This window comes from Medicago truncatula, chromosome 8 (assembly GCF_003473485.1).
Source record: "Medicago truncatula cultivar Jemalong A17 chromosome 8, MtrunA17r5.0-ANR, whole genome shotgun sequence".
Classification (NCBI taxonomy): Eukaryota; Viridiplantae; Streptophyta; class Magnoliopsida; order Fabales; family Fabaceae; genus Medicago; species Medicago truncatula.
In genome coordinates this window covers 4,439,045-4,503,333 of record NC_053049.1, presented here as the reverse complement: position 1 = coordinate 4,503,333, position 64,289 = coordinate 4,439,045, and the positions used below count along the sequence as shown (strand labels likewise).

Genomic DNA, 64,289 nt, shown 5'->3' with positions numbered 1-64,289 from the left:
AGTTGATAGTTATCAGGGATAATTTACGTAGGGATTGAAGTTTGAACTTCGGATACCCCACATATAATGTATGTAAATCTAACAACTAGGCTACTTGACAAAAAAAAATTATTCTTTTGAATTTTTTTGTTATAGATTGATCATTTGAGTTTCTTTTATTTTAAATTGATTCATTATGTCATAGAATATTTACACTACTGTTATACATTTTTTAAACCAACTTGTTAAAAGGTGTTTATGGATCATTTAACATTGAGGTGTTAGATCCAAAAGTATTTATGACATCAAATATAATTCCTTATGCATATTTTTTTCTTCTTGTTTTTTAATTCAAGCATAATTTTACAGGTAAGTATTTCATCAATAATATTAAAAATTAAGTAATCATTAATTTTTCTTTCAAATCAAGACCGAATAATACACTTATGAACCCTAGTTTTAAGATGGATGAATTTGGACATACCAACTTAACATTAAACAACATAACCATTTTTTAATTGAGTTTGGTGAAAATAAGATAATTGTGCAAGTATTTTATGACTTAAAGAACCAAATTGTAACAAAAAAAACTTAAAGAACTAATTTGGTATAAACATCCAACTAAAAGAACCGCAAATGGTATTTCACCTATTTTTTAGATATATGTTATTTGCACAACTATTTTCTAATAATATATAGAACAACTAAATATATAAAATAATGCGAGCATTAGCGCGAAAAACCAAATCTATCAAAAAAATATATAGGCATGTGTGGACTTGTGAAGAAGGAGGAGGCACATATTAGAAGGATTTGTTAAGGATGTCATTTTTTTTATATATTTAGGTGGATTGGGTATCTACGAAGAAGGATGTGTTTGTGAACTTCTTGTCCAACTCATAATATGGAAGATTTATATTTAGGTCAACAAATGTTTTATTATACGGTTGACTAGGAGAGAAAATTGTATGTGTGAACTTGATTGTGGCTACTCCATTTGTGGGATTAAGATATCAGGGTCTTTATTGTAGGAAAGACGGTCTTCAAAGCTGCTCCAAGGAAAGTGATGAACACATGAGAAAATGTTTCCGACAATCAACATATTTTTTTAATATTTGTGTTTGTCACTTTTGACTTTTTAGTTCCAGAAGTTGTTGACATTCTACAAAGATTTTAACGTGTGATGCATATCAATGTTGCATCTTCTAGATCCATGGATGTTATGTTTAAAAGAATCGATTTTGTCATAAAAAAAGGATAAACGACACAACTTATTGTCGGTTTGTCTTTAGTTAATTATGTAAAATTGTCTGTATATAAATAAATTCAATGTAATATTGGAACACTTTTATAATTGACAAATACTTGTTGTCTCAGAATTTATTTTTATAAAAAGACAAAAATAACTTTATATAGAGTTTTTCTTTCATTAGGTTATTCCAAATATATCATTTATCTTCCCTTTCCTTGTGAATGATATATGAATGATGATGAAGGGTACTCATTTCTTCTTTTACAGATTTTTTTTGTTGTTTTTGTTTCTGACAATTCTTTTGCATCTTTCAATATATGTAGGTTTTTTTTAATAAACAAATCTACAAGTTAGGTAAGCTTAATATTAAATGGGATTAAAAGACGAAATAAAACGCTGACGTAATTCCCGTGAGCTTAGCTTAATTGGTAGAAATATTGTATATTATATACAGGGGTTGAGGTTCGAATCCCAAACCCTCCAACAAACACTGTCGTAACTCCGTATATCCATCCATCCACTCATTGAATACGTTTATAAAATGACAAAAAACAATTAATTCTAAGAAACATTTTCTCCGAATATTTTGGTAGAGTACAGTTGGAATCGAAATAAAATTAATTGAATTTGCAATACGATGTAACTAATGAGAGAAGAAAAGGGAGGAGGGAGGAGATAGTGGGGACTTATGTGAGGTAGAAGACAAAGAACCAATTTTTGAAAAATTATCAAAATATATAGATGATAGTAATTGATGTTGCCGACTTTAAGTAAATGTTTCTCACACAAAAAATAAATAAATACTTTTAAGTAAATTTTTCTTTGTTAGATCATTAAGTATGTATATGTTTTTCTTAAAAAAAATAAAAAATAAGTATGTATATGTTTTTTTTTTAAGTATATGTATATGTTTGACTGTTGTGTGAGTAATTAATTTTGATAAAATGTCGCCGTAAACATAGCTCGGTTAACTATAAATTATTATATATAAGGTCGGGGTTCGAACCCCGAACACTCCACTTATTCACCTTAAAAAAGATGAATTCTAACCACTAGATTACCTAAAAAAAAAAATGTAAGTTGAAGGAACTAATATCCGTTTAAAGGATGTATGCAACCGGACATTTAAATATAGGACAAGTAAAAGTTTCTAGTCTTGTGTCCTTATAAATAGGTTACTAATGAGTGTCGGTTTGAGAAAAATAAGATAAAATGAATATGAATTGAATTGAATTTTCTTTTTTTTAATTGACGTTGATTGGATCATCATTTCAATTGTGAAGATGATTAATACTACAATGAATTTCTACTTGTGAAGAAGGAACTCGGTTGCTAGAGTTTAAAACAATTTTCAAGAATTGATCATGAATAGACTATAATTGTGTATTTGATCTACTAAAAAAATAAAGGATAAGACATGACAACTTCATAAGATTATCATCTCTCGCTAAACCACAACACAACTTTTTATCTCAAGTATATGTTGTATAAATACTCAAATACCCTTTTGCCCATCAAACATCAAATAAGATAAAAAATTTAAATACCATAAAAACTTATCTTATATTGTGATGTTCTGTCCAATATTTACATCTAAATAGATCAAACTATAATTTGCTTGAGATAAGCCTATATAATTGTTGTTTACAGTTTTGAGTTTGCTTAAAAACTTACGTGGCGGTAGTTAATTGACGAAATTCCTTATTCCGCGGCAGTTAACCATCGAAGTGACCTTTTTTTAATATAAATTTGACGGTAGTTAACTATCGATAAAAATAAATGTTTAATTTTCTGATGTTTCATAGTAAATCTGAAGTGGGAACAACAAACTTCTTAAGCCTAAGTGTGAAGGCTTGGATTCAAATCCAACAACCCACTAACAAAAAAAATGGACCGTGCTCCCCGTGGTATGGTGCATTTGTGTTACTATATTGAAAAGTTACTTAAACTGATTACGTTCACCAATATGAGGCAAGCAATTCTTGTTAGTAGTTGTTAGTTACCATGAGAATCTATCCACAACTTGACTTTTGGTAGGGAAACAAGTAGTAAGAATAACTTTGATTTTTGCTTACCAAGAATGTTTGGTCTGTAGATGAAGAAAATGAGGTGTATTGGTATTGGAAATTGGAAACGTGGAATATTGGTCATGCATGCACCCAACTTTTACATAGAAAGAGTCATGTGAAACAATGCCCTTAGACACTTGTTTAAGGATTCAGTATCCAAACTAATGTTAGAATTAGGGGTGTTCGCGGTCCGGTTTGGATCGGTTTTGAGAGGAAAAGTGAACCGATCCAAAATAAAAATCATGCGCGGTTCGGTTCGGTTTGGATGATTATTCAAAAAAAATCCGATCCGATCCGATCCAAATATATGCGGTTTATTTTGGATCGGTTTTTGGACATCCAAAGTACAACATTTAATTTTTTATTTTATTTTAAGTAATATGACACATGCATAGAAAAATAATAAGTTTGATACAGAATATAACACAAATGTATTAAAAAAGTTTTTTTTGACAAGAAATGTATTAAAAAAATTAACTTTACACAATGAAAATGATTGATTATATTTGAAATAGATGAAGTAGTAATAATCTAGATTAAATTAATGCAATATATGTTTCTTCAAAAAAAATTAATGCAATATATAATACTAATAAAATAATAAATAAGAATTAAAATCTACTTTTGCGGTTCGGTTCGGTTTGGTTCGGTTTTGAAAATGTGATCCGAAATCCGAACCAATCATAGCGGTTTTGCCAAAACAACATCCAAACACGTCCAAAAATATTCGGTTTTTTGCAATTTTCGGTTTTTTTGGATCGGTTTGCGGTTTTATTTTGGATCGGTTTGGATTTGAACACCCCTAGTTAGAATGAGGTAGTAAGGATTAAGGAACGCAACTTTTCCATTATTTGATTGATTTATAACTCTCATCATCATTAAATTAAATAAAATATAATGAGATTTATTAAAGGAGGCTAATTTACTTATACACATAGAGCATTTAAAAGGTTAGAAAAGGTGGGGAAATCCCCTAAATTCTAAAATTTTAAGCTTCTTTATGATGATGTCTATTCATATAATAGTGAAAAATGAATTTATACAGTGCAAGACTAATTTGCTCCTATTAGACATTGACTAAAAAAAATATATTAGCTTCTTTATATAAAAAATTGTATATTAAAGGATGCACACTTCTTAAAAGATCAAAGAGAACCACTTTTATCTATCGATGTGTATGGGTTCCTAAATCTGGCAAAAAAAAAAGCAGATATACTCTCTCATTAATAATTTAATAAGAAACAATCGTAATAATAAGGGCTCTAAATTTTTGGAAACATTGCCAACAAAATCAAGATTTGCAAAAACATTCAAGTGTAATGTACACCAAAACTCTAACTAAGCACGTTGGATTTATTGAGGGAAGCTGAATCTAGCCGAGGTCGGCTGAGATTCATCAATATTATGTCTCTCGATTGTGGATTCTCTGATTGTTATACGGTTGTTTTTAATTTTTTTTAGCTACATTAAAAGATGCATAAATAAAAGCAAAGAGATAAAGGGATAGATTGCAAAATTAAGCTTGTTTGGTTGATTGAACGTGTTAATTACAATTAATGATCATAGTCTTTATAATAAACTATTTGTCTATTAGCGAAACGACGTAACCTACAATGTGTATCTCTTATTCAACTATTTTTTTTTTATGTGTGCGATAACTCTCATGTTAGTGGGGTCGTGACACACCATGTTCGGTGCTTGACCTGTTGACATAATAACTTTATGCGTAGTTCCACTACTGATCGTATTCATACCATCATTCTTCAGAGTGTTATCTGTCGTTGTCCACCCCAACTATATATGAGACTTAGTTTTGAGCCTCCAATAACTCGCATTCTAAGTTATTGGTCTTGAGAAAGAATCAGTTCACTCGCTCAGTTGTCCCAACATCATCTGCTCTTCACTCGACTGATGGGCTTCCTCGCCTAATTGCTATAACCGCCTACTTGCCTAGTTCGGCTAAAAGGAATGTTATTTTTATTGTCATCATTAAACAAATATTGGTTACATCATTGGTTGATCTCTTAGAAATGAGATGATGTGATACAATTAGTTGAAGTTGGACATGAAGGGTGTCGTTATTGCGTCGTGAACAGAAAACTGAATTGTTTTTATTGTCTTGTCATATTGATCACTTTACTATCATTTCAACTCCCCCAACTAGAAATGTGACCTCTCAGCGGCTAACTAAGAAATTCAATTATAAAACCCTGTGAATTCGTCATGTTGTGTGTATCTCTCTAACATTTTAGGTTGTGTTTGATAACACAAATAAGCTAGCTTATAATTTATTGAACTAACTTATAAATTTATTTTGATATAATGCACGAAACGTGTTTGATAAAAAAAAAAATTCATTAGTTTATAGCATTTTCTAAAATACTATTTCGAGTAGTTTTTGAGCTTCTAATATTTTCTTTTAATTTCAACCTTTTATTTATTTTATTTTATTCCTTAAAAAAAAATATTTTATTGTAATAAAAAAAATTACCCACGTTGCTCACGTTATTCTACGCAAAAAAAAAAAGTGCTCACGTTGTCATTTTTTTGGGTTACCATTCGGCTGTCATATATTAAGGTATGGCTTTTTAATTTTTCTAGTTCATTTCCTTAAAAAAAAACTTGTTCATTTTTTTTACCTTGCTCTTAATTCATATAATAAATTATTTACACTACCCAAAAAAAATATAATAAATTATTTTATAAAATTTACAAAAAATAGTGAAACAAGTTTAGTTTAATAAAAAAAATTAAAAAAGGTTTTGTTAAATAAAAATGTCAATTGGGTTGATGAATAAATTTATTATTTTGGAGATGAAAATAATTTGAAATAAATTTAAATATTTAAAAATAAATACATTAAGTAATGAAAATTATATATATGCTTTATAAAAAGAATTAAACAAACATGTCATTTAGTATTATTTTATATTTATCAGCCACTTCGACAACCAATTTTACTAAACACTTTTAATTTTGTCCATGTGAGTTTAGCTCAGTTGGTAGGGACAATGTATAATATAGGCAAGGACCAAGGTTCAAATCCCGACAACCATACAAAAAAAAAAAAACACTTTTAATTTTAATAAGCTAATTTTTCAGCTATAAATTATCAGACATCAATCTTCAACTACAGTCTATCTTTTCAGCTATCAATTAACTTAAAAATTATTTCTACCAAACACACCCTAAATTGTTACCCTTGCACCATGAACCCTCCTTCTAATTTCACACTTTATATCATCAAATACAAGAAATAGTAACTCAACCAGTGCTATTTGAGTTACTATTTAGATGCACCTATGGAGAACTTTGTTTACCCCCTCCTGTATAATATAATTCAGGGCTTTCTTTTTCAACTTAAAATTTATTGTTGTGGATGGATCTTTTAAATAACCGGTTAATTCTTAAATCCACGAATTGTCCTTTTGGATGCATCCACATCCAACTCAAGATACACACTCCACATCCTGGCTTACGGTGTATCTCACGAACCAGTTTTGTTGGTGTAGCCTTTGATCTAGTGCCCCTTTGACTTGCAAAAGATCACCCCCATATCCTAAACTCTTTGTATTCCCCTTATACGAATCATCATAATTAAGTTTAATCTTTATCCCACGTACAAGTTATCTAAAATACAAAAAATAACTTTTTGTCTACCAAAAATTATATAGGATAAAAAATTATTCAATACAATAAAAATTTATCATATGTTGTTCTGTCTTGTGTTGTGTTGTTCTGTCTTATATTGTTTTGTTCAGTACATACTATTTAGCAAATCAAACGGACCCTTGGTTCGAGAGTTTTGGAGGGGAGGGGAGGGAAGGGGAGAGGAGATTTTTAATTTGAAGTGTTTGGTTCAATTTTTAGAAGGGAAGGGGAGGGGAGCAAATCTCTTTAAAATTTTATTGCATTGCCATAATTATCCTTAAATTAATTTCAAATCTCAATATTAACCTTGTAACAACTTTTATTATTATTAGATTATATTATTTTTGTAACAATCTTATTATTATTATTAGGTTATCTTATTCTTGTAACAATTATTATTATTATTTTGTTATATTTTCCTTGTAACAATTTTTATTATTATATAATCTACCACTCTTATTTGTTAGATGTACAAACCGCTCTTACTACTACTTTGTTGTTGTCAACGACTGCTTGAGGCTTCCTCCAAAGTGAATTGTGAGTAATTTCATCATCTCATTGTCTATAGCGTAGTATTATTAATTACATCGTTATTGATTCGCTACTTTATTATCCTTGTTTAATCGTTATCGTTGTTGGAACTTTATTGTTTAAATTGTTGCTTTATCCTTACGGTGGCTTGTTTGTTTCATAGTGTGTTTTTTCTTATGGTATTGATCCATTCATTTGAGAGTATTGTTTTTTTTTTTCACTTTTAAAATCGTTGAAGTCTTTTTTTTTTTTTGATGAAATCGTTGAAGTTTTATTATTATTTTATTATTATTTTATTTTAATTCAGCTTATTATACTTGTTGTTGCTTGTTTTTTTTTCACAGTTAATTCACCTATCCATGTCTTGTTGTGTAAAATCTTGACCAGAATTTTTTTTCACTACACAACCTTACTATTATCGGATTAGCTGAATATAACTCGTAATCATTGAATCAAATTGAAAATGAAATTCACTAAAAACGCACATAGTTTTAAAAAAAAAAAAAAATTTACCATGAGAACAAAAATATACAAATAAAATTTTGCATAAAATAGCTACAGCCTACAGGCAAACGAACAGTAAAAACTCAGGACATGTTTACATTTCACATGTTCCCACTTAAAACCTCTCTCAAGCATGCAGGCCATTTATTTTATTTTTTTAAAGGCCGATGCTGGCTATTGAACTTGTTCCTGTTGGCACACTACATTATCCATCCTCAAAGCTGTGCATTATTTTTATTGATACTTATTGTTGTTGGAGTATCAGATACAGCTTATATAAAATGCAAATCTTCACTTCTAGCTAAAATAGGATAATCACAACCTAGTAGTGTTTTTTTTCACTGTTAATTCACCGATCCTACATGTCTTGTTGTGTAAAATCTTGGCTTTATTTTTCTGTACATTAATCTATATGCTTTGTTTCATTTTTTTTATCTTCCATATATCTATACATTAATCATGATTTTTTTTTTCTTTTTTACGTTCTGCTTTTCTTTCTATATGCTTTGTTTCATTTTTTTTTTCTTCCATATATTGATCATGGCCTCGTTTATATATAAATATGTATGTTGTAGTTTATTACATGTCTATATGTAATTGTAGTATAAGAGTTATATAATCTAGAAATTAATTTTATGCGATTAGATGGATCATCAAGATCAGGAAATTGCTATCAATAGATGGTTTGATTTGCGCCGAAGAGCTATAGCTCAACTTATGTGTGCTGTTGTCTTTTGTTATATTCGAATCTCTCGTAAAAAAAAAATAAGTTATAGTATGAGCTCTCAGAGAGAAAGGGTGCGTGAAGAAGTAATGTATCGACTTAAAAATAGTGAAACTAGTAGAAATATAATAAGAATGGGTCCTCAAACTTTTTTAAAGTTATACGATATGTTAGAAAGAGAAGGGGGCTTACGACCTACAAGATGGTCAAGTGTGGAAGAACAAGTTGCAAAATCACTTTACATACTAACCCATAATGCTAAAAATCGTGAAGTCAACTTTTGGTTTCGTCGTTCGGGTGAGACAATTAGCCGTCATCTCCATCAAGTTTTGAAAGCTATTCTTGAATTGGAAGAAAAGTTTATTGTACAACCTGATGGATCAACGATCCCCTTGAAAATTTCTAGTAGCACTAGATTCTACCCATATTTTAAGGTACATTTTTATATTCATAAAATATTAGCAAGACTTTAATAAATTATATATATATATATATATATATATATATATATATATATATTGATAGAAAAATACTATACTGTGTCAGGATTGTGTTGGTGCTATAGATGGAACACATATACGAGTCAAGGTATCTGCAAAAGACGCCCCTCGTTATCGTGGTAGGAAAGAGTATCCAACACAAAATGTTTTAGCAGCGTGCACTTTTGATTTAAAGTTCACGTATGTGCTTGCGGGATGGGAAGGCTCCGCCTCTGACTCAAGAATAATAAAGAATGCATTAACACGAGAAGATAAACTTAAAATTCCTCAAGGTAATATAAGAATCAACATAAAGTTATAACTACTTATATTATATACTTCAAACTATCACATTTATTATTTACTTTTACTATAGGAAAATATTATCTAGTTGATGCTGGTTTCATGTTGACAAGTGGACTTATTACGCCTTATAGAGGAGTTCGGTATCACTTGAAAGAATTTTCGGCAAGAAATCCACCCCTAAATTATAAAGAATTGTTTAATCTTCGGCATGCGTCTTTACGAAATGCAATTGAAAGAGCCTTTGGTGTATTAAAAAAAAGATTTGAGATTTTATCAAATTCAACAGAACCCGCTTATGGAGTCAAAGCTCAGAAATTAATCATTTTTGCATGTTGCATTCTTCACAATTATCTAATGAGCGCAGAACCAAATGAAGACCTTATAGCTGAAGTAGATGCCGAACTTGCAAATCAAAATGTATCCCATGACAATCATGAGGCATCAAGAAGTGATATGGATGAATTTGCTCAAGGTGGAATTATAAAAAATGGTGCAGCGCATCAAATGTGGTCAAATTATGAAAATAATGGTCAAACCTAAATGGATTACATTGCAATTTATATTATTATTTTGATTTTAGTTTTTCTTTGATGAAGTAGTACTGAATTTATTAAATTATGGTGTTTTTTATATATCTGTGTGTTTGGACTAAATGTATATTTGAAATTGATGTCAAGTGAATGATATTGGAACTTCATGTTAATTATATTTATTAATGTAGTTATGTTATAATTGACCATTTTTATAGATTATGACATCGAAAAAGCAATTGTCAACCAACAATGGTAATTCTGAGTCTTTGACCTGGAATAAAGCCATGGATGATGCTCTTGTTGATGCTCTCATGCAAGAATTTGAAAACGGTAACAAAGTTAACGGTACCTTTACGTCAATAGCATATAAAAATGTTACAGATGAACTCGTGAGATTGTTTGGTGACCAAATTGATAAGGTGAAGATACAAAATCGTTGGAAAACTTTGAAAAGAAACTACAGTGAGTATCACGAAATTTTTAAAGGTGGTATGAGTGGGTTTTCTTGGAATTCAACTACACAGTTATGGGATGCGGAAGAACCAGTTTGGGCTGCTCTAATTGAGGTAAATCTTGTATTTTGAAATATTTTTTGATTGATCAAAAATTTTACAACTTGTGTCAAACTTACTTTTCAGTCGAAACCAAAAGCAGCACATTGGAGAGTTGATTCATTTCCAAACTATAAAAAGATATCAATACTTCATGGGCCTAACCGAGCTGATGGAGATGAATCTGGAACTTTTAAAGAGACCAGAAAACGAGGGGCATCAATCACTGAGGAAGATTTTGTTGAAACTATTCAAGATATTGATGACCGTGTTGCTCGGAATGAGGTAACTTTGGAGAGCTTTGATGCTCCTGATTATGACTTTACTTTACCTGAAACACAATCATATGATCCTTCAACCATGGTATGTGGTGGAAAAAGGAAGAGATTGAAAGTGGCTAAGAATAATGAGACATACAATGATATTATTGAACTTAAAGAGTCAATGAAAGTGGTTGCAGAGGCACTCAGAGAAGGAAATGCTGCAATACGGGAAGGAAATGAAATAACGAGAGAACGTCATAAACACGAGTTGCCTCCAATTTAAGGAGAAGAGACTTGGAATTTATTAGAGGAGTGTGGATGTGACCCAAATTCATTGCCTAAGATATATCGTGTTGTCATGAAAGATGTAGACATACTTAGAATGATTCTTCAGTGTCCACCCAAAGCATGCAAATCAGTCATAATGGAAACTGTCTTTGGTTCTTCTGATTAATCATACTATGATGGTGTTATGATGTTTATGAGTTTTTTTAGGGAGACTGTTTTGTTATGATGTTTATCATTATTTTTTTTAAGGAGAAATAGTTAACAGTAGTCATAGTCACTTTCATGTGTCTTATTTGTTCATATGCAACAAATTTCATTTATCTTACAATTGTTAATTAATAAGCACTATCCATGATTTTGAAAATTCTTATGTCATATATTTAAGAGCTATGCTATTTTTTACGAAAGTAATTGGAAAAAAATGACAAGGATTACAAAGAATTGCTCTTATAAAAAAAATATTACAAAGAATTGCTCCGATAAAAAAAGGCAAAAAAAAAAAAACAATATGATGCTTGGAGCAAAATACATGAGCCAGTTTAAGATAAAATAGCGGCTTAAATGTGTGCTTGTCTTTGTCAGTTTTTGAAATCGTAAAAACAAACAGTTTCTTTTATTTAATTAAGTTTAAGGGTAAAACGGTAAAATACTGTTAAAATCCCTCCCCTCCCCTTGTGAACCAAAGACACTTTTAATTAAAAATATCTCCCCTCCACTCCCCTCCGTAAAAATCCCTCCTCTCCCCTCCCCTCCTAATTCTCGAACCAAACGGACCCTTAAACTTCGTAAAATCATTCTCATCAACAAGTGTAGTGCAAGGTTGCAAAATTTACAAACTTAAAACGGTGAAATGGTGGTTGCTAGCTCCTAGGCATGACATTAGGGCGGGGTGGGACGGGTTTTGCCTTCCCCATCCTCATCCCCTGCTCCCATATACTTACCCATTATCCTATCCATATCCAACGGGGATGAGAAATTGAATCTCATCCTCGTCCCCAGACCCCAATGGGTTCGGGTGTATTCCCGCCCCATTACCGTCCCCGCAATGAATCAAATTTTTTAAAATAAAAAGAGTTTTTTTTAAGCTTCAATGATAATGTTGTAATGAATTATCCAACAATTTGTGCTCATTTTAACATTTTCTTAACGAATAATTCGGTTGCTCCTTTAACTATCAATGAAAGTTCTTATATCATGACAATTATCAAACCAAATAACATGACATATCATTATCAACCCCCTCGCAAAAAAAAAAACACGACTTTTCTACATTCAGGTAGAGTTTGGGTATAAATACATATATCTCCGTTACTCGTAGTTTAAAATCGAGGAAAATCCAAACCCAAAATCAGATCCAAATCCAATCAAATGGTAAAAAACCGTCAAACCTATGGACACAAGTTTTGTTGCCATGTCTAGCTCCATCCAACCTCAAAATTCAGCATAAAATTATCTTTACAAATTTTCACCCAAAAGAAGAGATATATTTGTATTTTTTATAATTAAATAAGTTTTTTTTCATCATTATTCCCTAAAAATAGGTTTTTGATCATTATAAATAATTTTTTGAAAGAAGATCATTATAAATACTTTAAATTTCATTCACCGTAACCAAAAAAAAAATTTCATTCATAATCTCTCTATAATACGTTTTTTTGTTTTAAAAACTTTTTATAGTCCCACTATGATATGATAAGTTATTAACCCCGTAAATATATATCTTAACAAACAACTTTATTTTTCGAAAGGATCTTTCCCAAAAAGAAACTATATTTTTTGAAAGGATCTTAACCAACCAAGTAACAAACTATGATTTCTTAAAAAAAAAAAAAAAAGTTGACAAACTATGATATTTTTTTATAAATTATTTTGAGAGATATCTTAACCAACAAACCATGATATGATTAAAGTGTAACAATAAATCCATATTTCTCTCCTTAAACTATATAAATATAAATAAATATCTAGAAGAAAAAAAAATCAAAGGGTTCTAGTCTAGGGCTGTGTCTTTCTCTCTCCTCTTTTTGTTTTCATCTTTGTTACCGCGATCGCGCTTTTGTTCCCTCTTTCCCTTTCCCTCTTCAGATCCCTTTTCATCCCTAATTTTAGGGATCTAGGGTTTCCGATTTCAATTTCAATTTCAATTTTCTTCATTAAATACCAATCTTTTCCCTTTAGTTTCATCAATTCCAGGGTTTTGTTTTTCTCGTTAATGCGATTTCTTTTCGCACCCAAATTTCATTCAATTTTCGATCGATCACTTGCTTTTTTCCTCTTCGTTGGTTTTTGATTTCTGGGGTTTCGTTAATTAGCAAAAAATATTGAAAAGATTCGATTTTTATCGATTTGGTTGTGTTTGAGATCATGGGTAGTTCTGAAGGGTTAGGAGCATCATCAAAGCCTGCGAATTCTTCTTCGCCGGCGGTGCCGGAGAAACAATACGGTGTCACAAAGGCTATTTCAATGGCTGGGCCAACAAGTGCTGATAGGAAAAGGACTCAACAATTGGAGAAGGTTTGATTGATAGGTTCATTGATTTGTCTATGATGGTGCACTTTATATTTGTTAATTAATTTGACTAATTATTTGTTTTTTGTTGCAGTTTCTGGTTGAATCGGGGTTGTATGAGAGCAAGGAGGAGGCTGACAAGAGGGAAGAGGTTCTTCATAGACTTGGACAGGTTCTATTATAGAGAGAATTAGTTTTCTATTGAAAATTGTATGATATATGTGATGATTATGATTTTTGTAGTGTTGGACCAATGTTATTATTTGACTATAGCAATTTTGTTAAGATTTTGTAATTGATGATCATGGCAACTTAGGGATCTAGGGGGTAATTATGGAACTGTATGGTTTAATTGATCAACATGAATGTTTATTTTTGACAGATGGGAGCTTGATTTAATTGTTGATGCATGTTGGTGATGATTTTATTGGAGTGATTAGTCACTTAGATACTTGCTTATAATCACATTATTTATTGATAATTTCTCTTGGTGTAATACTGCAATCTATCATTGTAATGATTATAAACTAGTCCATTATCATTTTCATGGTAAATTCCCTTGCTTATTTTAATTTGTTTTTTTGTGTTTCAGATAGTAAAAAGTTGGGTAAAGCACCTTACTCGCCTGAAAGGGTACACTGATCAAATGGTGGAAGATGCAAATGCTGTCATTCTCACATTTGGTTCTTATCGTCTTGGCGTGAGTATTGCTTGCCCCATGCTTGACCTGCACATCTTCATGCTTTGATTTATTTTTGGTGAATTAAAACCTAACGGGCCTTTTAACTTTTTGTTTCAATTATGATAATCTTACTTGTTTGCAAAGTATTGTACGATATGGGAATATTGATACAAACGAATAAATGTTTATTCTTCAGTTGAGCTTCAAATATATCTGTTGTTTATGGATCACTTATGCTCTTTTTCTTTATTTTTATTTTTTATTTTTTATGATGCAGGTTCATGGACCTGGAGCCGACTTGGATACACTGTGTATTGGGCCATCCTATGTGAACCGCGAGGTAGATATGCTGCTACATAAATTTTGGTTGTGTGCTTCATTAAAATTATTCTCAATTTTCACATCTGACCTTTCATATTTTTATCAGGAGGATTTTTTCTACACGTTCCATGATATCCTGGCTAGCATGGATGAAGTTACTGAACTGCAACCAGTTCCAGACGCTCATGTCCCAGTTATGAAGTTCAAGTTTGATGGAATTTCGATTGACCTTCTTTATGCAAGTATTTCTTGCTTGATTGTACCTGAAGTAAGTGATATATTTCTCTTTTTCTATCTATACCTTTATCAAAACAACCACCTGGATGAAAAGGGGCAACCATACTTTGCCCTAGTCACATCAGTAACTTCAAATCTTAGATTTGGAATATGGGTTGTGTTATAATAGGATTTCTATGTTAAATTGTTTTTAAATGAAATTTTATGGCTTAAATGTGAATGTAGATTTTCTGAACCATCTTAATGCACATTTTTACGGCATATGAAAACTGACTATGTTTCCTATTGATTCAAATGTTAATTTTATGGAGTTGGTCTTGGTGTTATTAAGAGGTCAAATAAGTTAGAAATTTAAATATTTTATTTGTGCTGGTTACATGTTTTATTTTGTTCTTGTATTATATTTTGGAACTTTGTTTTGTTTCTGTCTTGTGAGCAGGAATTGGATATATCTGATGTCTCTGTTCTACATAATATTGATGAGCCTACTGTTCGAAGTTTGAATGGTTGTAGAGTTGCAGATCAAATTCTAAAGCTTGTTCCAAATATTGAGGTGACATTTTCCTTTTATGCATTTCTTATCATGTTAAGTCATCCATTTCTAATTGTTGCACACTGTACATTTTCTTTCTTATTTAACATTTTCTTTTTTGGATTATAGTACTTTCGAACAACACTCCGGTGCTTGAAGTTTTGGGCCAAAAGACGAGGTGTTTATTCCAATGTGAGTATTATTTTTTCCTTCTCTTACAAACCATTTCAACTCATTTGTTTATTTTGAATAACCGATGGCTAGTTCAAAATATTCTTGTCTTCACATTTTCAGGTGACAGGTTTCCTCGGTGGTGTTAACTGGGCACTTCTTGTAGCTCGAGTATGCCAGTTGTATCCAAATGCAGTTCCAAGCATGCTTGTCTCTCGATTCTTTAGGGTGTATACACAGTGGCGGTGGCCAAATCCTGTCATGTTATGTTCGATAGAGGAGAACGAGCTTGGGTTTTCTGTGTGGCATCCTCTTAGAAATCCCCGTGATCGATCTCATCTTATGCCAATCATAACTCCCGCATATCCGTGCATGAATTCAAGTTATAATGTTTCTGCAAGCACACTTCGAGTTATGATGGAGCAGTTCCAATATGGCAACAAAATCTGTGAGGACATTGAACTGAATAAAGTCGGCTGGAGTGCTCTGTTTGTACCATATGTTTTCTTTGAAGGCTACAAAAACTTTCTGCAAATTGACGTAGTTGCTGCTGATGTTGATGACTTGCGTGCTTGGAAAGGTTGGGTGGAATCACGCCTTCGGCAGCTGACTTTGATGATTGAGCGTGATACTATTGGGAAGTTGCAGTGCCATCCTTATCCTCGGGAGTATATTGATGATACAAGGAAATGTTCACATAGTGCTTTCTTCATGGGCTTGCAGAGGAAACAGGGGGAGGTTGTTCAAGAAGGCCAGCAGTTTGATATACGTGGAACTGTTGAAGCATTTCGGCATTCTATTAATATGTACATGTTCTGGAAACCTGGGATGGACATTCATGTTTCACACATCCGTAGAAGGCAAATCCCTTGCTATGTGTTTCCTGATGGTTTTAAACGATCTCGACCATCAAGGTCAACAGTACCAGTGGAGAATCGTCCAAAATCACTTCAAGAAAATGAGGTTTCTGGGACTGAACTTCGTGGGAGGAACATTAAGAGGAAGTATGATGACAAGGGGGTGAAGCAGGATGTTGTGCTGAAAAAACATTGCGCCAATCCTTTTGTGGAGAGCTTGACACCTGGCAACTACGCTGTATCTGATTGTCAAGAGTTGAAGAGTGGTGAGAGTACGAGTTTGACCAATAGTGAGCAAGATGAGTTGGATAGAAGAATGTCTCCAGAAGCTGGGACTGAATGTGGATCGAATTCTAGCGGGGTTACATCTGTTTCGAGCGAAGATGGCTCTCCCGAATATGTTGCGTCTGTATCAGTGGCAGGGTATGTTGATGATAGCGCCAGGGCTGTTGAGGCAATGAACAACAGTAGATTCGATACCACCTACATGGCAGATTCTGTAAAACTTGGAATTGGTACACTGGCCAGTGCAAACAATGAAGTATTACAAGACACACTACAGACACATTTGGAGGTTTTGGCTTTCAATTCCTTTCTCAATTTTTATTTTTTCCTCTTTTTTTTTATCGACTTTGATGTATCTCTTCTGTCAACATAAAGGGACACTAGTGCATGTGGCAAAAGCTTTGCTCTTTTCTTTAGTTTTAACTGTCTACTTTTATTGTTAGATTTTATTAGGGGCAATGTTGTTTACTTACCAATTTACCTGTTTCTTTTCTCCTTTTTTGCCGGTGCTGTGAAGCCAATTGCAATGGCAGGGATGTTTCTTGATTCTACGAAGGAAAGCTTTGACTCAGAAGCTGTTCCAAAGACAGTAATAAGGCAAGTTCTAGTTCATTAACTACTGTTATGTAGAGCTTATTTGTCTTCATTTTGTTTTTATGCTGTCTTTTTTGCTTTGTATATGTAACAGGAGACTGAGTCTAACATCGACAGCGTGAGAAATTCAACAGTTGAATTTGGTAATTGAAGAAAGCCAGCCATTTGGTAAGTTCTAATTTAACTGCTGGCTTCCATTTTGCTAATATTTTCAGGCTTGCTTGGTCACCAAACCAAGCTTGCATCACCTATGGGGAGTGATTGGCATTAATCTGAAGAGCCGGGGCATGACTTTCTTTGGTCTTCTGTACAGTTGGCGATTTTTGTTTGTGTGGTGTTAATTCTAAACTGACTTCATTAGTATTTGTTAGGATTCTTGCTGAAATTAGTGGGCGTACATTAAAAGGCTATTGATGTACTTTGCTATTTTTCTTTTCTTTTCTTTTTTTGCATTTTAGAGATTGAGATAGGGAAAGGAGGGTAGGGGGATATGACGTGTTGTTTTCTTTTTCTAGCAAAGATCTATACTGATTGTTGTACTTTCCGAGGTTATATATGAACTCAATCTATGATGATCTCAACCTAGTCTTTGTACATTTCTTCTCTTGCGTTGCATCATCTTATATTGATATTGGTCTCTAACTTAACCATTATCTCTTCAAAAAGAAAAGTAAAACTCAACAATTATCTCTACTAAATCGTCAATTGTTTTTTACGTGGATCCAAAACAAATATACTGGATCATTGAAGTAACTTATAGCCTTGATTCTTTTGATTATTTGCTAAGTAAGAATCATTGAAGTTACTCCTAAACCTTGGTTATTCATGTGTTTTGTTCTCTTTCATCTCACTTTACGTGTCTCACTCTTCTATTCCCTTTCACTAAACAGTAACTAAATGAGACAAAGTAAATATAATTTCTTGATTTGTGCATTTTCTGATAGAAAAAAATATATCTATTTTTCTAAAAAATAATTAATTATACTATATTTAGTCGTCCCTAAAAATGAAACCAATAACTAAAATGTAAAATTTGTAGCAAATGTATTGAGTAGTAGTTTTGACCAATTGTTTATTGTTACAGATTGCCCAAACGTGAGACTATACACAAGAACAGCGGGCGGAGGGGTCCTAAACAATTTATGTCATCTTGTATTAGAGATATAGAGCTGTTAGCTTAGCATTACTTAAACTGTATTAACAAGCTTTACTTAAATGTGTATTGCTGGCATAACAGTGTAAGCCACTTACACTATATGCTAAACTCTACTGTAATCATATACAATTCACATAATACAAAATTCAGTTAGATTCAGTTAGAATTTATCTTCTCTCTCCTCTAACAAACTCAAGCTTCTTCGATTCATCAATGGAGTTTCTCCATTTCTAACATCTTGAAATACACTTTTAAAACATGTGCAATGTTTCATCTTATCAAATGCATTATCAGTATTCAAGAACACCAAGACGAGAGTAATGAATATCTTACTGTTTAATCAGGGTTTTTGGTTCGAATCCAACTCTAAGAATGTAGCACTGCTCAATTTTTTGAGAGAGAACTTTACCACTAATCGTCTATAAAACTGTGCCACCCATAACGGTTCGAGGATGCATGCTTTGTGCCAAAAAAATGCACCGTAGAATTTTAATTTGTTTCCATCTTAACTTTTTTGTTTTCATTTATAAAATTTATTTCACAACCTTTTATACGTTCAAATATTTTCTCTCTTTTCCTCATATCTCTCAATTTCACAAATAGAAAGATAACTCCTTAATCCCTTGCTATTTGTGACACAATTAATATGGCTCGCTACAACATGAGGTTATGGAACATGAGAAAAAACATTGTGCTAATAAAGTGAAGTTGCTGGAGCATGTTAAACATGATGTATCTTGGTTGTCGGTCGTAAGTAGAAGGGGGAAGCACTCTAATTTGGGTGTTTGCAAAGTATTTGAGTCTTTGTTGTAGGAGTTAGAGTATGTCTAATGATCCTTTATATTTGATAGGACCTATTAATATATAGGTTACAATTTTGTTTTATTCACTCTAAAAAATTTCTTCAATTTTGAGTAAGGGTGGATCTAGACATTTTGTGCATATGGGGCTAAAATTTAAGTTGCTAACACTTACACTTGCTATCAACAAAAGTAAAACCAACTTCAAAAACTTATAAACCATTGCAAATGTGTTGGACTTATTTGTTTCCATAAGTTTTGCACAAGGTTGTTAACTTGTTGGTCTTGTTCTTAACATATTGTGTTTTATTTATTTATAAGGGGTAATAATTATTTTGGTCCCTGAATATGTAAGAAGTAACCATAATAGTCACTCAATGTTCAAAATTTTAAATAGTCATTGATTATGCACTTTGATAGTCAAAATAGTCCCCAACATTAAAATAATTTGCTAATATTGTCATATTAGTCTTTTATATACTTACTAGTTGTCAATTCAGAACTATTTTGACTAACGAAGTGCAAAATCATAGACTATTTTAAAATTTTAATACATTAAGAGACTATTGTAACTACTCGTTACACATTCAAGGATCAAAATAACTATTACCCTAATTATAATATACAAAATTAAGGAAGTTGGATGTGGGGCTTTAGCCCCACATAGCCTTAGCTTGGATCTGTCCCTGGCTTTGAGTCCCCCAAAAGTTTTAAATCTTCATTTTTGGTATCTCTTTTAAAGTAAACTCATGCAGAATTCATATTTTTGAATAAAATTTTACAAAACTATTATTAATATTATAAGAATCTCTTAAAAAAATTAATTTTTTTTTAACAAATCATGAATTAAATATGAATTTTTATATTTTTTGTAGTTAAAAATTCATATTTAATTTATGTTTTGTTAAAAAATTCTAATTTTTTTTGAGAGGTTTTTACATTATTCTACACATTTCTGCATAATTTCATTAAAAAAATACCAAAATTAATTTAAAAATAAGGACAAAAAATAGTGATTGAAAATTTTATAAGGACTAAAAGTTGAAGGAAAGTTTTAGAGGAACTAAAAAGAAAAGTTGATATATTTTTCTTTTTTTGTAGATAAAAAATTTATATATTTATAGGGACCAAAACATATTTTATAAGGACTAGTAGTGATTGATCGGTGAATTTTATGTTGCTAGTTGTGAATCACATTAAACCAGACCTTTGAATTTGAGTTAGAGACATCTTTTGTCCAGTTCTATATATATTTAGTGGAGATAAAATGTCATCCAAATTTAATTTGCCAAGAAATGATTTAATTTGTGAGTTATGGCAGAGCATTTGTAATTAATATCCTTACATAATTATTAGTGGAGATAAAATCCTTACATAATTATTAGCATTGATCGAGTCCGTAATTAATATTGATGAGAATGGTGTAGTGTAGAGGTGATCAGATGATAATTAATAAGACATAAATTTAATCCATTAGATTTATATAAAATGGAGGGTGGGGATGTGAAGTAATTCTTTAGAGTTACTCTTGGGTCAATATATCTCTCCCTTATATATATTCATTTGATCTTTATATTCATTTATATACTTTGTGTTCTTTTTTTACAACTAAATTGCTAATATTTGTTATTAAAAAAACTCTTTATTCTAAGGGCAAACTTTTGGTGCCTTTTCCTTACATGCTTTTCACATATTTCTTCACATAATTAAAATTCATTTTACGTGGTCATAACAAACTTTGAAAAAATTATGGATTTAAGAAATCACAAATAATTGTGAGTATTTTATATGAAGTACCACACGAAAAGCATTTAAAAAAAATGTACCTAAATTTTATCCTTATTTTAATTCTAGCAAAAATCTTATGTGTATTTTCTTAGGTGCTTTTCATACGGTTGTTAAATAAACTACTCATGAAAAGTGTATTTTTCTCTCTCAAAAAAAAAAATAAAAAGTGTATTTTTAACTACGAATCGTATGAGAAACACAAACAAATTCACACGAGTTTTGTCCTTATTTCAAACTATTTATCTGTTTCTCAGTTTCTCCTTCATTAACTTTCATTTTAAATTATATTTTATTTAGCATATATTTTGTCAAATTTAATAGATAATTCAATCATTTTTGAAATATTAAATTGATAGAGAAAGTTTTAGATGATTATTTGATTAAATTATTTATTGTAATCAATTTCATATTTTATAAAAAAATAATTTTGTTTGCCTATATGTGCTCATTATTTTCTTTCTAAACACATACTCTTAATTATTTTTCAACTTAGATAACTAGGATTTAATTATGTTATATTTTAAGTAGTTTTTTTTTTAAAACTCGGTATCTAGTCTAGTGACCGATTAATTTGAGGGGTCCAATCCCGATGTCCATTTGCAGGACCCCAATTAAATCCATATTTTAGGCAAATATTGGTAGTTTATTTAACAAGTTAAGAGTTATATCACTACAAAAAAAGTATGTGTTATAATTTTGTCAAAAAAAAAGTATGTGTTATAATATGAGCTATTTTTTTTTCTTTTATTACTTTTAAATTATATGTATTTTCAATAAATATTATACATATAACACAAACACTAATATTATTGATAATTTTTTCAATTTAGATAACTACAATTTATTTTTAATTTTTTTGTCAAAAAATTAGAATTAAATTAATTCATACTTTAAGCAGATATTAATAGTTAATTAATGAATACGAGTCATAGCATGAGTAATCTTATATGAGCTTTTAATAAATATTAAACATTTTTTGTCAAAAAAATAAATAAATATTAAACATTTTTTTGAGGGAAATAAATATTAAACATGAAACACAAAAATTAATACTATGTATATAACTAGGGTAACATCGGGAAAATACACTAGTAAATTATATAGTTAAATATTTTTTTTTGAAAGAGTTAAATATAATTTTAGTTTCAATAAAAATATCAAGGTGCTTCTACTTGAAAAACTTACTCCCATCTGCTAGGGTTTTTTGAGCGATTTCCATCATCTTCCTCTGTGATCAGAATTGACTAAAGTTGTTTTTTCCCATTGAGTACGTGCAATCACGTTAATGCCCATCGGCGTTACAAAGATTGATCCACGCGAAGCTCATCATTGGAAACTTCTCTAGTCTTGATTCTTAAGTTATGGCATGGCATTTACTTTGCCCATGGCCGTGTGTGGCAGATAACCCTCCTTCGACTCAGATTGTGATTGTCCCACCAAAGTCTTTTGCGACGGCACTAGGTGGCAGAACTTTGCTCTCCCACGATGAACCCCCTCTACCGATTCCTTGTATCAAAGGGGATTCTTTGAGTATTCGAATTGGCCAGGAGGAATACTCTAAAGGTTTGGCGGAATGTCAGACGATGTTGAGGGGTTGTGCTCGTGATTTCCGGATATCAAACCATTAATTGATTTAAATCGTCATCAATCTTTGAACTCTCAATTTTTATTCGTGGGAAGGGAAAAAATGAGTAAAAACCCTTATCGAGACTTTGGATTCGGGGTTGGTTACACGAAGAGAAGGTGCTAGCACCCTAAGTGTCTACGGTATTCCGTAGGAACCTCTTACCTAAATTATCCTGTGCTAAATTGATTTGCTTACATGAAAATTATTACCTAAAAATCTAAGTGAAAGAATGGAGGAAGAAGAAGTATGTTTTTGGTTATTTTTATTTGATTTGGAAGGATTGACTCCCCTGCCTACATACCCTTAAAGAAAAGGGATCAAAACCAATGTAGTTCACCTGAGAAAATGTTGTTAATAAAATGTTTTTTGAATTTGACATGTTTAGGTTTTTTGATAAAAAGGTTTTTTTTCTCTTCTAAACTAACGGTAAGCTATCGTAACGACGTACAAGAAATAAATGTGAAGTGTCGGTGTATGTTTCGGTGCTTATGTTACCTACATTATTACATCAATTCCTAAATACAACCCTAAGGCCTTTATGCCAAAATAAAATGCAAGAAATAAATTTACACCAATTCCCTATTTATACACACTAAGTCAATGATAAAATAAAATGATGAGAAAGTTAAATGTGCATGCTATGATTCAAAACAAAGATTAAACCGTTAGTAAGCATAAGGAATATTGTGATGAATGAGACATAAGTAGTAATAAGCAAGAAATTAAGGATAGACATATGAAAATAACAAGCAACAATTAAAATCATCATATAAAGACACAACAAAGCAATAATTGAAAGCAAGTGAAGAAATGAGCAAAAGATTAAAAGAAACAAGCCGGATGAATTTTTTGAAAATTAGAGAAAATTAAGATGATAAGAACAATATTTTTGGAATTTTTTTATTTGAATGTTTTTTGTTATTTTGAATGATATATAAAACTAACGTAGCAACGAAATAAAAGTATGATAATTTTTGTAGTTAGAGAATTTTGTAGTGACGTTGGATCACCACAAAATATTTTTTTTTTGTATTTTTTATAACATAAAGCAAAACAAAAATAAAATAAAATACCTTGAAACCGAAAGGGACAGAAAGGAGTAGAAAAAGAAGAAAGACTCGTCAACACAAGTCAAAAGAGGGAGGAGAGAAGAAAAACACAGGAAGCATCAACTGTGTATTTCGGTGTGTTGAATGCATTGTGTGAGCCCTCTATTTATAGAGAAACTTCACAACTAATAGGTGAGAAACTTTGGGAACAAGTAATTCATCTAGTACAAAAATATGCCAATTGTCTACCAAAATATATCATATTGAGTACAAAAATATAATTATTCAGTACATAAATATGTATTATTCAGTACATAAATATATATTATTGAGTATCAAAATATATTTCAGATCAAGCACTAAAATATATTAGATTGCCTACCAAAATATTTTAGATTGTGTTCCAAAATATTCTAGATTGCATTCCAAAATAATTTAGCAAAACTTGGGGACCAAGAAAGCACTTTTTAATAATGACCAGATTAATTATTTAATTTATCATTTCCAAATAAAATTTTTCTAGTGCTTACTTCGTTCACACAATTATGTACCCCCATTATATAATCTTGGGTCAAAAATTGGGGTATCTCTGCCGAAATTTCGTCTAAAATGACGGACATTTCCGGTTTTAAAAGTATGAACAAAATGTGTAAAAATAGAGAAAAGTGGTCAAAATTTAAGGTATGACAGGGGTCGACTGACTCTCTATAAGGGGACAAACCATACACGACGCGTGAATTGGCTACTAAGTTAGGCAAAATATGGAAGCTGGCAAATAAGTGGAAACTGGTCTCTCTTGGACGGGGCTACCATGATTTTCACTTTGTACATGCATAGTCTCTCTTGGATGGGGCTACATGATTTTCACTTTGAACAGGCAGAGGAATTACACTGCATTTGGGTAGCAGGGACCATTAATCTCAAGTTGGTACTGCTTATCTTTCCCAATTGATGAAGGATTTCAGTAATTCCTCGCAGAAACCGACGCACGCATCCATTTGGATCCGCATTGTGGAATTACCTCAAGAATATTGGCGTGAACGGACACCGAAGGAAACAGCTAGTGCGGTTGGAATCCCGATTGAGGTGGATGCTCCAACACGTAACCGGGCCTTTGGACATTAGTGGATATCGATTTATCTAAGCGTACCTTGGATGAAATAGTTGTAGAACGTGAGGGTTCCACTTTCAAAGTCGAAGAGCAATACGAACGAAAACGCAAGCCTCTCTTCTGCCATCATTGCTATGTCATTGGACATAACGTTGCGAATTGTAAGTGGCTGCATCTGGAGACGATTAAAGAAAAGGATAAATGAAAGAAGTCAGCAGAGGCTCAACAACCTATTCAGAATATTCCAGTTCGGCAGAACCATAATCAAGTGCTTCTACTTCTGCGCATATTATTACGGGCACCTCCTTGAAGTATGGTGTAGTGATTGCCCCTTCGTCATCTGTTAAGCAGATCACTAAATTATTGAGACATCGAGGATCATTCAAAAGTTTATTGAATTCACTTGATTTTTTGACATGCATAATACTCAAAAAGAGTACAAGTTTGGAGATATCACACATTAATTTAAACCAAGTTCAAAGTAGGAAGCAAAGTGGAAGATAATATAGTATGTTAGTTTGCAAAAACAATTGTAGATTATATTTTAAATTTGTGATGTGATCACATAATTGGATTGCAAACAAATTTTATTTTATATCAATGAAATTAATTTCACAAAATCATGAGTTGAATGGAATATGAACCTTTTTCCATTGTCTTTTTTTTTATATTTCAATTTAACATGTGCATGCAACAATTATATATATTTATATATCCTAACTCAAGAGATAATAGAACAATTATTATAGAGAACTTGCATTCATATATATGTACTAACTATCAAGAACTTCTAGATGATTTTAAGAACATGCTTCAAACTATGGACTCATTTGGAAAATATGAAGAGATATGGGCAGGAAGGGATAATATATGAGTATGAATGAATATCACTGAAACATAGAGTTCCACTTCATTCATTTGGAACTTCATCTAGACATTTCATTTTCAACATTGCAATTGAAACCTCATTTTTTTATATCAGTTTCATTCAGTATGCACTCATTTATTTCGGTTTCATTTACAATTGAAACTGATAGAAAACCAGCATTCACAATTGAAACCTCCCAAAATTCTGCATTGTCAATTGAAATGTCTAATGCATTCACAAAATTCTGCACTCACAAAAGAATCAAAACAAATTTTATATCAGTAATATTCATGTTATAAGTCTTTCACAATTAAGATATTCTAGTTGCCTTTTATAAAGCTTATGTATAGTGGTGAAACTTTTTGGTTAATATTCATGTTATAAGGCTTCTATAAGTCTTTCACAATCAAGTCATGTTACAAGAAATGTTATCCCACAAATGAAACCATTCCCACCAATCAAGATATTTTAGTACAAGGCTATCATACCATATTCTACAAGCAACTACCAAATTTCAATAACCAAAAATATCAAATACAGTATCAAAAACTTCAATATAACATTCCTTAAAAAATAAAAAATAAAACTTCAATATAACACATCCCCTAAACCTTATAATGATCAAACATCAAGATGGAATTTACAAATTCAAACATGTGAACAACATCAACATCAACGTGTTAAATTTCCCCCCAACATTGCCCTTCATAATCAAGATGGGTTGAAGGTTCGCTGTGTTCGATGTAGAACAATATGGGTCTAAGAATCGAAAGTAACAGAGAATCACGTCGACGAAAACATTTTACGTTGAGGGTGGGGAGGAAGAGGAAACAAGAACGTTTCAACTGAAAAGAGAGAAGAAACGTAAGTGAGAAGAAAGACGTGAGTTAATCACAATTAGGGATGGCAAAAAAATCCGCATAGTGGATATCTGTGGATAAAATTTTCCACGAGCATAAGACCGATACCTGTAAATATAGTAAACAAATATTTCAACTATCCGTTATTAATTAATACTGAGGCGGATTTGATGATATCTACATTTGCACAATCACTATTAAACTAAGTAAATTACATAAATAACATTACTATTCTTTCAACTTGATTCAAAAAACCCCTAATACTATAAAGTATTGTTGCATGCCGCTTAAATTCCTTTAAAATAAAAAACTTTATTTATATTTTTGTCGAATAACTTTATTTTTGTTAAACGCGATGGACTTTATTTATATTTTTGTTGAATCAAGGAACATTGTTGTTAGAAATGGAATGTATGAAAATATAACATGAATATTTAAACTAAAATTTAGATAATATAGATGTTATTAAATTGAAATGAGTAAATTAAATTAAAAAAATGTTAAAACGAATATTATCTATACGAGTATTTATATGTGATATCTCGTTTTGGGTTGCATTTTTTTATTTGAATTTATCCTTTTACTATTTTAGCCTATTTATTATATTATTTGTCAAAAAAAAAAAACTAAAGAAAACTTGCCCACAAAACCCGGATGAAACACACCAATAAAATCCAAACGATGTTGTTACTTAAACCAAATCTTTAACAAACATAAGATTAGGTGTTATTATTCGTGTGCGACAAGACATCTTACTTAATCTTTTGTCACTGTCTTGTTCTTTACCCAAACATAATTACGTACTTACTCACACATGTCATTGTCACCCTAATAATATTTTAATCCAACCATAAATTTTTCTTAATTTACAACCATTATTATAAATTAGCTAAAAATTTATAAATATTTTGATATTGTCTTTTAAAAAATAAATATTTTGATATAGATTAAAATTATAAATATATATTTGTGATTTTCAAACGTAATAAACTCAATGAATCATATTTATCTTTTTTAGTGGCACAAATAATACAAATACAACAAATATTTTATATTTTTAATAACTTAACAATATAAAGTTATTATTAAAAAAATATTTAAACATTAACGGTTTAATTGAAATAAAAAAAAAAGCCGACTTAAAATCTTCCCAAAATCATCTATTCTCTTTGTATGTATGAACCATAATCCTTCAATTTATTTATTATTTCCAATCAAAATATAAAAATAAATAAAATTTGAGACACGTGATAAATAGAGAGAGTGTGCGTGTACTTTGGTGTGTGTTTTTTTGACAAGATTGTTTCGGACATTAAAACCCAAAAAAATGGGAAAGGTGGTGGCGTGTGCGACGGTGATCGGAGCAACGGCGGCGTGTGCAGTGGCGACGGTGTTGATTCATCGTTACGTGAAGAAATCGAAGCGATGGGGTAAAGCAATAGCGATATTGAAGGAATTTGAAGAGAAGTGTGCGACACCAACGTTGAAGCTGAAACAGGTTGCTGATGCAATGACGGTGGAGATGCACGCTGGTCTTGCTTCTGATGGTGGTAGTAAGCTCAAAATGCTTATCAGTTTTGTTGATAATCTTCCTACAGGGTATAACTTTTTTGATCCAATCTTAATCATGTTGATCTATAGTTTTATTAGATCAATATAAATTTATTAATTTATGTGTGTTATTATGACATAATTTCATCCATATAGCCGATACCACATACTCCCTCCCGTCACATTTATAAGCAAAAAAATCACTTTTTAGGTTCATTGAATACCTAATGTATTTCATATATATTATAGACCAAATACATTAGGTGTTGAATGAACCTAAAAAATGGTTTTTTTTGCTTATAAATGTAACTGGTGGGAGTAGTGGTATAAGATTTGGCTGTTGTTGTTATTATCGTTTTCGTCTGAAGTGTATATTTGTATTTATGTCTATATATTGTTGAGCTATGAAACATGTACACCGGACACGACACTGAACACATCACCCTTGATATTTATTTGATAAAAATATGTAATTGATCGTAATCATATGTGTCTGGGCCATGTTGAGGTGTTAGATTCATTTCTTTGTTTGTTTATAAGTTGGCTTTGTATCATGAAAGAGGCTATTTAGAGTATATTGGTGTTTATTTTATGATGTAAGAAGTTTTAAATATTTAGAAGAGTTTATTTAGAAGAGTTTTAAAAATAAAGAAAATTCTATTTGGTTTAGTGGGATAAAGTTTGATTGTTGTTGTTGTTGTAGAAGAGTTTAAAGATACATATGTCGACATCGAATTAAAATTCTATTGTTAAATGTTGATAAAGTAGACGGCTTTGTAATGTGCATGTCTGAACGCAAATAGCTTATTGAATTTAAATGTTATGGTAAGTGGTGGTTGAATCAGAATTATATTTTTATGTTGAAAACGAATGTTGATAAAGTAGATGGATTTGTAACGTGCATATCTGAATGTAAATAGCTTATTGAATTTAGCCATTATGGTAAGTATTTATTTAAGCTGTTTATCGGAAAGCACAATTTATCCTTTTTATTGAGGTTTGAATGATCAGCAAGCTATTTGTGCTCATTTATTGTTCAATTGCAATTTTAATAAACTGATTTTGTACTAGAGGGAAGTTATTACTTGCATTGTTCATTTGTCACTCATGTCAGTAGTGTGAAAATTTGTTGCTAGGAAGCTTAGAAGCATATTAAATCCTCTTTTTATATATAATATTTGAGTGCTGTTTCACTTTTTACTGCAACACAATTCAAGAGTGCTACGAAGTTTGCAGTTGACAATTGTGATGATGAAGATGTAATTGTTTTTCTAATGGCATATTTTGAAATAATTTCCCATCAGTTACATTTCATAACTGTTAAAATTTCCTGCAATGAGCGTACTTTTTTTGATACATGTGTTTCCAAACGTTTTGAATTTTTTTAGACTGAAAAAATATTAAAATATTTTGTTTTTCTTCACATGCCTCTCTATTTAGGAACGAGGAAGGACTATTTTATGCATTGGACCTTGGAGGAACTAACTTTCGTGTATTACGTGTGCAACTCGGTGGCAAGGATGGTGTTGTCGGTCAAGAATTTACCGAGGTGTCGATTCCTCCAAATTTGATGGTCGGGACATCACATGTAAGTCCTTTTTCTTCTATCAATTTGAATTTGTTTTTATGCCTAACAATTACTATTTACTCTTTTTTCCAAAAAGTTATTTGCTTTAATCCATTTGTATGAGAAACATGACCAATCTATACAAATGTGATTCAGGAACTCTTTGACTATATTGCAGCAGAACTTTCAAAGTTTGTTAATGAAGAAAGTGAAGATTTCAAGGTTCCTCCTGGTAGAAAGAGGGAGCTAGGTTTTACCTTTTCCTTTCCTGTCAAGCAAACATCCATTTCTTCTGGGGACCTTATCAACTGGACAAAAGGTTTCAAGATCGATGATGCGGTAAATCCTGAATCCTAATTGCTTTGATGCTTTTCCTTTCCTGTCATTCTTTCACCTTTACATTTTATACTTACTTTTATTGTTGTTTACATAGGTTGGTCAGGATGTTGTGGCTGAATTGAGAAAAGCAATTGAGAGACAAGGTCTTGATATGAACATAACAGCTTTGGTAATTGAAGTTTTGGACTCTTCTACATTACATTAAATGATAGCATTTTCAATTAATTTTTCTGGAGTATAATTATTTTTGTTCTTAGATTCTGTACTTATATATTCGGCATCCAATAGGTCAATGATACAGTCGGGACATTAGCTGGAGGCCGACATACAAACAAAGATGTCATTGCTGCTGTTATTTTAGGTACTGGAACAAATGCAGCGTACGTGGAGAGTGCTCAAGCAATACCAAAATGGCACGGTGATTTGCCCAAGTCTGGAGAAATGGTGAGTTTGCAGTTTTGAAAACAGTTAAAGATTATTTGATATAAAAAGTATAATAAATATTGAAGCTTCAACATATGAGACTGATGTAGGTTATCAACATGGAGTGGGGAAACTTCCGGTCATCGCACCTTCCATTAACTGAGTATGACTATTCCTTAGATGCTGAGAGTTTAAACCCTGGTGAACAGGTACAATTGCGTTACCTGACCTCCAATTTTGATCTTATTTGCCTTAATTAATGAGGCTATTAATTTTTTTTCTTAAATTTTCAACCATGCATGTAGACTTTTGAGAAGATAATTTCTGGAATGTATTTGGGTGAAATTGTTCGTAGAGTACTATACAAAATGGCCGAAGAAGCTTGGTTTTTTGGTGAAACCGTTCCTTCAAAACTGAAAGTTCCATTCATATTAAGGTACAAATTTATGCCACTTGCATGCATAGTAACATTCGTGATTGTTGGTTGTGACACTGATGCTTCAGTTTCTCCTCATAACTTGAGATGGTTTCTGTTAATCTAGTTGGGAGGTTATGGAGAATTTTTATGGCTTTATGCTTTATATCCTGTTTTGGTCTCTGGTTGGAACATACCACTTTGACTTTTAAAGTGAATTTTCCGACCTTAGGCCTTCAGCGAGGCAGGATAGTTGTGGCCTCTTTTTAGTGCCCAGGACATCTTTTTCCGGTACCTTCTTCGGAATCATCTAGAGCAATTGTATATATTCTCTCCACTTAACAATGATAAATCAAATGAATTTAAGGGTTTGATATAATTCGACAAAGAATTTGTTCATATAATATTACATAGAAACGACTTGATTTTAGATTTAAAATTTTTACACTCCTAATTTCTTTCTGCCTAAATTTGCTTAATCTGTAATGTTTCTCTCCAAACAGAAGATAGTGAAAACTTTGAGCATTCATCAGTTTGTCCATGTGAATATTGCTTACACAAGTCATGGTTCAATAAAATTCTTGAATTCCTTGGTTAATGTGCTTCTTATAGTTACCCCTTTACCAGTATTATCATCGAAGTTCTTGTATCTTAACCATAAGAATTTGATGTGCAGGACACCTGACATGTCTGCCATGCATCATGACTCGTCCGCTGATCTCAACGTGGTCAAAACCAAACTGAAGGAGATTTTAGAGGTACATGAAATTCTCTTTTTTGTTCCGATAAATGTTTTCCAAAAAGACTTTTTTTAGTGTCTCTATAATGACGTAGAATTTTAAAGGTCGATATGGTAAACTTTCATTGGCCTAACTCCATTTTTTTTATTGTATTAGATATCTGATACTTCCCTGGAAGTGAGAAAGGTGGTTGTTGCATTGTGCAATATTGTTGCTACCCGTGGTGCTCGTCTTTCTGCAGCTGGTATCGTGGGAATTCTGAAGAAGTTGGGAAAAGATACCATCACCAATGGCGAGGGTCAGAAGAATGTGATAGCCATGGATGGTGGATTGTATGAGCATTACACTGAATACAGAAAGTGCTTAGAAAATACCCTAAAAGAGTTGCTTGGTGAAGGTGTATCGGATAGTGTTATCGTTGAACACTCAAACGATGGTTCAGGAACTGGTGCTGCACTTCTTGCTGCTTCTCATTCTTTTTACCTTGATGGTTAGCAATTATCATGTTATTCGGATTTTGTATCAACTATTTTTTTGGATGTCATTTTCCAATTTTGACCCCAGCAGTCTAGGAAAGATTGACATGCACACATATACTTTAGGTCTTTTTTTTTTTGTTGCAATATTTGGTCATCACAAGTTCTTTACATGCCTATTTATGACAGAGAATTCTGCAATGTACTAATTTCTACGTTGCTGTTAGGATATGATAATATCCTTTTTTGCCAAAGTTATTGGATTATTTGAGATGAGACTATTATGGTTGTTTAATTGATGGCCATGCTGTTTTAGATTAATCCAACAACAATTGAGATTTTGTATAAGTTAAAAAGTTATAATATTTAGGGGATAATCAAAATAGTTTGTGAAATTACAATGACATGTAGACCTACCTATTAATCTAGCCTTTATAAAATTACAATATGTTTTACTTGCCTTATAATAAATAGTCATATGAACACTATCACACGCAATAATCAATTAATTGCTTAATTTTATTTGTGAATCACCTAAAGTCATGACCTTAATTCAATTTTGGAAAATACTCAAGTGTATCTTTCCATTAAATATATATTTTTTAAAATTTCATTTCTATTTTTTAATTAGATAATGACATCAAAGACAAGGTATATAGTTTTTTCATTAATTATTATTGTATTTCAATACTTTTGTTACGGGAACTAAAACCAACCATGGTCATGGTTTGAATCCAGTTTTAGGCATGCAGCAACATTAAAATTTTTAGAGAGAGTTTACCATCCATTTAAGTTTAACAATGTTCTAGGGATTGGTCTCCACAATTAAGTGTGGAGGATATCTGATTTTTTTAAAAAAAACATATAAATTACAAATTCAATGCCGTGACATATACATCATTCATTTTAACGTTGGCAAGGACATCAAAACATCAAATGTAACCTAAATGGGGATAGTGTAACAAGTGCTCTCGTTCATTGTTGTTTGGCAAAAGAGAAAACAAAACAATGTTACATATCAGACAAAGATCATATGAACCGCATGTTTTTTGTTGCACAATATGGATCATGCAAATCCTGTCTACCACTTCTAAAAGTAAAAGGTAGAAACAAAATAAAGCAATGGTAGCTATCCCATCATCAATTCAATTTCTTGACGTATACAAAAAGGTTAAGTAATGTATTTTAATTTGAATTTTGAGTTTCATTCAATCATCAGCACGTGTGTGTATCTTAAGTCTCATCTAACCAACTTAACAGGCACTTAAGTAAAACAGCTTTTTAGATTAATGGAAATGTTAACGAGTGCCCTCGGAACATTCGTTAAGATCTTTAAAAAGTAATTTTTTTTGAAATTTTTGAAATCAATGCATTGGAAATTGAAACATTTGATTTTTTTTTTATGATATAATTTCTCCTTTTGGAATGCTTAAAGACTGCTCCGGAGCACTCGTTAACAAGACCCTTATATTAATTAACAAAGGAAACCATGGTTGTGTTTGTGCCAACAAGACAAGAACTTGAGTGTACTAGTGTTCTTCTTTTTATTCACTCTTTGAATTCTTTTGATTTTTTTTGACTCCAATCAAAAGGAATAAAGTTGCCAAAGTTTAAGTGACATGTTTGGGGTATTGTTTCAACAAGCAAAAGTCATTTAAGAGTTAATATTAAGCTCAATCATTTAAAAATCGTGTCAAACATTGAACCGAAGCGATCTCTGTATCATAGTTCAACTGTTTTAATTTAAATCGTTTAAACCGAGACAAAGATGTAATCGAAACACTAAAACAATTGAACGGTAGACAATGTTAGTTCACAGTTCAACCTATCGAACCGTCCGATTTAGTTTTTATAACATTGATTGAGGTTATATATAACTTGGTCAACGATTCAGGTTAGGCTTTACTTTACTTCATGTGCTAAACTACCTAACATTTGTTTCAACTTGCGTGCACTATCCACTAATTCCCTTTCTGTTTTTGGTTTGTTAGGCTAAGGAGAATCTCAACAAATTTGTTCAAACCTAAGCCTAAAAAGAGGAAAGAAAAAGAACCATTTAAGCGTGTGAAAACTAAAGTTAGGCAACTATTCTATGCTATATTCTGTGGCTCATTCTATCCTTATTTCCTTTGAATTTGTTCTGTTCAAAGTTTTCCACTTCTTGATGGTTTTTAAACCTTAAAGAAAGGTTTATTATCATTATAGGTTCTTCTAGGAGGTGGTTTTTTCAAGATATCAAAAAGGCTCAATTCAATTCAACTTGTTTCAATCTAGAAAAAGGAAGAATAAGAAAGTTGAAGAAATTTTGTAAGCAATAAGATGTGGCAAAGAAGCCACAAGTGTTCTTTAGAGGAGAGGAAGTTGGAGCTTAGACTTGGTCCACCTGGTGAAGAAGAGTTTGTTAATGAAAAAAGCATGAAGAATGTCAAAAAAGAAAGAGATGAAGAATCATCACTCACTCTTGGTTATGCTAAAGATTCATCATTTCTTAAGCTCTCATCAATGCAAGTGATGGATCCATCACAATCACAACCTTGTTGCACAAACTTGCAAGATGGTGAGAAAAATACATTCTCACCTTCTTCTGCAAGAAATTCAGCTTTACCAAACAGGTCTCAGAAAAGGTACTCCTTTGCTTTTTTCTCTTATAAGTTGTATCTTTGTTTATGGTTTTAAATTGCAGTCTGCAAGCCGCGATATCATGTTTTATTTTGTCTAAAAGTGACCACAATTGTGGCGCCAATTGAGTTATTGCAACTGAATGTTGTTTATATTATAAAGATTTAAACTGTTGGTTTCGATCACGTCGTAATTCTTGATATTACAGTCTAACTGTGAATAAATGTATTGTTGATAAAACCACAATTGAAGTCACATAGATAACAAAACCTAAACGTTGTGGCCGTAATTGTGGTTGCAGATATGAATTTTGGCTATTTTTCTTTTATGCAGTGATGATTATTACTTTTTCCGATTATTTTCATTTCTAACTTTATATCATTATGATGATCCAACTAAAACAGAAATGCTGCTAGTCCGGTAGTAGGTTGGCCTCCAATTCGTTCATTCAGAAAGAACATTGCAAGTGGAAGCTCTTCTAAGCCGCCAACTGAGTCCCGACCAATGGTTCAAGACAAGGTTATTGTTGATAGTAACAAACCTATTAGCAACTCTGGTAAAGGCTTGTTTGTGAAGATCAATATGGATGGAGTTCCTATTGGGAGAAAAATAGACATCAATGCTTATGATAGCTATGAAAAACTTTCATCTGCTGTTGATGACCTATTTAGAGGTCTCCTTGAAGGTAATATACTAATATTCGGATCCTGATTGACTGCAGTCTCACTATAGTTGGTAAACGTTGATCGATAGATAGAGATCAGAATGTTTGTGTTTTAACTTCAACAATTTGATTGACAATACAACTTGAATTCACAATCATCTCCGGTCTTAAACATACGACTAAGATTACAACTGCAAGAACTATTGACTGCATGCGGTCCATTTCTGTAATATTCATGGACCTTGCGTAGTCTATTTAATTTCAATTGTTTATTTATTTGCTCTTGACATAAACTTTTGTTGTGTGGAAATGTTTTTCTTTGTTGGGAAATAAAAAAGCTTGTATAGTTAGACATGTTTTCTCCTTTTGTTAGCTGCATCCTTTGACTAAATAGCAAGCAAGTAACATTCAACACCTCCTTGTATAAAATGTCAACCTAGCTAAAATGCAATTGAAACAACTACATTAGCTTATAGTCAATCTCTTTTCACCAAACAAATATTTTAAGGACAGTCAGAAACATCGTTATAATAAAGTTTTTTTACATCGTCAATCAATCATCGTATACGTGACTTCATTACTTCAATCATAACTACTTCTAAAATTAACCTAAGATTTTAATTATTTATTCTTTCTAAGCTCACATAAAGATTGTGATTATGAAAACTTGATGCAGAGATAAATTTATCTCATGGAATTAACAAGAAGCAAGAGGAAGAAGATACAGGCATGAAAGGATCATTGACTGGAAGTGGAGAATATACTCTTGTTTATGAAGATAATGAAGGAGACAAGATGCTAGTAGGGGACGTGCCGTGGCAGTAAGTATCTTATCAATGTGAATCTTATTCTATTCAATATTTATATACTGTTTATATTCTTTGAATAGTGTTTCAATGCCAATGCAAAATTAACCTTTGTTTTTTAAAACTATAGTATAGTTTCTTGTGCTTAACAATTACTACTATATATAACTCTTGTAAGTTGTAATGGGCTTTTCCCTATGTTATTGTGTGAGTTTTGTTTATTTTATCAATGGTTTAGTTATGATATTTGGAAGCTATGATTTGTTATTGTTACTGTGTGGTTAAATTTTTATGTGTTTGTTTGGCAGCATGTTTGTATCAACAGTGAAGAGGCTGCGTGTGTCCAAGAGTTCTGATCTTCCTGCTTTTAACAGTGAGTTTTAACAAGTATTTCTAAAGAAGAGGAAAAAAGAACCTTACAATAACAATGAGTTTTTGAAAGAAGAAAAATATTTTTTACAAATTAAAGAGTGATTAGGGAAATTAATACTCAAAATTATGATCACTTTAGTCATAAACTGTAACAGGTCAGATCAAATGGTCTGTCTATTAACTTATGTAGTTAGAGCTTAAGATGTGGCATGTTAATGGATACGTGCATCCCACATGTCACCAAGGACTAAATTGCATATGAAATTTATGAGGTAAAATTTATTTACGTGTTTGGATGTTAAGATAAAAATTTTAGAGTTGATATGAAATGCATGAATTGAATTGTTATATATGTTTTTCGTGATATGACATTGATGTGAGATTCACGTGAAATGACACATGTTCATTTAACATGTCATATCATAGTCTCCAACGACATAAGTTAACAAATGAACTATTTTGAATGACACAGTATAATTTCAATAAAGTATTTACTAGATCAAAAAATTTAGGATCTATTTCATCCGATACGCACAATTTCGATAATCAATTTGCATATTCATTTCAAATTAAAACCAACTTCTACATCACAATATTTGAAGCTTTTTCATTTAACATTTTCATAAGCTTATATGAATTAGTTCATAAACTAGAAATTTTACTATGATCCAAACTCAACTTTAATTGAGAAGAATTAGTTCTCTATCTCTTAACCCTGATTTATTTTGGTTGTGATCAATGATTGAATAAATGTTCTTGTTCACAGTTGGTAGCAAGAAAGACTAGATTGATACATTAGACCACTTGACTCGGCAATGCAAAGGAAGGATGAGGCTGTTTGAGGTGTTCTTCCACACTAAAAGAGTATTTTTATTTGACATTTTGGTTCCTTTTTGGGCTAAAGTAGATTAGAGAATACTAATTTCAACTTCCTAATAATGTGTATGAATGCAACCTTTTTGTTAATGTTCTATTAACTAAGCATGTTCTTGAGCTAAAGATTTGGATTGGATGCTGAGGTCATTCTAAACTTAGACTATATATTCTACTAATGTAGAGGGTAATTTGTCTAGAGTAATGATATTTGATGCATCATTAGGGAATACTAATTTAAATTTTCAAATATTGTGTGTGAATGTAACCTTTTTATTTTCATTAATGAAGATTTAAATTGGCTAGTGTTCTATTAATTCAAAAATTCTAGACAATTCTACTAATGTTGAGGGTAATTTGTCTAGAATAATGATAATGAGATTTGAAGCATCACTAGTGAACTTTGAAACATTACCAGTAAAATTATTTTCTAAAATACTTAAGCTGATGCATGATATTTTTTTTTATTTATTAAAGCTCATGCACATGATACGAAATAATTAAGTGTAACTATGCCATATTATTTTTAATCAATATTTTTTTTTCCATTTTTAAACATTTGTGCAAGAAATCTTGAGAAAAAACAATTACTTTTAGTGATATTTGTACAAATATTTACCGATTGAAAATGGATTAAACACAAGGTAATAGTTTTGAAATAAAAAAATGAGAAACATTTTTTCCAAGATAAACAAACCTAAAATCCTCTTAAAGGAGTTTAATTTTGGTTAAGAAACAAGGCAGAATAAAAATGCTTTTTACACCGTGAAATGTTAATTCATGCCCAAAATGAATCGTGAACATTTCTTCTCAAGTCACAACCATGTTAGAAGTTATCCTGAATTGTTATATAGTGGAAGAAAAAAAAGTATCCTGATTTTGGGGGGTGGGGGTGTCAATAAAGGTTTCTTTGTACTGATGTCACATGTTCCCAGCCCAGCCAGTAAAAAATGAGAAGTTAGTGCAATGGATTGGGCTGGATTCACCTTGATTATGAACATTTGGAGAAAATTGCTGATCCCACTTTGGTTTTTGCTTGAAAACACATAGAAGTTACACGTTTAACTCCAATGGTAGCTAATTATTGTTTGAATTCTTTAGTTTTCTTTGTTTTCAAACGGTAGTTAACTACCGTTGGAGTTAAACACGTAATTTCCACGTGTTTTCATGCAAAAATTGAAGTGGGAACAACAATGATAACATTTGGAAGCTATTAACTTACTCCCATCTAAAAATATTTAGAAAATGACTATTTAGGGTTATTAATTGCTTACAGACACCTCAAATTATCTAAAAAGCACCAAACAATAATTATCTACCGTTTTGAAGTGAACAATAGTTAATTGGCATTCTGCAAACGGTAATAGCTATTTGTGAGCAGTTGCTAGGTGTCTAAAGAGCAATCTTCAAATATTGAGAAGAAATTTAACAACTTTCATCAACTTGCTTTTGCAATATGTCTGAACATTTAAACTTTGAAATGAATATATATGATATAAATCTTATTGAATAGGGATTGTTCTTCTGGTAAAAAAGCAGGACTGCTCTTCATAAATGAGCTTGCTAGAACCAATTATCTTATCTTGTCACAATATATGTATCCCAAGCATATAGCTATGCCATTACTTTCATCATTAAAACCTATACCAAAAAACTCTCATTGTTGTGAGGAATGTTAGAGCAAACTTTTCCTTGATGGTAATAGCTATTAAAACACATGCAATTGGTCCAAATATGGTGGGACTATGTAGACCTTAGAACAAATTAAAATGAGAATCATAAATGAGTGAGATGGCAATATTAAATTCTAGAATTGCAGCAAGCATATCAATTATTTTAATGTGTACGACAAATCTAGTGTGGATATGAGGATGATTTGATTGATTACTAATACGTACTAGTAACTACCAAACATAAAATAATGGCAAATCTTCAATTAATGGCTTTTGTTTACATTTAATTAATCTAAAACGTAAAAAATGGATTGGAGTATATAATGATGATGATGGTTCGTGCACATGCTCTGGCCTATCATCTTTATATCTGGAAAGTTTCACATGCACCTGACGTAACTAATGGACCTACAACTTATTTTGATTAATATTTCATGTCTTCACAGATTAGGTTGATTAGGTATTATGTTATCATATTATATGTTAAGATCCTATGGCCTAAAGTTTCTTATCCTCGACAAGTATAATTGAGATTTTTTTTTTACGAAAGTAAACTTAATTCATATCATTACTTAAAATAGAATCAATATGAAGAGGATAAATCTCAAATATATGGTAACTAATCTAATAACATGCCGTTCTAACAAGAATGTGAGCAATCATGTTCGTTTATCGCCTAACAAATTAAATCTTAAAGTTGGGATGTAAAACTAAATTAGATTTAATAAGAGAAACTAATGCATGAAACTCGAACCTGCCACATGTTGGGAAAGAGATACAATCCATAAGCGTATTTGAATCCGATTCAAAAATTACTCTATGTCAATCTTTGTCAATGGCTACCAGAGTAGCATGCTGCATAGCCCAAGTTTCCCCTTTGAGAACTGTCAAATTCACAACCTTCCACGCTGACTGAGCATGAACAAACGGCTCCTTAGAATTTCGGAAACAACATCCTATGGAATAAGCACCTCCAGTCTGGTGTACTGCCGTATCAACGTTACATTTCAGCCATCCGTAACCCGCCAACTGTTGTTAGAATGCAAAGATAGTTGTAGGATGGCTCAACTCCCACATAGTTGCACTTGATTTCATTGCTGCCAACCATCGAGTGCCGGTCCACCGATTGTAATTGAAGTCATATTTGAGAATACTTGAAACTCCATTTTAAATAATAAAAAACAATAATTACTTGAAGATAATTGAGACAGGGCCCTTCACTGGATTTTATTTTATTTTATGACGATATATGCAAATTTTACCGGACGACAAACTTAAAGTTAAATCATTTATGTAGAATCTTTTTCCTGTGCCACTAATGGGGAATGTTCAAGGACAAGTTAGGATAATTTTACTATTAATGTTCGTGTACATAAGGGAAAAAAATTGTGAAAAGGATAAAATCACTTGTCTTCTAGTTAATTTGCCAAACTTTATCATGTTTCAAAAACAAAAGCTGAACCATCCAACCAACGAAAGTGCATGTTTTGTCTTACATAATGGATTTTAATGGTTTGACAAAATTATAGGGTTTTTAGAGATAGCTAAAGCAATATCAAACCTGTTAAAATATACTTCATTTTGAGTGCATTTATGTTTAAGGGGCTAATATCATTGATCAATTTATTGTCGGTAGTTTATCTCATCCTCTATACATATCTAATTGGATAAGTATTTTGATCTGAATTTACAATTTTAATGTCAAATTTTTATTCACTCATAAAATAATTGTGAGTTTCTATCTTCAATTGCAGGATTACTTTTGGTGATGACTGAGGTGGGGTTTGGCAGACAAGGTAGGGCTGACTATCTCTTCAATAGAAGGCAGGTAGTGCTACGGTGCTTTTTAAGGCATCCACTTTTTGTTCCCCTTACAATGGCAATACCAACACCCTTTTCTGTTTATTTTTGCTTCTTTATTTCCCATTCACAAAATTATATTTTGATATGTCCCGTGAGAACGGTCGAGTCGTAATGGTTGTAGAGAGTGCTCTGATGATCGGTAGCGGGCGGCGGCGAAATGTTTTATGCGGTGGAACGAAAGGTGTCTGCAGGCATGTTAGCACTCCGACAATCAAGTTAGTAATGAAACTGAAAGAGAAAGTATAAGAAGTGTTGTGAAAAGTGTTGTGTACCTTGAGGGTGAAGCAAGTTCACCCTTATATAAGCGCGCTCGTGGCATAACTGTCTCCGGGTTATGCGGCGTGTGATCCGGAGCGGGAAAGGACACGTGTAGCCTGATCCCAACAAGGAGGCGTGCTCCAGTGTTGCATGGCGCAGGTAAGTTGGCGTGCTCCCTTGAGTGTGTGGCCTTAAGGCGATATATTATTGTACATGTGTAGCCGTGTGAGTGATCCAGAACATATTTATTTAAAAAATGTTTCTTGAACACCTCAAATGTGTATGTATTTTGAGATAGATAAAGATAAAATAGATTGATATATTAGATATGATACGGTGATGATATTAAAGAAAAAAAGAGATAAAGAGAAAATAAGATGTTAAAAACATACATTTGTATACACTACTCGCAAAAACATACATTTGTATATGTGTCAGAATTTCACAATAGAATGAAAAGATTACAGTTTGCTTTTACTAAAAAATACAGGGTTAGTCGCCAATAAATTCAATTTCGCAATGTATCTTTGAGTAAACGTTTCCTTAAAAAAAAAAATTAGGTAAACGTTTCGCTTTATCAAGCATTTCCCTAAAAAAATGGGTGTGTCCAACATCATTGTTGAATTTTATTTTTTTAGGGAATCATTGTTGAATTCTTTTTGTTTCTCTTGAATTAAACATTTGTATGGGTAGCCTTTTCACTACTCTACTAGTAGAGCTATAGAATGTTTCCACAAGCTATATAGTTATAACTATGTTTTTGTCCTGATAAAAAAATACCTTTTTCACTTTTTATAAAATTCTTCTGCAAACAGTTTAAACTTTTTTGTAAGGAATTTTTTTTTTTTAGAGATGTTTAAATTTCGTTTGTTAAGTTAATATATACATTTTTGAATGATTTTTTAACATGTATTTTTAAATTTTTTAAAGATGAATAAGTTAAAAATTCAAAGTTCAAATCTCATCTTTATGTATCACAATGTTCCTAATATTAACTTAACTCATGGAAACATGTGTTTATCTCATCTCACAATTTTACTTTATTTCAACCACAAGTCTCACAAGCTTGTGTGTGTGCACCAAGTACAGAAAGCAGATAATTACCGTATTTGTGTATCTCTCTGGGTGTCGGTTTCGGTGAGTCAAACAAAAACAAAGAAAGGTCAACGAATTGTTTACCCTATGGCTATGCTTTGGTCACATTAGATTCTGATTCTGATTAGGGAATAGAGATCATGTTTGTGTGGACCCCATCTCCACCACCAAAACTGTCATTTTCTTTTGCCAGCTATTGACTATGTTCCTTCCCTTTGCCGTAACCATCCATGCTCAATTCCCATATTATCCATCCGATCAACCATAATAAAACTATCACATAGGACTTCTAAAATCATCTCATATTGAATGAAATTTCCCCTTTGTCTATGGATCTTGTATCTCGTGATACTTATTAAAGTTAAATTTAAATACTTTGCCTTTATATAAAATTAGTTAATACTCCATTAACTTCTTTTTATAAGAAACAATTCATTTTTAATTTTATTGAATCTAAAATGTGAATTCTTTTTTTAAAAAGTTCGGACAAAGTATTTGATTGCTTTCGTACCTTTTTGTTTGGACAATGGGTCATCGTCTATTGTTCATTTAGAATCTTTCTCATCATGATAGTGAGAATCTAACCGAAACAGTTTTAGTGTTTTTACAATAAACACACGTTTTCTTAATGATTTGGTTATTTTTGAAACACATGTTTAGATAGACATACTCCCTCCAACCTCACAAATATAAACAAATGTTTGAACAGTGGTCAACTTCACAAAAGACGTGCTCGAAATGACAAGTCTAGTTGTTGGAGTCTAATAAGTGGATAATGTAATCTAAAAAAGAATGATTGAAGACGTTGACTGAGAACACGTAACCTTATTGACTTTCGTTCTTCGCTCACACTCGCAGGTAGTTGGTAGCTTCTGATTTGTGTTGGATGTATGTTGCATCCCACATTTGACCTTTATCCCTTTAATTTGCGGCGCAACACTTTCATTTAGTTGGTCAACACAACATTTCTCTCTTTAATGATCCCCAAATTATAATCTTTTTGTTACTTCCAACACAAGCCATTGATTCTTAATTATCAATTCCGTGTGTTTTTTTACTAGTTTCGACATCCTCAAGATTTTCTTAAAACTCTTAAAACCTAAGAAAGATTCAACTCTCTCGTATTTTCTTGTTCCTAATTTGATGAATCCTTCATTCAACTAAATCTTAACTCAGTTATAGACTATTTTCTATCGAGAATTTACATTTGTTTTATGTGAAACACTACCACATGAATAATTTCGCCAAAAAATAAAATACTTAATTGGCCATTAACATGCAATTTTTTTGTTGTTGAAAGAAACATGCATATTTTCTTTTAAAATTATCATTCTTTCTGTATAGTCCATAATAACACCAAAACTAAAACATTAATTGAATAATTATATTAATTCTTTTAACAAGAATAATTATTTTAATGCTTTTAACAATTAGAGTAACGTCGCTTAGAAAAACAATTAGAGTAATGAATAAATTGATATGACAATATTTTTTCCAAATGAAAAAGTTAATGGACTTTTTAGCTTGACACCAGCAATATCACTTTTGACCTGGAAATCAACATCATAAAAAAGAAACCATAAATCCAACCAAACAAACAATGTTTTTTATCGTGATTAACTCACCTTTTAGCTTAGTCAATCTTTATATTAACATTGATCCTACACATTGTTCTTTGAGTAGAAGCAAGGGTGTAATAGTCAAAAGAAAAGAATAAATAAAAATCTTTCTACAAAACACCTATACCTCTTTACTCTCACTTCAGCTTCTGAACAATTTTCTATTAACAAGTCACTTTCACCTTTTACTGTCTTCATTAATCAGAGTTTACCTGAGTGAGTGACTACAAAACATAACACAAAAACAAACATAAACAAAAACACTCTCTTCATTAATGTTCTGTTTTTCTTTTTTTTTAACTCTCTTCATTCTTTTCTTCTTCTCCTCTTTACCTTAAAGTACCATTTTTTCCTTAACTTCTTGCTTCCTAAATTTAGCATACACCATTTTCCTCATTCTCTTTTCCTCTAATTATTCTTCTCAACTTGTATTCTTTCACTTTCTATTTTTCCCTTTTTTTTGTTGTCTTCTTTCATTAAAAAAGCTTATTTTTTTAAGCTGGTTTCATCTTAATCTATATTTTTTTCTTCATTTTTTTATTTTTCTTAGCTGAATTTGTAGTGGGTTGTTTCATTTTCCTTCAAATCTAGATCAAGTTGTTTCCTTTATTTTTTTCCTCCATTGAAACAAGCTTAAGCTATTTGGGTGAAGCCTGCTCTTTTACATCTCTTGAACTCTAACTGATTCCATTTCCACCATTTTCTTTGACCCTTTTGCCTCAAAATTGTTTTCAGTTGTTTCTTTCTAAGCAATGATTCTCGTAGGAAAACCCCATTTGAAGTTGCTTCAATTTGTTCTGTTTCTGTTCTACCTTAATTTTAACAGAAGTAGTTCTAATCAGATGGCTCCAATGAACTGTACGGACACAAGACGAGTTTGCACATCTTTCTTGGCCTATAAGCCTCAACAGAATCAATCTTTGGGAGTGATTCAAAGCATGTTTGATGTGTTACCAAGTGATATCACAGTTGAAGGAAATGGTTGGGATTATATATTCATAAGGAAGAATTGTTCTTGTGCATCTGGGATCAAGAAATACGTGTCTAATACAACTTTTACTGTGAAAACCAATGAAGGGTTTGTGGATGATTTGGTTATGGATGCTTATGATGGGCTTATTTTGCTTCCAAATACTTCAAGGAAGGCAAGGAATGGTGCTGTTATATCATTGAGGTTGTTTTGTGGCTGTTCTAGTGGATTATGGAATTATTTGTTGAGTTATGTGTTGAGAGATGGGGATAGTGTTGAATCTTTGGCTAGTAGATTTGGGGTTAGTATGGATAGTATTGAGGGTGTGAATGGCCTTGATGGTCCTGATAATGTTACTGTCGGTTCACTTTATTATATTCCTCTTGATTCTGGTTAGTCTTTCTTTCGTTGCAATCTTATTCAATCCTTTCTTAGAACTTGTTTGTGTGTATATTTATTAATGTATGTGTGTTTATATGTTTGAGAGGGATGTTTTGGTTGAGGATGTGTTGAGAGTCCCTCAATTGGATGGGATATGATCTGAAAATGTGTTTATATATGGCTTACAATCATCACCTAACAAGCCGATTTTGTAGGGTAGAGTTAGGTTCATCCCAAATTATAAGATGCTATAAGAACTTAGTCAATGTTCGGCCACCTTCATCGGATCGCTATACATATGTCCGGTCTTGAGCGAGGTGTGTGTGTTAAAAGTCCTACATTTGTATATGAGTTTAGTTCTATATAACTTTGTGATAGTATCATAACCTACCCAATATCCATAGGCCACCTTATATCGGACCAATCGGGTCACACGCTACATATGTCCAGTCTTGAGCGTGAGGGGAGTGTGTTAAGAGTAATAAATTTGATGAAGTTTAATTCTATATAACTTTGTGCAGTGGCATATTGTTTGTTTTATGGCAACTGGGTGGAATTTGAGCGTTGGGGCTATTTCGGTTGAATGGTTTATGAGGTTTTTGTAATTGGTATTTGGAGATAAAATGACTGAATTGATAAAATGATATTTGAGCATTCTAGTTTGAAGGTTTTCTTAGATCACTTAGAGTCAGTTTGGTTTGGATTGACTTATTTGAGCTTATCTATTGACATAAGCACTTGTGAGGTTGTTTGGAAGAACTTATGGAAATAACTTATAACATGTCAGTAAGCTGTTTTCAGATTATTTCGATAAGCTCTTGAGGATACCTTAAGAAAACAGTTGGACTTTATCGTATCTATTGTTATAGAAATAGTTTAAACAGGAGCACTGATATGATTAACACTTAGTTTGTTTCTCCAAACACGACTTTAAGCTAATAGAATAAACTTCCCCATGATAAATGTGAATTTAAAGACAGGTTGCAAAAATGAGATATGTGAAGATAATGTGTACATGTAAGATGTAAGGGATTGAGTATCAAGTGAAAGTGATTTCATTTAAGTGCCATTACCTTTTCCCTGATCATTTTCATATGATGAATCAATATTCAAATTGTTTCTATAAATTGCAATAATAATGTTACTCACCCTTGAATCCTAACCACAATTTTAATTACTTTATTTCATTTCAGTTCCTGGTGATCCTTATCCTCTGAAGAATGCTTCTCCACCAGCTTCTGTTCCTACCCCTTCTGTCGATAATATTTCAGGTATTCATCAATGGACAGACTGGTATAAATAAAATTATATCGTTATTTCCACTGTAGTAGAATGTTCAATTTAATTAACTAATTAGTTTTATTTTATATATATTTTTGTTACAGGTGATCAGGACAATCATAAATATCATGTACCCTATGGATGGATCATTGGAGGTTTAGGAGTTGGTCTTATTCTGATAATATTAGGCATAATTCTCTGTGTTTGCCTGAGATCATCAAATTGCTTTTCTGATTCTCGAAGTCATGAAAAAGATGCTGAGGGAAAGGTCTCTCATAAATTCCAAATTCTTCGGAATCCAAGTTTTTTTTGTGGTTCTGGACGGTACATATGCGGCAAACATGTTGACCAAAAGCAAACAGACGGCGACTCCAGCACTCACACGATTACTGTTCCCAAAGCTTCAAGTATGTAACCTTCTTATTGTATGCTTAAGTTGTATATTATATCTATGATTGTAGCTCAAAGTAATTATGTTTCGCTTGTACTGTGTTCGGTGTGAATATGCATTATATGTGTACTTTTATAATTGCAGCACTAGGGCCAGACGTATTTGACATGGATAAGCCGGTAGTTTTTGCATATGAAGAGATTTTTTCCTCAACTGAAGGCTTCTCTGATTCAAATCTACTTGGACATGGAACATATGGATCTGTCTATTATTGCCTCCTTCGTGACCAGGTTCATGACTGTATACTTGAAATCATGTTATAGTATAAGCTATAAAGTGGTTATTTTTCTCATACAATTTTTACTTGAATCCTGCTAGGAAGTCGCTATTAAAAGAATGACAGCTACAAAAACAAAAGAGTTTACATCAGAGATTAAAGTTCTGTGCAAGGTTCATCATGCTAATCTGGTAATTTCTTTTTCGATCAGAATGTATCACACACTTTGAGTATGAAGCCAATTGTAAGGCATATATCTAGTGTCTGAGTTGTATTTTTTTTTTCAATTTGTCAAGGTAGAATTGATTGGCTATGCAGCTAGTCACGATGAGCTTTTCCTAGTTTATGAATATGCTCAGAAGGGTTCACTCAGAAGCCATTTGCATGATCCTCAAAATAAGGGTAAGTTTATGCACCTGTATTTTGGTCTGTCGAGTACTAATCTCCCCTATTTGTGTGGACCTATAAATTTATATCTATATTGAGTTTTTAAAAAGTTGATGATATGTTTTGGTCTTATGGAAATAACTTATGATGTGTCTATAAGTTGTTTTTAGTTTATTTCCATAAGCTCTCTAGGATAGCTTATGGAAACAGCTTATAGCATATATGAAAATAATTTAACTTTATTTTATCTTTTATTATAGAAATAGCTTATACATAAACACTTACATAATAAACGTTTATGCTATAAGCGCGTAATTAAGTTGTTTATCCAAACAAGACCATAATTCATGTCATGACCATTATTTATCTTGATTACAGGTCATTCACCACTTTCATGGATCATGAGGGTTCAGATTGCACTTGATGCTGCTAGGGGACTTGAATATATACATGAGCACACAAAAGCTCATTATGTCCACCGTGATATCAAGACAAGCAACATTTTACTTGATGCTTCTTTTAAAGCAAAGGTAATGAGTAATTTATACGCTATTACATATTTTCTATATGCTGATTCTCATTTGTTACTGAACAATCTTCGTTTCTCTAGATTTCTGATTTTGGGTTGGCGAAACTTGTCGGGATAACAAATGAGGGAGATGTTTCAACTACAAAAGTTGTTGGTACATATGGATATCTTGCTCCGGAGTAAGTAATGTTCAGTATAATTTTTTCCGTTCTAATTTGTTCATCCTTGATACATGTAGCCAACCCCACTTAGTGGGATAAGGCTTGGTTGTTGTTGTTCTTGTTGTAATTTGTTCATCCTTCATAAAAAAGAATAATATACAAAAGACATTTATGACGTGTTACAGATACTTGAGTGACGGCCTTGCAACAACCAAAAGTGATGTCTATGCATTTGGTGTTGTCCTTTTTGAGACTATAACTGGAAAGGAGGCCATTATTCGAACAGAAGGCATGATGACAAAAAATCCTGAAAGACGATCACTCGCATCGATAGTAAGTTTTGCTTATAAGACATCATTTGTTAATAGATTGTTCTGCCTTTGTTTTGCGGAAAAAATCTTAAGGGCTCGACTAACTTGTAACTATCAGATCGAATGTGATGATTATCAAATACTACCTCTGGTCCTAATTACTACTAAGAGAATTTTTGGAGATTGTTTTGGTCTCATAACAAATCTTGCAATTTTTAAGATCTTTTTACTTAGATGACCTTTTTACCCTCATTTAAAATGTTTCTTTTTTAATATGTGGATATATTGAATATCTCAATTTTCCATAGGAGTATATTTGGAAAAGTATCAAAAAAATTATGAATAACTTCATTTGTTTGGGACCAGGAGGAATACTTTTCTGTAGTTTCCTGATATATTGCATCGCAGTATACTTAAAACTTGAAGGTAACATGTGTTTTTCTCGGTATCAGTTGTTGGTTCCTTACTTTCCTAAACCTCTTTGTTCCTCCTTATCTTGTTCATGATGACATGCCCTAGTGTTTTACCATTGCAACTTTTTCTGAGGTTTAGCCTTAAACCTTTGTTAAATTGCAGATGTTGGCAGTTCTTAGGAACTCACCTGATTCCTTGAGCATGTCAAGCATGAAAGATTACATTGATCCAAATATGATGAATCTATATCCCCATGATTGTGTATTTAAGGCAAGTTTTTCTCTTTTTCTCCTATTTTTGTTATTTCACTCAAAGCATAATTGATGTTAAATTCATCATATACCTCCCACATGAATCCACAAATCTGCACAATTTCCCACATTAGTTCTTAAGTGGTAAAAAATTGTGTTGGATATATATGGCTCATAGTTTATTGATAAGTAGGCAGGTCGCCCCAGCATTATGGTTTAGGAGTAATATTGTAATCTGTAATTCTAACTCTGAATAATAGGAAGACACTGCCGTCACTCTTCACTTGAATACCTTGGCAAAGTTGCATGAAATTTAACCGTTGTGACTCATTCATGCTTTGGTGTATTTTTTTGTGTGCGCATAGATGGCTATGCTGGCGAAGCAATGTGTGGACGACGATCCGATCTTACGACCTGATATGAAAACAGTAGTGATTTCCATCTCACAGATTCTTTTGTCTTCTATTGAGTGGGAAGCAACACTAGCTGGGAATAGCCAAGTATTTAGTGGACTTGTTCAGGGAAGATAGGAATCAAATAAAAAGGGTATAAAAAGCTTAGTATTGTTTGCATGATTGTGATGTATCAATAGGAGCAAAGACTTGTGAATGACATGTGGGTCAATCAATGTCTTCTTTTTGGCCATTTACTTCCCCAAATGTCTTGAAAGCTATATCTTGATTTTACTTTTAGCTATGTAGAAAATTTTAGGAGTAATTTAGAGCATGTGGTGTTGGAGCTAAGGAAGAATTTTATTGCCTTGTGAATTTTATTTCATGAGTTGTAATTTTGACAGTAATATATATGTATGTTTATTCTCTCAAAAAAAAAAAAAATGTATGTTTATATTCTTTGATTCCTTGTATTTCTTCATTTTTATTATTCTCTTTGAGTTGAGTGGTAATGTAAAGGCATGATGTGTATTACTTTATTTTATGGTTTTAACTTTGTTGCCCCCTTCCGTTCCGTTAGTAGGAATATTGCGGTATGAATGGGTCGGATTTCAAACTCTAGATTCCATACTTATTCATTTAAAGTGAATTTTTAATCACTAAACTAAAAAAATGATATTTAACGTAGACCATCTTTATAAGTGGAGATGTCAACGAGGCGGGGGTGGGAGTACTTCCCCGCCACCCGTAGTGTTCCCCATTTCCCTTCCGGGAGGTTTTTTCTGTCCCCATCCCCTCTGCAAGGTGCCCCCATCATCATTAAAAGAAAATCAATTTCATATTATTTTCTATTCAATTGACCATAAAACAATTTTTTTTGAAAGAAAACCATAAAACAATTTAAATTGAAGAGATTATGCATCACATAAATAAATTATTTTGACTGCATTACATTATTAAATTAATTTATAGATTCAGTGAAACAAAATGTAAAAGGAATGAAGCTTCTACTTCCTCATCTTCTTATGAATAAAAATGGCTGAGGCAATTTTAGTTTCTTATTTTGTTTTTGTTTCATATTTCTTCTTTCTGATGCTTTATTAAAAAAATTACTAAATATTTGTAGGGAGAAACGTATGATATATGCAAGGTTCGGGGTTCAAATCTCGATCACTTAAAAAAAAAAAAAAAAGTGGATCACCTTGGTAAAAAAAATCTACTGTCCCATCCTAAACGCCCCCATTAAAATTTTGTGGATGTAACTATTCATATCCTTTAATAATTTGTTGTTTCCGTTTTATCCGCGAGTTTTTGTGCGCTTTGCATACACTCGACTAGAATAAAATTTGCCAATTAAAAAAAAAAAATCCTTTAATAATTCTGTGAATAGTAAAAAAAAGTTAGTAATAATTTTTTTTTTTTGTCAAGTGTAATAATTTTATTAATAATGCAAAATAGTCAAAATTAAAGAAGGAATAGTAAAAATCTATTGCTAACAATTAAGAAAGTTAAGTTAATTAATTAATTTACAAAGTTAATCTAAAATTCAATAAAGATCCCTTACTTATGTGCTTTAGAATGATTAAGAATTAATAATTTGTACCGTTATACAAAACGACGTGGTTGTGTTGCGTTTAAGAACCCGCCTCCAATCTAAAAATTCAAATAACACTGAAACAGAGTTTGAAGATTAAGCATCGATGAAGATGAAGAACAACAACACAATAACGAATCGCTTCAATCCCCAAAACCAGATCAACGATAATGATGATAATTCCTCCCTCACTCTTCTTCACTCCGATCTTTCCACTCTTCTTCATCAGGTTTCTCTTCTTTTCCATTTTTTCCCCCTTTTTTTTTTGTTTTTTTTTGTTTTTTTTCCATTTTAGGGATTCAATGTTGTTAATTTATTCTATTATAATCGTTTCGGTGAAAATTTCTATAGTTTGATTGTTTAATTTTAGGTTTTTGAATGAAAAATGAGAAAAGTTATAATTTTTATTTGAATGTTGTTAGATTGATGAGCTTGTTGTGAAAGCGCTTGAAGTGAAGAAGAGTGTAAGCAAAGAGGGGAAAAGTGATGTTGAATCTTTCTCTAATTTGTTGTCTGAAATGTTGTCGCGTTTAAAGGTAAAAAACCCTAAATTTGGTTCTCCACTGTATTTTTTAGTTTGTTTGGTTTTGTGGTGACAAAAATTGATTTTTTGAGTGGATTAATTTTGTAAAACTGTTTTCGGATAAAAGTGAGTTGAAGTGATTCATGTTCGGATATATTCATACAAAATTGAGTTGAACACTAATTTATGTTTGGTTAGGGGGAGAGAAAAATTGAGTTGAAGGTAAGATGATTTGTGTTTTGATACATTCCTGTAAAAGCGGGTTGAACAATAAATTTAAGTATAAATATTAGTTCTATAATCAGAAGCTACATTTTCTATCTTCAAGCACAATGAATTTTGGTGGCAAAGTGAACTCTACTCTAGAGGAACCAAATCTGTCAAAATGAATTCTACACTTCTAGAATCAATTTGGGCTCCTCCAAAAGTGATACCAAACATACAAATTTGAGTATAAAAATCAATTTTAGTATCAAAAGCTCAAATTTCTTGCTTCAAGATAGAATCAATTCTTGAGACAAAATCAATTATACTAGAGAGCAACTAAATGTGTCAAAATCAATTTTACACCTCTAGAATCAATTTAGGCTCATCCAAAATTTGAACCAAACATACACTTAAAGTGAACTGTCATTTTGGTCATTAAATGTATGAAAAGGTGACATTCTAGTTTCTGAATGCATCAAAATTATAAAAATATTTCTGAGTGAGTGTGTCTTTTGTTAGTAATTTCATGGACCGAACTGATCAAGTAAAGACACATTCATGAACTGAGCTAATTAACAAAATACAGATTCGAGAATCAAACTGACTAACGAAAGAGATGTTCGGAGATACTTTTATGATTTTGATGCATCAGAGACTATAGTGACAACACTTGACACATTCAAGGACCAACATTGTTGTTCACTCTTTGCTTTAATTCTTCAATATTCTATTTTTGAAGTTTTTCTCAGTTGAGTGTTTTTGTTGTTGTTGCTATCGAATGCAGCCATGGGGACCAAAATTACAAAGTTCACTTTCATCAACTTCAGTGGAATCTGAAATTAAAAGTGAAGAAGTTTCTTGTGATGAAAGTAATGTGAGTGATTGTGAAAGTCCTAAAGAGACTACATTGGTATCTCCTTCGCCCCTTGTTTCATGGCGTGCTAATTGTACTGTTCAGAGAGGTAGACAAATGTTTATGCTTACGCCACTTCCATTATCGAAATCATTGTTATCATCCAAATCACACCAACCACAAACAAAATTAGATTTCACTGAGTTGGCTTCCTCCAATAATGATTCAGTGCTTTACGGTGTTGTAACGAAACCAACTCCAATAAAGCCTGCCCTTTCTCTGGTGAGTGAAGAGGCAACAAATAATGAAGAGCCTGAATTGATTTCTTCGCCAGATCTTTCTAAAATAGACACCTCCATGCTTTATATGATGACTCCTTGCTTGAAAATGTCACCTCCAAAATCTTGTGTTTTGCTTGAACCCATATCTGAAATATGTCGTGTGGGTAATGATAAGTTTCGGAAGTCCACCCCTTTTCCTGTTGGAGTTCATTACAGTGATTCAGAAGATTCTGAGTCTTCTGGCAGCGATGGTGTGACGCAGGGTTTGGCGTTGAAGTATCCAGATCTCATGGGGAAACATTGTGTTCCAAAGTCAGGAATTGGAAAGGAAAATGTTGAAGCATCACCTATTTGGCTTACCTCACCTCCAAAAACTTGTGTTTTGTTAGGGACACCTGATGAGAAATCATTGGACAAGGAGAAGGTTGATAACAAATCGTGTATGCATGTCACTAAATCCATTCTTAAGCAACAAGTCAATAAATTGAACTTGGAAGAGGATATTTCCAAAGGTCATAATCAAGCCAAAAAAACTTGTTGTAACAAAGGTAGGGGTTCACCTGTTATATATTCCTTATAGCTTGTTTGGTTAACATGTGTGCTTGATCGTAGCTGTTGTGTTTTTTCTTCTTTGCAGGTGATTTTGTTGGCGACTTATCACATATAGAGAGCACGCCCATGTGGCTGAATCCTGAAAACACGGTACAAAGAGGGAAGCGTGCTGGTGAAAATACTTTGAAGAAGGAATTATGGGCTAAGTTTGAAGAAGCATCTGATTGTCCATTTGAATCTAAGTTTCAAACGGTCAGTAAGAGTTCTCAGAAAGGGTTTCTTGACCTATTGGAAGAAGCTTCCTGTGATGAATAAACTGAAAATATGAATTTTCTAAAAATCTTTTTTTGATTTTTGAGCAGAAAAATGTCTCAAGATCTAAGCAAGCAAATAATATCTTATTGGAAAGTTTTGACATGTACATGCTTGTTTTTGTTGTAAGATTTGTAACAAAGAGCCCCGGTGCATCCTATCCTAGTTCCACTTTGTGGACAACGGAACTCATGTGAATCACAAGTGATTACATGATAAAAATGTACTTTTTTTTTGTCTAATGTACTTTGTCTATTATCATATATTAGTATTCTCTGGCATTGTTTAAGGGATTAAACACGATATGCCTCCATTTTTGGGTGAGCAATAAGATACTTTGATGAAAGGGATAACTTTTTCTGGGTTGGGCTATGGACTTAAGTATTTTTATCAAGTTCAAATATTTGGAGCTTGTTCATTATCAGCTATTTGGAGATAAATGAGCAATACAATACAGTGTGTCATCGAAACTTATGCTCAGTGTTGATAAAATAAAGGGCATTTGATACCTTGGTTACAGTACATTTTAATCTCATATTTTTAATCAGGAAAAAGCTAGCAACTGATAATCTTTGACATACTTTCAAACGTACTGTATGTATATGTATATGTATGTATAGAAAAGAATTTGTTCATGAGTTTATTTCCACAAATAAATTTTATTAATAAATCAGGCTTGGATTGAACGATCGAGCTAGCCCAGTGAAATCTGGTATGTAATCATTTCAAGCTGAGAATTGGTAAAAAAGAAAGGAAAAAAAAAAAGTTAAATAGTCTAATGGTTTAATTCACATAATTTGTGTGCAGAAGTGGAGAGTCTAGAGTTTAACAAAAAAAAAAAAGTAGTATATACAGACATGGTTGAACCATTCTGTCAATCACCTTATTTTTTTTGTCCAAGCTGGCATTATCTATATGCTATTGTAAATTAAGTGATATATTGTTATGATTATGAAATTATAAAAATGTGTTGATGATTACTAATTTTGTCAAGTGGTCATTTATTCTCTTAAAATGCCTAACAATTATAACTTTCGAATATTCATTGCAATATAGTATAATTTTTAAGATATGGTAAATCTTTTGTTTTTATTTCCCTCTAAAAATGAACTCAATTGTTTCAATTTATTGAAGTTGTCGGTATATATCAATTTAACGTGTTCAATTTTGATGGAAGAAATTCAACATGTTCAATTGGTCACCATGACTGTCATACACGGACCAGTGAACTATGACCGAATGTCTCTCCATGGAGTTGGCGCGTGTTCAAAATTTGTGCCAATAACAATGAAAGTCAACACCTAACTTAATTGTCAAAGTCGATATTATTAAACTAGAAACTTTATATAAGTTCGAACCTAACAATAAAAATTATGAATCCACCCTTCAAAAAAAAAAATTGAACACGTCTTGTCAAAAAAAAAAATATAAACACGTATATATTGGAGTGCAAGGAGAAATGGGCAAGGACATTATAATTGAGTCTCGAGAGTGCTAAAAATGTTCACAAAAATTCAGGGCAATGACAGGATTCCATGGAGACTAACATGCTTTAAAATTTCATTATTTCTCGACATTTTCTATTATAAACGTGTGTAAACAAAATCTCTGTTAATTTAACAGCTGCCTACAATCTCAAAGTATATGCATTAGGTTAAATTAGACATAAAAAATGAGATTTGTCATTATTTAACCTTCATTAGAACACATACAAACTCAGCGATCCATGGCCAATCCAACAACCAACTTCATTGAACAAATTTGCTTAAGGTAGTGGCATCTGCACCAAATAATCATTCGGACATTTCATCTTCTGCTCCACTAGATTGGAAGTTATCATGGTGATCTGCATCCCCATGTTGGTCGTCGAGATCGTCATCCATGTCTAGGTTCTTTGATGAATTGCCCTTTAACCTTGTATAAACCTTGAAAGGAACACATATATAGGGAATTATTTCGCGAATTCAAATAAAATGGCAAGCTTAAAGATAAAATGGTTGCCATACCTCAGAATCCTTCAGCTCAATTGCAGCAACGTTTGGTCTTCTCCTCACAGTCACTCTAGAAGGAGCTGGAAATTGCTCAACCTCATCGCCCGATCTTCCCTCTTTAGCCCTCTTTTTTCTTAAAACAAGTTTAGTCGGAAGAGGCTGCACATCAAATTACTATAAAATTAACACGTTGATGCTGAACGATTAAGAAACAACATGCCAAGTAGGAAAGCTGAGAAAGAAATAGACATTGGCTCCAGGAAATACCAAATAACGAGCTTCTGACTCATCAAATGAAACTAAGAATGTTGTGGGGTCATCTGCATCGTCACCTCGAACCTAATTAGGAATGGAAAGAAAATGTCACAAAAGTGTTGAATGGGGAATTTCTTTAGCAGTTAATGAATGGAATTTTGAAAATATTCTGACATACATCCCAATGATACTCGCGAACCCAAGAATAAGAGACGTCTTCATCTTCATCATATATATCTTTTGACAACTGCCATAACGAAGTTTATATAAGCCCAAATGTTAGAAACATTTTTTTTTTTTAAATAACCAGTACTTCAAATTTGGAATCCAGTCAAAAAGTAATGCATACCTCTCCTGGTTGTGGGACCATGTATGCCAAAAATTTCTCAGGATTTGCAGGATCTGAGCTTGTTGCAACATAACTTTTCATTACTGCCTGCAGACCACAAAATAATAGGAGTCAACCTAACAACATTCAGCAGCCAACACCATTGATTGACAGTGTAACCAAAAAACAACCACTTATATATTTCATAAGTCGTTGCTTGCAAAACACATACATAACCGGAAGAACACCAATCAAGTATGAAATTAACGACCAAAAACTACATCTCAGTAATGGGATTTATCATACAGGATTTCTCATTTTAATTGAACGTTAATAGTGTAATTGAGTCAATCGCTATCCTACCAAGTAAACAACCTTATAGACAATATTTCAGAATTATAGTTCCACTCCACTACATAGTAAGTCAAACTACAAGAGCAAATTAAGAAGACATTTAATGAATATAGAGTTACAATTGGTTATAGTAACAATGCAATTCCTTTTTATACCGTCTACTGTATAACTTTCAAATCTTTCCCAGCATTTCCTGGATTTTAAACTTCATGAAACAGGCAAAAAGAATATTGAGTTACTGATGAAGACTACATGCATCACTGCAACATAGCTTACCCTTGATTCAGAGATATCACGAACAGATTTGTCCAACTTATTGTACACTTCTGAATCAACTGTTGGAGCATTATCAAATGCAGCAATGACAAACTGATCATCATACCTGCCAGGCAGAACAATAGACAATAACTTAATTAATATGAACAAATATACGAATGCTGTGAAGCAGTTTCCGTCTTACAGTATCAAAAGATTGGATTTCCATACAACAAAAAAATGGGTGATTAATAGAACACACCAGGGTAAGTAATAATATGACTTATGGAAGGTAAGTAATAAAATGTGGACTTTTGTTGCTCTCCACGGTGCTTTCGGATTAATAGGTTTTATGTTACGTCAATTTGAACTTGCTCGATCTGTTCAATTGCGCCCTTATAATGCAATCGCATTCTCCGGTCCAATTGCTGTTTTTGTTTCTGTATTCCTGATTTATCCACTGGGTCAGTCTGGTTGGTTCTTTGCGCCTAGTTTTGGTGTAGCAGCTATATTTCGATTCATTCTATTTTTCCAAGGGTTTCATAATTGGACATTAAACCCATTTCATATGATGGGAGTTGCTGGTGTATTGGGCGCTGCCCTACTATGCGCTATTCATGGTGCTACCGTAGAAAATACGTTATTTGAAGATGGTGATGGCGCAAATACATTCCGTGCTTTTAACCCAACTCAAGCGGAAGAAACTTATTCAATGGTCACCGCTAACCGCTTTTGGTCCCAAATCTTTGGGGTTGCTTTTTCCAATAAACGTTGGTTACATTTCTTTATGTTATTTGTACCAGTAACTGGTTTATGGATGAGTGCTCTTGGAGTAGTCGGTCTGGCCCTGAACCTACGTGCCTATGACTTCGTTTCTCAAGAAATCCGCGCAGCGGAAGATCCTGAATTTGAGACTTTCTACACCAAAAATATTCTCTTAAATGAAGGTATTCGTGCGTGGATGGCGGCTCAAGATCAGCCTCATGAAAACCTTATATTCCCTGAGGAGGTTCTACCACGTGGAAACGCTCTTTAATGGAACTTTAGCTTTAACGGGCCGTGACCAAGAAACTACCGGTTTTGCTTGGTGGGCCGGGAATGCCCGACTTATCAATTTATCCGGTAAACTACTGGGGGCCCATGTAGCCCATGCCGGATTAATAGTATTCTGGGCCGGAGCAATGAACCTATTTGAAGTCGCTCATTTCGTACCCGAGAAGCCCATGTATGAACAAGGATTAATTTTACTTCCCCATCTAGCTACTCTAGGTTGGGGGGTAGGTCCTGGAGGGGAAGTTATAGACACCTTTCCATACTTTGTCTCTGGAGTACTTCACTTAATTTCTTCTGCAGTATTGGGCTTTGGCGGTATTTATCATGCACTTCTGGGACCTGAGACTCTTGAAGAATCTTTTCCATTCTTTGGTTATGTATGGAAAGATAGAAATAAAATGACTACTATTTTAGGTATTCACTTAATTTTGTTAGGGATAGGGGCTTTTCTTCTAGTATTTAAGGCTTCTTATTTTGGAGGTATATATGATACCTGGGCTCCAGGAGGGGGGGATGTAAGAAAAATTACCAACTTAACCCTTAGTCCAAGTATTATATTGGGTTATTTACTAAAATCTCCTTTTGGGGGAGAGGGGTGGATTGTTAGTGTGGACGATTTGGAAGACATAATTGGAGGGCATGTATGGTTGGGTTCCATTTGTATACTTGGTGGAATCTGGCATATCTTAACTAAACCCTTTGCATGGGCTCGTCGTGCACTAGTATGGTCTGGAGAAGCTTACTTGTCTTATAGTTTAGCAGCTTTATCCCTTTTTGGTTTTATAGCTTGTTGCTTTGTCTGGTTTAATAATACTGCTTATCCTAGTGAGTAATAATATGACTTATGGAAGGTATGTATGGAGCCGTACCTATCAAAATCAGGCAACAATGGCATAAACTCAACAGGATACAACTCTTTTTTAGTTGCATGAACAGGTTGTGACTTAGCTGCTTCAAATGATGCTTCAATTTCCCTCATTCGTCTATCCCTAAAAGAGAGAATACAATAACAAGTTAGACAATGATAATTACTTCTGCAAATTAATTTATGTCTAAAATTGACTTTGGATAGATAAGTTGGCATATACATACCTATTGTTAAGATTTTCCAGAAGACTGCGGCCTCCCTTCTTCTCTCTAAGCTCCTTAGCTTGTTTTTCAGTTAAGGACTACAATAATATGTTTATAAGTTGTTGGTTGTAGAGATAGCAATTCATCCCTATATCAACATATATGCCTAATACCTGTTTGGCCGATTCCATGCTTAAAGGCGATATATATTGTGTTTTAACAAGCCATGCTACACCTTTATCAGTAGGTCTCTCTTTTCTTTTAATACCATCTTTTTTCAAAGGAGTAACAGCTTCATCATCTCGCAATAAATCTTCATCTTCAGGAGCAAGAGGTGGGCGGACACTGGGAGGACTGTACAAAAAGAGTTCATCAGACCTACTCATTCAGTATTATTCATTGATGTATATGCATTCAAATTTATAAAAGGGAACGAGGATAATACTTGTAAACACTGAGATCAAGCAGGTCCAGAGGTATCCCTAGATCTGGCTCCACAAAGAGTTTGGGTTTGTACATTTTCTCCAGAGATGTTATTGTATATTTTGCATATCTGGACAACAATCATACACTTGTTCATAAGAAGCACATACAAATCAAGAAACTTAATTTAGAAAGCATCATCAAAATAAAGTTTTCAAATAAAACAATGGTGATCAGTGCATCACATATACCCATAAAGCTTCAAAATCCATAAATATCAGTTCCTTACACGCAAACTGTTGACATCTTATAGGGATGTCCATTTGAAAAATAATATCTTTTACCTCCTCTATAGTTTCCCCTTGTCTGCTAACGAAATGGTAAAACAGTGTGTGTATGCACGCATACAAACACGCACACAAACACACCTCATCCCCCCAGAACAAAATACTTAATAAAACTATTGAATCTAGCATGATGGATCAATATGAAAAGACTAACTCGTGTGACATTTCAATCAGACAGTCACAAATTACTTTCTTTAGGGCAAATGTCATTAAATACCAGAATTATACCATCCTAGCTACAAATTCCCCATAAAAAATCAACCATTTTATGTTTCTTGTTCAGGTATCAGTTATCCTTTTGAACACTTACCAACCACCCACTAGTTGGCATTGCAATATAGGTTTTGTTATTATAGTGAAAGAAAATATATCTAATATAGGTTTTGGTAGCTATATACTAATGGAAAACATGGGAATGAGTTAACATACTGATCTTTATCTTTCTTGAATGCCATTAGCTTAGGTTGTGCAGTTGGATCCGGAAGCTCATTTCGAAACCTTGAATGAGAATAAAAATATAACATTGTCAGTACTGGAAGTAAACACCAAAACACTAGATCAGATTAAAGCTTTACAAATGCAAGAAAGTTAAGAACACTAAAAACACTTCAATAACATGTTTACTTGGATAACTATTCTTACATACACTAGCATTTATTTTGTTTAAAAAGAAAAAATTAACCCAATTAACTACCCTATCATGAAAATTCTCACCTGAGCTTACACAAAAAAGTTGTAGGCTTTTTCAACCTATTTTCAACCCTCTCGCCACCCAACAACGGAGTAGCTCTCTTATCTCCCATTCGAGACCCGGCAATTGAACCGTGCACCTTTCCAGCTCCCCCAGATGACACCATCTGAGTCTTTTGCAACACACTATTCTGTGATTCTTTCAACTGCTTCTGCTGGTGCCTATGCTTTTCCTCTTGCCTGTGCTTCTCATACTCCTTCTTCTTCCTCATTCTCTTCTCTTCCTCTGTCTCAACTCTCCTTGGAGGATGAGCATGAGAAGACTTCTGATGCTGTTTATGCGAATGTGAAACTCCATCGCGGTCGCGTTTACCCAATGACCCTTTATTGTCTACCCTCTCTACTTCATTTTTTGTCGGAGGAGGAGGTGGTGGCGAGGCTGGAGGAGGCGGTGGAGGTGGCATTGAAGAACCTGGTGGCGGAGGTGGTGGTGGTGGCTGTTGTTGCTGTTGTTGATGATTGTATTGATTATTATTAGAAGGATAATACATAGAACCCGGTGGCGGTGGTGGTGGCTGATACGAATTATCTGGTGGAGGAGGTGGTGGCGGTGGCTGATATGGATAATAATTCGACGGTGGCGGTGGAGGAGGAGCATGAGGAACATGATGATGCTGAACTTGATGCTGGTGATGTTGAAAGTTTGAATTTTGAGGTGGTATTTCAACAACACCACTGTAACCGTAACCACCCCAATTACTTGGCCGTTGTTGCGGCGGCGGAGGTGGTGGTGCGATAGGGTTTTGACTCGCCGGAGGAGGGAAAGGCCTATAAGAGGCCATTCCTTATAATAATTATTCAAAAATCAAATCAATAATCACTAGGGTTAGGGTTAACTTTTTGAACTCTGTTCACAAATTTATAAACCCTAGAATGATAAATTAACAAATCAAAACGAGGTTACCGTTTACGATTGAAGATTTGAAGTGCTACCGTTTAGGATTGAAGTGTAGAAGATGAAGAATTCAAATCTATGATAACGAAGAAATTGAGATTGAGATAGATCGAAGAAATTGGAATAACAATGGAGATGAAAGAGGGAAAAAGAACAGTGAGTAATTTTTTGAGCTTCACGGTTTATTTCAGAAACATGGATCAAAATATATGTCATATCATATGTTACTTCTTAATTTATTTTCAATAATGTTTTACTTTTTTATGTATGTGTGTCACTCCAATTTTGATTTTTTTTTAAAGACTCTGGTTTTTTTTTTCTTTTCTTCTTTTTTTAACAAGCCAAAATGATATATATATTAATCATAAAAAATTTTGCACCTTAGCATAAGGAGCGAATAAATAGTTACATCAAATAGTCCCGAAGAGTAAAGTATTAATGAAAATAAACACCAGTCAAATCCCCAAACATGCAAGGGGACTCTGCCAAAGAATCTTCACCTTTTATTGTTAGAACAATAGTCAAAATTAGTTAAAAATATTTTTTCAGTCACCGAAGAGATTACTAGGCTGAGTCACGGACTAGGTCGCTCTCTTTAAGACGTTTCATGGCACTGCTCAAAATTGTGCAAGTAGACTATCAACCACTACGTCCCTAGGATAAAACAGTCCAGCTACAACTGTATCAGAGTCCTATTACTAAGACCATTTCAATATGGTATTGATACCATTCTATTATGGTACTAAGACTACTCTTATATGGTACTAGGACCACTCTTATATGGTGTCTCCACCACTCTAACCTCTAACTTCTCCAAGGGCATAAAATATAAAAAGATGAACTATATTCTTAAGATCATTCTTATTTTTCGAAGGGACAATTTTTCTCAAAAGGGACTATGATCTTAAGAATACTTTTATTTCTGAAGGGACGAATTTTACCGAAGGGACTATGTTCTTAAGACCATTCTTATTCCGAAGGGACATTTTAAACCAAAGGGACTATGACCTTAAGAACACTCTTTAAGTCCGAAGGACAGAAAAAGAGGGAGAGGAAAAGAATAGCTCGTCAACACAAGCTAAAGGAGGGAGAAGAGAGAAAAGTTCTTTGACAACTCAAGAGAACTTTTGGGGTGAGTAGAAGTGAGGAAGAGTGCTCTAGTTATAGATGAGGAGCCAATGATTAGTTCAAATCCAACAACCAAGATCAATTGACCGTTACAAAATTAATGATTTGACATCTCCTCGTAAATAAGCAATAAAAAGAAAGTTGACATGTGAATTTTATTTTTATTCCCATAATACACACTATGTGTTCCAACAATCCACCACTTAAATTTTAAAAAATGACTCAGAGGTTTCTATCAAGATTGAATAGTCTTACGACTTGAACCTTTGTCTTCTAAGGTTGTGCATAAGCGAAGGTGTCTATGACTTGAACCTTTGCGTAATGAATAAGATTCAGATTTTACTAGAGTGACTCGTGTAACACCCCGTTTTCCCAACATAAAAATTTCGCATAAATAATCAGAGTTTTTCAACATAAACGGAATGTCACATTCTTTTCTTAAAATCATAAACTGAATAAATAACTATTTATCCTTTAAAATTCAAATACAAGATCTTTAATACTTCGCAGCGGAATTTATTTCAATAACTAAAACAGTCTTTGGCACGAAGGCCTCTTCATAAATGTCGCATAAAAATCCAATCTATAAACATAGTCATAAATCTTCAAAAACAATACGTAAGGAATAGAAAAGCAATAACAAAGTTCCCATCCCGTTACGTATCAGAGCACCTAAGACACACGAGAAGGAAAGCTCACACGACATCAACTATTCTTGGTTACCTGTTAGTTACCCATGGTGGGCAAACAGAAGGGGTGAGATTTCACAAACAATAATATTAAGCATATAATTCATCAATTACATTTAACAACATAAGCATCATCAATCATATTTAACAACTCATAGACAACATCATGTAATCATCATAATATTCATCATAGATAATAATATATCATAATTCACTTCTTTAATAGTTCATATAAAGAATCACAGCTTTAAACAATTTCATGATTTAACAACTTAACAACTCGACAACTTGATAACTTGACAACTTGACAACTTAACCTCTTGACTATGCAACTTAATCTTCTAATCATGCATGTGGTACCAATCTTTGAGCGTAAATAGGCTCCAGGGCATCAAGCCCTCAACTTTATTTGAGCGTAAAAAGGCTCCCAGGGCATCAAGCCCTCAACTTAATTGAGCAAAGGCTCCAGGGCATCAAGCCCCCAACAATGAAATGCTAATGCATGGACTCGACCTCTTAACATCTTAAATCGACAACCTCTTATATAATCCAATAATTTGGAACTTCATCATCTTAATCAACTTAGACCGACTCATGCAGCTTAGTTAAATAACAACAGCAACACAACAAGATACAAAAACAGCATGACATAATAATATCAAATGCAAGTCAACAACGTCTCAATTATTCACATATAGTTCAAGTAATGCATATACAATTATATCACAGTATAACAACATCAAATAATAATCAA

At 32.6% G+C, this 64,289-nt stretch overlaps 7 protein-coding genes across 8 annotated transcripts; 6 read left to right on the top strand and 1 right to left on the bottom strand.

The window, feature by feature from the left end:
- Window positions 1–13,102: 13,102 nt before the first annotated feature.
- Window positions 13,103–18,643, top strand: LOC11434036 (nuclear poly(A) polymerase 4). Of its 2 annotated transcripts, XM_039829499.1 has the most exons (11): window positions 13,103–13,644; window positions 13,733–13,810; window positions 14,231–14,338; window positions 14,598–14,660; window positions 14,748–14,909; window positions 15,318–15,431; window positions 15,540–15,602; window positions 15,705–17,012; window positions 17,241–17,320; window positions 17,412–17,485; window positions 18,402–18,643. In XM_039829499.1, exons 1-10 carry the CDS (start codon window positions 13,495–13,497, stop codon window positions 17,437–17,439), a joined length of 2,154 nt encoding a protein of 717 aa, XP_039685433.1. In that variant the 5' UTR covers window positions 13,103–13,494; the 3' UTR covers window positions 17,440–17,485; window positions 18,402–18,643. The 2 variants fall into 2 exon arrangements, with proteins under 2 accessions (XP_039685433.1, XP_039685432.1); XM_039829498.1 differs by lacking the exon at window positions 18,402–18,643 and having other exon boundaries at window positions 17,412–17,913.
- A 9,184-nt stretch (window positions 18,644–27,827) lies between these two features.
- Window positions 27,828–32,363, top strand: LOC11421234 (hexokinase-1). The gene is made up of 9 exons (XM_003627000.4): window positions 27,828–28,175; window positions 29,568–29,715; window positions 29,851–30,033; window positions 30,128–30,202; window positions 30,322–30,477; window positions 30,567–30,665; window positions 30,762–30,892; window positions 31,548–31,629; window positions 31,768–32,363. The coding sequence occupies exons 1-9, from the start codon at window positions 27,904–27,906 to the stop codon at window positions 32,104–32,106; spliced, it is 1,485 nt and encodes a 494-aa protein (XP_003627048.1). The 5' UTR covers window positions 27,828–27,903; the 3' UTR covers window positions 32,107–32,363.
- A 1,392-nt stretch (window positions 32,364–33,755) lies between these two features.
- LOC11418902 (auxin-responsive protein IAA2) lies at window positions 33,756–37,671 on the top strand. Its single transcript, XM_024771831.2, has 6 exons — window positions 33,756–33,981; window positions 34,079–34,711; window positions 35,111–35,391; window positions 36,047–36,191; window positions 36,485–36,549; window positions 37,315–37,671. The coding sequence occupies exons 2-6, from the start codon at window positions 34,407–34,409 to the stop codon at window positions 37,332–37,334; spliced, it is 816 nt and encodes a 271-aa protein (XP_024627599.1). The 5' UTR covers window positions 33,756–33,981; window positions 34,079–34,406; the 3' UTR covers window positions 37,335–37,671.
- Window positions 37,672–44,123: 6,452 nt separating this feature from the next.
- Window positions 44,124–50,141, top strand: LOC11419898 (lysM domain receptor-like kinase 3). The gene is made up of 11 exons (XM_003626997.4): window positions 44,124–45,291; window positions 46,474–46,551; window positions 46,666–46,968; window positions 47,097–47,242; window positions 47,331–47,420; window positions 47,526–47,631; window positions 47,995–48,146; window positions 48,227–48,324; window positions 48,492–48,639; window positions 49,194–49,301; window positions 49,648–50,141. Exons 1-11 carry the CDS (start codon window positions 44,682–44,684, stop codon window positions 49,810–49,812), a joined length of 2,004 nt encoding a protein of 667 aa, XP_003627045.1. The 5' UTR covers window positions 44,124–44,681; the 3' UTR covers window positions 49,813–50,141.
- A 1,186-nt stretch (window positions 50,142–51,327) lies between these two features.
- LOC11425515 (uncharacterized) lies at window positions 51,328–54,349 on the top strand. The gene is made up of 4 exons (XM_003626996.4): window positions 51,328–51,497; window positions 51,691–51,804; window positions 52,783–53,680; window positions 53,770–54,349. The coding sequence occupies exons 1-4, from the start codon at window positions 51,375–51,377 to the stop codon at window positions 53,997–53,999; spliced, it is 1,365 nt and encodes a 454-aa protein (XP_003627044.1). The 5' UTR covers window positions 51,328–51,374; the 3' UTR covers window positions 54,000–54,349.
- A 1,178-nt stretch (window positions 54,350–55,527) lies between these two features.
- On the bottom strand, window positions 55,528–61,934 carry LOC11431121 (protein PAF1 homolog). Its single transcript, XM_003626993.4, has 12 exons — window positions 60,788–61,934; window positions 60,503–60,571; window positions 59,749–59,856; window positions 59,477–59,657; window positions 59,325–59,401; window positions 59,102–59,221; window positions 57,201–57,306; window positions 56,592–56,678; window positions 56,421–56,489; window positions 56,255–56,326; window positions 56,003–56,146; window positions 55,528–55,921 (listed from the first exon to the last, which is right to left on the bottom strand). Exons 1-12 carry the CDS (start codon window positions 61,603–61,605, stop codon window positions 55,790–55,792), a joined length of 1,983 nt encoding a protein of 660 aa, XP_003627041.2. The 5' UTR covers window positions 61,606–61,934; the 3' UTR covers window positions 55,528–55,789.
- Window positions 57,982–59,086, top strand: LOC120577636 (photosystem II CP43 reaction center protein). The gene has a single exon (XM_039829371.1). The coding sequence runs from the start codon at window positions 58,121–58,123 to the stop codon at window positions 59,063–59,065; it is 945 nt and encodes a 314-aa protein (XP_039685305.1). The 5' UTR covers window positions 57,982–58,120; the 3' UTR covers window positions 59,066–59,086.
- Window positions 61,935–64,289: the final 2,355 nt, after the last annotated feature.

What these genes read in the sequence shown, in the direction of transcription:
- LOC120577636 (XM_039829371.1), top strand. Translation starts at nt 58,121, where the DNA reads ATGAAGGTATTCGTGCGTGGATGGCGGCTCAAGATCAGCCTCATGAAA.
- LOC11431121 (XM_003626993.4), bottom strand. Translation starts at nt 61,605, where the DNA reads ATGGCCTCTTATAGGCCTTTCCCTCCTCCGGCGAGTCAAAACCCTATC. An exon ending in TTCAAGAAAGATAAAGATCA is followed by an intron (nt 59,857 to 60,502) that starts GTATGTTAACTC and finishes ATTGTTGTCCAG; the next exon opens with ATATGCAAAATATACAATAA. An exon ending in TGGTCCCACAACCAGGAGAG is followed by an intron (nt 56,490 to 56,591) that starts GTATGCATTACT and finishes TCGTTATGGCAG; the next exon opens with TTGTCAAAAGATATATATGA.
- LOC11418902 (XM_024771831.2), top strand. Translation starts at nt 34,407, where the DNA reads ATGTGGCAAAGAAGCCACAAGTGTTCTTTAGAGGAGAGGAAGTTGGAG. An exon ending in CCAAACAGGTCTCAGAAAAG is followed by an intron (nt 34,712 to 35,110) that starts GTACTCCTTTGC and finishes CAACTAAAACAG; the next exon opens with AAATGCTGCTAGTCCGGTAG. An exon ending in ATTTAGAGGTCTCCTTGAAG is followed by an intron (nt 35,392 to 36,046) that starts GTAATATACTAA and finishes AACTTGATGCAG; the next exon opens with AGATAAATTTATCTCATGGA.
- LOC11421234 (XM_003627000.4), top strand. Translation starts at nt 27,904, where the DNA reads ATGGGAAAGGTGGTGGCGTGTGCGACGGTGATCGGAGCAACGGCGGCG. An exon ending in TGATGGTCGGGACATCACAT is followed by an intron (nt 29,716 to 29,850) that starts GTAAGTCCTTTT and finishes AATGTGATTCAG; the next exon opens with GAACTCTTTGACTATATTGC. An exon ending in TGCCCAAGTCTGGAGAAATG is followed by an intron (nt 30,478 to 30,566) that starts GTGAGTTTGCAG and finishes AGACTGATGTAG; the next exon opens with GTTATCAACATGGAGTGGGG.
- LOC11419898 (XM_003626997.4), top strand. Translation starts at nt 44,682, where the DNA reads ATGATTCTCGTAGGAAAACCCCATTTGAAGTTGCTTCAATTTGTTCTG. An exon ending in TTCTGTCGATAATATTTCAG is followed by an intron (nt 46,552 to 46,665) that starts GTATTCATCAAT and finishes TTTTTGTTACAG; the next exon opens with GTGATCAGGACAATCATAAA. An exon ending in TATGGATATCTTGCTCCGGA is followed by an intron (nt 48,325 to 48,491) that starts GTAAGTAATGTT and finishes GACGTGTTACAG; the next exon opens with ATACTTGAGTGACGGCCTTG.
- LOC11425515 (XM_003626996.4), top strand. Translation starts at nt 51,375, where the DNA reads ATGAAGATGAAGAACAACAACACAATAACGAATCGCTTCAATCCCCAA. An exon ending in TTTCCACTCTTCTTCATCAG is followed by an intron (nt 51,498 to 51,690) that starts GTTTCTCTTCTT and finishes GAATGTTGTTAG; the next exon opens with ATTGATGAGCTTGTTGTGAA. An exon ending in AAATGTTGTCGCGTTTAAAG is followed by an intron (nt 51,805 to 52,782) that starts GTAAAAAACCCT and finishes TATCGAATGCAG; the next exon opens with CCATGGGGACCAAAATTACA.
- LOC11434036 (XM_039829499.1), top strand. Translation starts at nt 13,495, where the DNA reads ATGGGTAGTTCTGAAGGGTTAGGAGCATCATCAAAGCCTGCGAATTCT. An exon ending in TTGGTTCTTATCGTCTTGGC is followed by an intron (nt 14,339 to 14,597) that starts GTGAGTATTGCT and finishes TTTATGATGCAG; the next exon opens with GTTCATGGACCTGGAGCCGA. An exon ending in GTTCCAAAGACAGTAATAAG is followed by an intron (nt 17,321 to 17,411) that starts GCAAGTTCTAGT and finishes TATATGTAACAG; the next exon opens with GAGACTGAGTCTAACATCGA.